The 72,089-nt window shown below is 44.5% G+C and overlaps 1 protein-coding gene across 1 annotated transcript; it reads right to left on the bottom strand.

Annotated features, from left to right (window-relative positions):
* Nucleotides 1-36,052: 36,052 nt before the first annotated feature.
* Nucleotides 36,053-49,971, bottom strand: TAL1 (TAL bHLH transcription factor 1, erythroid differentiation factor). Its single transcript, XM_088479352.1, has 4 exons — nt 49,888-49,971; nt 45,408-46,085; nt 42,042-42,136; nt 36,053-40,246 (listed from the first exon to the last, which is right to left on the bottom strand). Exons 2-4 carry the CDS (start codon nt 46,022-46,024, stop codon nt 39,825-39,827), a joined length of 1,134 nt encoding a protein of 377 aa, XP_088335478.1. The 5' UTR covers nt 46,025-46,085; nt 49,888-49,971; the 3' UTR covers nt 36,053-39,824.
* Nucleotides 49,972-72,089: the final 22,118 nt, after the last annotated feature.

The raw sequence follows: 72,089 nt of genomic DNA, 5'->3' as shown, positions 1-72,089 counted from the left end.
ACGCCGTTGAAACGCACTGGCACGCATGAGTTCACACGGCAGCAGCGCGGCACCTTGGCTCAGCTTCTTCTTGGCTCCTCTCTCTGAGCGTGTGATGTAACAAGCGGTACAGTGCAGGGGGGAGGGCTTAGAGACTGGAGAGTGAGTGAGTGAGACAGACAGAGCGGCACCCGGCGGCAGCTGTCCAATCGATGATGATGAGCTGCTGTTGACAGTCTGCCGGGGCCGCATGAAACTATATAACAAGCCTCCATACAGCCCTGTCAGCGGGTCTGCTGGGAGCCGCTGGGCCCTAAGCGGGCGCTTAAGTTGCCTAGCGGTAAAGCCGCTACTGGGTGTAGTGTCCTATGTCTGTATATAGTGTAATAGAAGTGTATTATGGTCATGTACAGTGGTCAGGTCATATTGGGGGTGTAGTGTCCTATGTCTGTATAGTGTGTAATAGATGTGTATTATGGTCATGTACAGCGGTCAGGTCATATTGGGGGTGTAGTGTCCTATGTCTGTATACAGTGTAATAGATGTGTATTAGGATCATGTACAGTGGTCAGGTCATGTTGGGGGTGTAGTGTCCTATGTCTCTATATAGTGTAATAGAAGTGTATTATGGTCATGTACAGTGGTCAGGTCATATTGGGGGTGTAGTGTCCTATGTCTGTATACAGTGTAATAGATGTGTATTAGGATCATGTACAGTGGTCAGGTCATATTGGGGGTGTAGTGTCCTATGTCTGTATAGTGTGTAATAGATGTGTATTATGATCATGTACAGTGGTCAGGTCATGTTGGGGATGTAGTGTCCTATGTCTGTATACAGTGTAATAGATGTGTATTATGATCATGTACAGTGGTCAGGTAATGTTAGGGGTGTAGTGTCCTATGTCTGTATACAGCATAATAGATGTGTATTATGATTAAATACAGTGGTCAGGTCATGTTGGGGTGTAGTGTCCTATGTCTGTATAGAGTGTAATAGATGTGTATTATGATCATGGCCAGTGGTCAGGTCATGTTAGGGGTGTAGTGTCCTATGTTTGTATAGAGTGTAATAAAATTGTATTATGATCATGTACAATGGTCAGGTCATGTTGGGGTGTAGTGTCCTATGTCTGTATACAGTGTAATAGATGTGTATTATGATCATGTACAGTGGTCAGGTAATGTTAGGGGTGTACTGGGCCATCTCTTCCATTGGGCTTTTTGGGCAGTTGCCCAAGGGCCCGAAGCTTGCAGGGGCCCACCAACCTGGCACCCTGCAGCACTGTATTCTGATCTAACCTTCCCCACCTCATCCCCCCATGACGAGTACTCATCTCAGTCCAGTTTAATTTCATCTGCTGCCTTCAGAACAGTCAGACAGCGTCTCTCTGCATGTGTGAGAGGTCTGATGGGCATGCAGGAGGGTTCAATTTTATTGACCATTTAGATTTTTTTTCCTGTGAATGGGTGGGTAGGGGCCCCAGTGCATTGATTTGCCCAGGGCCCACACTGCTGTTAAGACAACCCTGGGGGTGTAGTGTGCTATGTCTGTATACAGTGTAATAGATGTGTATTATGATCATGTACAGTGGTCAGGTCATGTTAGGGGTGTAGTGCCCTATGTTTGTGTAGAGTGTAATAGAATTGTACTATGATCATGTCCAGTGGTCAGGTCACGTTAGGGGTGTAGTGCCCTATGTTTGTGTAGAGTGTAATAGAATTGTATTAGGATCATGTACAGTGGTCAGGTCATATTGGGGGTGTAGTGACCTCTATCTGTATTAGTGATGAGCGGTTCGGATTCTAGCAATCCGAACCGCTCCGAACAGGTGGAATCCGAGTCCACCCGAACGCAAGTTTGGGTGTTCCCGCCTGACTCGGATTCCATCTTGAGGCCGAACGTCACCCGGCCGGCGTCGGATTCTCGCGAGACCTCGCCAGAGCCGGGTGACGTTCGGCCTCTATAAAAGGCGCGGCGCCCGGCTGTCGGCGCCATTTCGCGTGACTGTATCAGACGGAACAGTCACGCTTAGTTAGTTAGTGATGGAGAGGGGAAAAGTGAGACTAGAGTTAGATTACAGTTAGAGAGAGTAGTTCTTGCCACTGTGTGCTCCGTGACTGGGCTTAGCCCACTGTGTGTGTATTATACAAGCTCCGTGACTGGACTTAGCCAACTGTGTGTATTATACAAGCTTCGTGACTGGACTTAGCCCACTGAGTGTATTATACAAGCTACTTGACTGGACTTAGCCCACTGTGTGTATTATACAAGCTCCGTGACTGGATTTAGCCCACTGTGTGTATTATACAAGCTCCGTGACTGGGCTTAGCCCACTGTGTGTATTATACAAGATCCGCGACTGGACTTAGCCCACTGTGTGTATTATACAAGCTCCGTGACTGGACCTAGCCCACTGTGTGTATTTATAATATTATACAAGCTCCGTGACTGGACTTAGCCCACTGTGTGTATTATACAAGCTCTGTGACTGGACTTAGCCCACTGTGTGTATTATACAAGCTCCATGACTGGGCTTAGCCCACTGTGTGTATTTATAATATTATACAAGCTCCGTGACTGGACTTAGCCCACTGTGTGTATTATACAAGCTCCGTGACTGGGCTTAGCCCACTGTGTGTATTATACAAGCTCCGTGACTGGGCTTAGCCCACTGTGTGTATTATACAAGCTCCGTGACTGGGCTTAGCCCACTGTGTGTATAATACAAGCTCCATGAAAGGGCATAAGCCCAGTGAGTGTATTATACAAGCTCCGTGACAGGGCATAAGCCCACTGAGTGTATTATACAAGCTCTATGAAAGGGCATAAGCCCAGTGAGTGTATTATACAAGCTCCTTGAAAGGGCATAAGCCCACTGAGTGTATTATACAAGCTCCGTGACTGGACTTAGCCCACTGTGTGTATTATACAAGCTCTGTGACTGGGCTTAGCCCACTGAGTGTATTATACAAGCTCCGTGACTGGACTTAGCCCACTGTATGTATTATACAAGCTCCATGACTGGACTTAGCCCACTGTGTCTATTATACAAGCTCGGTGACAGGGCATAAGCCCACTGAGTGTATTATACAAGCTCCATGACAGGGCATAGCCCACTGTGTGTATACAAGCTCCGTGACTCCAGTTCATAGTGATAAATTAATATGGATCATGAGAATGAACCGAGAGGAGAGCAGGAACAACAAGCAAATGCTAGCATTGCAGCGGCTGGAAGTCCATCACTTTCATATAAAGCTGATGCTCAAGGGCGTAGAGGCTTTAAAAACGTAGGGAACCTGAAATCAAAAGATTTTGATTTCACAGGGGTAAAGACAAAAAAAAAACCTCTAAAGACTACTACTATTGCAGAAAATATAAAATTGGCAACATACTATTCACCACACGTAGCGGCAAGGAATGACTCAGGCTTTGCCCTTTATTTCTGAGTGGTGGTTCTGCAACTGTCAGTGAGGCATCTTGTGCCTCTCATGACGATAAAAGACCTTTTCAATCAGACTATAGAAGTGTGAAAAAATGTAAAACCAATAAGGAAGTAGATCAAACTGTGTTTTTTGAAACACAAATGTCAGAAATCCCTGAGGAGAGTCTAAGTGGGTCCACGAGTGGCATTGCTATGTGTAAGCCTGACCTTTCAGAGAAGCCGCCCTCCACAGTTTCTTTTCCATCTGTAGTTGTGGGGATGAGCAGTATTACTGAGGACATAGAAATTGAGGATACAACCCTCGAATTGCAAGTGGATGAGGGGAATATATGTGCAGCTGACCTTGGCACTAATGAGGATGTTGAGGATGAGGATATTATTTGTATAAGTCAGGCACCAGTGGAAGGAGCTCTTGGCCAAGATAAGAAGGCCATTGCCATGCCTGGGCATAGAACCAACAAATCCACATCTTTTGTGTGGAATTACTGACAACGTTTGACAAGCCATTTGTAGCCTCTGTGAGACCACAGTTAGTAGAGGTAGGGACGTTAAGCATCTAGGAACCTCTACGCTATTACGTCATCTGCAGTGAGCTCATGACAGGCGTTTGATAACAGAAACTACTGCTAAAAAAATAACAACAAGCAGTCCAGCATTAGCTAGATGCCTTCTCTCTACTAAATCCCAGCACCTGCAATCTCCGCTGACAACACCTTCCTCCTCAATATCCTCAGGAATGATCAGTGGTAGTACAACATCAAATTTGTTAATGCTAAGTCACGGTGACTCCTCCAATTTCCAGGACACCTCAGAAGAAACTGAGGACCTCATTCAGAGTCGGTCATTGTGGCCGCACCGTCGTACGCCACCGATGTTCGCTAAACTGCGAATGCGTAAAGTTTGCAATGCGCGTGCGCAAACTAGCTGTTACGATCAGAAATTTGTCTCTCCTTCAACACAGCCAGGTCGTTAGTTTGAGTGACAGAATGAACCGTTTGTGGGTGGTAACAGGGGAAGGTGCTTGAAAACGGGGGTGTGGAGATCCGAATGCAGGCGTGCCTAATTATGCGAACGGCGTTTAATGGGAGTGCATAATTAACAAAGTAGTGTCATGGCACATGTGACATGGGAGGTTTTTACACTGACTTGATCGTAGTGCTTAAGAGAGGGTATGGTCAACCTTAAGCTCTGCGACCAGCTCCGATGGTTCCCGATGGTCGCGATTAATCCTTATATCCCAGGAGATGACGTGTGTTGTGATCGAGAAGGGGGCGTGATTTAGTCTTACGACCGCTTCTTACCCTCGGTCGTTCAGCTGACGATCTCATCTTAGGACCGCAACTTGTGATCGCTTCATTTGCATATCCGGCCCCTTTCCCCTACGACCGAGCGGCCGCAACGACCGACTCTGAATGAGGTCCTGAATCTTTGAGCGCTAGGCCTGCTGCTGCTGCTGCTGGTGGATCTTCATCCCAGAAGTGGACCAAGAAGACTACTAGTAGTATACCAAAAAAACAATTGACTGTTAAAGAATCTCTTGCAAGGGGAAGCAAGTATGACAGCTCTCACCCTGTCGCACAGCAGATCACTGACGCCATGACAGCTATGCTAATATTAGATCTGCGTCCAATATCCGCAATTAATGCAGTGGGATTTACACAGTTAATTGAGGTCATGTGTCCCCGGTACCAAATTCCATCTCGGTTTCATATTACCCGAAAAGCCATTCCTCGGCTGTACCAGAACGTTAAACAGAACCTAATTATTGGCCTGCAAAATGCCATTGTACCCACTATCCACTTAACCACAGATACAGTCAGGTGCATAAATATTGGGACATTGACAGAATTTTCATATTTTGGCCTCTATTCACCACCACAATGGCTTTGAAATGAAACTAACAAGATGTGCTTTAACTGCAGACTTTCAGATTTAATTTGAGGGTAATTACATCCAAATCAGGTGAACGGTGTAGGAATTACAACGGTTTCTATATGTGCCTCCCACTTTTTAAGGGGCCAAAAGTAATGGTGCATACACACGATCAGATTTTTTCTTCAGATATGGACGATAACGATTTAAAAATCGTTCAGTCGTTCAAATCTGATGAAAAATCGTTCATATCTGACATGCCTGAACGATGGACGATCAACGATGCGCGTTCCCGTTTGTCAGATAACGATATCTGACATCTGATGGGTTTGCAGTCAGACTTGGACGATTCCATTCATTTTAATGCAGTTAAAAATCGTTCAATCGTTCAAATCGTTCAAATCGTTCAAAACTTTGGTCAAATCGTCCAAATCGTTCAAATCGTTTAATCGTTCAGTCGTTCATCTGACAAATCTGACAAGTCTGACAAATCTGACCGTGTGTACGCTCCATAATGGGACAAACTAAACAATCCTAAATCTAACTTTCACTTTTTAATACTTTGTTGCAAATCCTTTGCAGGCAATTACAGCCTGAAGTCTGGAATGCATAGATATCACCAGACGCTGGGTTTCATCCCTGGTGATGCTCTGCCAGGCCTCTACTGCAAATGTCTTCAGTTCCTGCTTGTTCTTGGGGCATTTTCCCTTCAGTTTTGTCTTCATCAAGTGAAATGCATGCTCAATCGGATTCAGGTCAGGGGATTGACTTGGCCATTGTATAACATTCCACTTTTTAGCCTTAAAAACTCTTTGGTTGCTTTTGCAGCATGATTCGGGTCATTGTCCATCTGCACTGTGAAGCGCCGTCCAATGAGTTCTGTAGCATTTGACTGAATATGAGCATATAATATTGCCCGAAACACTTCAGAATTCATTCTGCTGTTTTTGTCAGCAGTCACATCATCAATAAATAAAAGGGAACCAGTTCCATTGGCAGCCATACATGCCCATGCCATGACACTACCACCACCATGCTTCACTGATGAGGTGGTATGTATTGGATCATGAGCAGTTCCTTTCCTTCTCCATACTCTTCTCTTCCCATCACTCTGGTACAAGTTGATCTTTGTCTCATCTGTCCATAGGATGTTGTTCCAGAACTGTAATGGCTCTTTTAGATGTTGTTTGGCAAATTCTAATCTGGTCTTCCTGTTTTTGTGGCTCACCAATGGTTTACATCTTGTAAATTCACTCTTGTGAAGTCTTCTCTTGATTGTTGACTTTGACACATATACACCTACCTCCTGGAGAGTGTTCTTGATTTGGCCAACTGTTGTGAAGGGGTTTTTCTTCACCAGGGAAATAATTCTTCTGTCATCCACCACAGTTGTTTTCCGTGGTCTTCCGGGTCATTTGGTGTTCCTGAGCACTCCGGTGCATTCTTTCTTTTTAAGAATGTTCCAAACAGTTGATTTGGCCACACCTAATGTTTTTGCTATCTCTCTGATGGGTTTGTTGTGATTTTTCAGCCTAATGATGGCTTGCTTCACTGATAGTGACAGCTCTTTGGATCTCATATTGAGAGTTGACAGCAACTGATTCCAAATGCAAATGTCACACTTAGAATCAACTCCAGACCTTTTACCTGCTTAATTGATAATGAAATAACGAGGGAATAGCCCACACCTGTCCATGAAATAGCTTTTGAGTTGATAGTCCCATTACTTTTGGCCCCTTAAAAAGTGGGAGGCACATATAGAAACCTTTGTAATTCCTACACCGATCACCTGATTTGGATGTAATTACCCTCAAATTAAATCTGAAAGTCTGCAGTTAAAGCACATCTTGTTTGTTTCATTTCAAAGCCATTGTGGTGGTGAATAGAGGCCAAAATATGAAAATTCTGTCAATGTCCCAATATTTATGCACCTGACTGTATGTGGACAAGCGGTAGTGAACAAACTAAAGATTACATGACTGTGACGGAGCACTGCTTGGGTGAATCACCTTCAGCAGCAGCAGTATCTAACAAACAACACCAGCTCATTCAGAGGCAGGCAACTCTGTGCATCACCGGATTCAATAAGAGGCATACCGCTGACAACTCTTAGAAAAACTAAGAGATGTCATAGAAACATGGCTTACCCCACTTGGACTCTCCTCAGGATTTGTGATTACTGACAACGCTACAAATATAGTGAAAGCATTACAGCTGGGTGAATTCCAACACATCCCCTGTTTTGCTCACACAATAAACTTAGTGGTGCAGGGTTTTTTAAAAAACGACAGGGGCGTGCAGGAGATGCTGTTTGTGGCCGAAAAATTTCGGGACATTTTCGGCATTCAGCAACAGCATGCAGGAGATTGCAGCACCAGCAAGAGCAGTTTAAATTGCCCTGCCATCAACTGAAGCAAGAAGTGGTAACAAGGTGGAACTCAACACTGTATATGCTTCAGGGGATGGAGGAGCAGCAAAAAGCCATCCATAGCTATACGACAAGCCATGACATTGGGAGAGGAGGGGGAATGTACCTTAGCCCAGCACAGTGGAGAGTACTTTCTGTTTTGTGCAAGGTGCTCAAACCATTTGAAGTTGCCACTTGTGAAGTGAGTGCTGACACTGCTAGCTTGAGTACGGTGATTCCCCTGATTTCGCTTTTGGAAAAGTAGCTGGAGAAATTGAAGGATGAGATTAAAGAAAGTGATTCCGCAAAGTATGCTGGACTGATAGATCAAGTCCTTTGTTCGCTTCGCCAGGATCCACGGGTGGCCAAGATCTTGAAATATGATCATTATATTTTAGCAACCATGCTTGATCCTAGGTTCAAGTCATATGCTGTGTCTTTTTTTACAACTGACCCAGATCTTAAAAGAACCAAAGTGCTCCTGGTCAGCAAGTTGGCAGCTGAAGTGACACATGGCACTACGATGACGTCTCCTCCTACGGTTTCTCCAGCAGCAGCCAGAAAAAAAAGTCACCTTTTCCAAAAGACCCAGTGGTGATGCACATAAGTCAAATCAACATTTTGACATCTGGTCGGGTCTAAAAGATTTGCCCAACACCAGTGACACCTCTACCGTAACTCCATCTAATATGATTACCATCCAAAGAATGGTGGAGGATTATTTTCAGGACACCGTACACGTAGACATGTCACAGAGTCCATTCGAAAATTGGAAGAAAAAAAAGGCAATTTGGAGACCCTTGTATAAACTGGCTTTGCATTACTGAGCTGCCCACCCTCCAGTGTGTACTCGGAGAGAGTTTTCAGTACAGCCGGGAACCTTGTGAGCGAACGCCGAAGGAGGCTACTTCCACAAAATGTAGAAAAAATTATGTTCTTTAAAATGAACTGGAAATTTCATGAGGAAAAACTTTCCCGCCAATCACGTCACAGTACAGATACTTCTGTAATGGTGGATTCCAGCGGGGATGAACTGATATTGTGTGAGGAATCGGATGATGTACACACTGATGAGGGTGAGGATGGGAATGATGGTGACATCATGCCACTGTAGACCTGTTGCCTTTAGTTGATTGGAAGATTTTTTTGTGGGGGTCCAAACAAACCAAGCACTTCAGCCACAAAGTGGCAGTTCCTGTCGCTGAAATGCTTGGTTTGTTAAAGTGTGCATGTCCTTTTTAAGATCCAACATAAGGGTGGGTGGGAGGGCCCAAGGACAATTCCATCTAGCACTACCTTTAATTTCTGCCACTGCTGTGTGGCATAGTTTCATAGATGTGCTTTAAACTGTGGTGTCTGTGCCACTGCGCCGCTGCTCTGACGCTTGGTAGCCAGTCAGCTCACTGCATCCCTTGGCCAATAATGGTGAAAACAATAATTTAAGCTGTGAGGTGGTCTAAATTGACTGTAAATTACTGGAAATTAATGTTATTGAGGTAAATTACACTCTAGGAAGAAAAAAAAGCCCAATTTATGTCATTTTATATTTTTTTGCGAATTTTGGCAAAAAATGCAAATCCAAAGCCAGTCACCGCAGTTTGGCAAATCCAAATCCAAAGCCGGACGACGAATTAGAACCAAATCCAAGTCCGGCAAAAATGGTCCGGCGCACATCCCTAATCTGTATACAGTAGGGGTGAGCGGGTTCGGATTTCTGAAATCCGAACCCCCCCGAGCCCCCCCGATCCGAGGCAGATCCGAGTCAGGCTCGACTTTTCCCGCCTGACTCGGATCTGAAATCGAGGCAAAACGTCATCATCCCGCCTTCCGAGTCTCGCGGGTTTTGGAACCTATATAAGGTACCCGCGTCGGCGCCATTTTCTCACTCGTCTGTGGACAGTGAAGAGGGAGGGTGGGAGTTAGGGCTGGCTGGGCTGTGTAGTGTAGTGTAGTGTAGTGCAGAGTAGTGTTGTGCTGCGCTGTGCTGCGCTGTGCTGCTGTTGTCCACTACTTCAAAGTCCATAGGGGCTGGCTGTGTTGTGCTGTGCTGCTGTTGTCCATAGGGGCTGTGTCCACTCCTCCAAAGTCCATAGGGCCTGGCTGTGTTGTGCTGTGCTGCTGTTGTCCATACTAGCTGTGTCCACTCCTCCAAAGTCCATAGGGGCTGGCTGGACTGTGTTGTGCAGTCAGTTGTCCATAGGGGCTGTGTCCACTCCAAAGTCCTGTGCAGAGTCCCAGTCCTAAAGGGGTGCTGTAGTGTTGTCCAGGGGATGCTCTGTCCATCAGGGGTGCTCCCCCCAAGTGCTAAAAAAATTATATTTTTTGTGTGTTTGTGAATTGTGTGCGCAGTAGCCGCACGTGCATCAACAAAGTAGTGCCAAGCGTGCGCCTGTGTCATAAGTAAAGGGCCGGCTGGCTTGACCGTTAAAGGGTGCTGTAACCCCCAAAGAACACTCCAGTCCAAACCAAAAAAATATATATTTTCTGTGTTTGTGAATTGTGTGCGCAGTAGCCGCACGTGCATCAACAAAGTAGTGCCAAGCGTGCGCCTGTGTCATAAGTAAAGGGCCGGCTGGCTTGACCATTAAAGGGTGCTGTAACCCCCAAAGTACACTCCAGTCCAAACCAAAAAAAAAATTTTTTTCTGTGTTTGTGAATTGTGTGCGCAGTAGCTGCACGTGCATCAACAAAGTAGTGCCAAGCGTGCGCCTGTGTCATAAGTAAAGGGCCGGCTGGCTTGACCGTTAAAGGGTGCTGTAACCCCCAAAGTACACTCCAGTCCAAACCAAAAAAATTTTTTTTTTCTGTGTTTGTGAATTGTGTGCGCAGTAGCCGCACGTGCATCAACAAAGTAGTGCCAAGCGTGCTCCAGTGTCATAAGTAAACGGCCGGCTGGCTTGACCGTTAAAGGGTGCTGTAACCCCCAAAGTACACTCCAGTCCAAACCAAAAAAATATATATTTTCTGTGTTTGTGAATTGTGTGCGCAGTAGCCGCATGTGCATCAACAAAGTAGTGCCAAGCGTGCGCCTGTGTCATAAGTAAAAGGCCGGCTGGCTTGACCGTTAAAGGGTGCTGTAACCCCCCAAAGTACACTCCAGTCCAAACCAAAAAAATATATATTTTCTGTGTTTGTGAATTGTGTGCGCAGTAGCCGCACGTGCATCAACAAAGTAGTGCCAAGCGTGTGCCTGTGTCATAAGTAAAGGGCCGGCTGGCTTGACCGTTAAAGGGTGCTGTAACCCCCAAAGTACACTCCAGTCCAAACCAAAAAAATATATATTTTCTGGGTTTGTGAATTGTGTGCGCAGTAGCCGCACGTGCATCCACAAAGTAGTGCCAAGCGTGCGCCTGTGTCATAAGTAAAGGGCCGGCTGGCTTGACCGTTAAAGGGTGCTGTAACCCCCAAAGTACACTCCAGTCCAAACCAAAAAAAAAAATATTTTCTGTGTTTGTGAATTGTGTGCGCAGTAGCCGCACGTGCATCAACAAAGTAGTGCCAAGTGTGCGCCTGTGTCATAAGTAAAGGGCCGGCTGGCTTGACCGTTAAAGGGTGCTGTAACCCCCAAAGTACACTCCAAACCAAAAAAATATATATTTTCTGTGTTTGTGACTTGTGTGCACTGTGACTGCACGTGCATCAACAAAGGAGCAGCGCCAAGCGTGCGCCTGTGTCCCATAAGTAAAGAGCCGGCTGGCTCATTTCTTAAAGCGTGGTGTAACCCATAAAGTGCACTACTCTCCAGCAAAAATAAAAAAATATTTTCTGTGTTTCTGTGCGCTTTAGCCGCACGTATATATCAATATAACATAAATGGAGGACCAAACTTTCTCCGATAAAAATAAAATAGGGAAAGATCAAGAACCACTTCCTCCTAGTGCTATTGCTGCTGCTGGGAGTTGTTCATCATCCCAGAGAGGAAGTAGGAACATCACTACTTTTACTAAACAATTGACCCTCCAACAGTCCCTAGCGATGAGGATGAAGTACGACAGCAGTCATCCTGAAGCAAAACGTATAACTGAGGCCTTGACTGCTATGTTGGTGTTAGATGTGCATCCAGTATCCGCCATTAGTGCAGTGGGATTTAGACAATTGATGGAGGTAGTGTGTCCCCGGTTCCAAATCCCGTCTAGATTCCACCTGCATCCTCAAAGCAGCAGCGACAAGCGTGCGTCTGTCTGTTAAAGGGTGGTGACACCCTCAAAGTGTGCTACACAAACAATAAAAATATTGTTCTTTTTTTTTCGGTCTTTGTGAAATGTGTGGACTGTAGCCGCACCAGCAATCTTAAAGCAGCAGCGACAAGCGTGCGTCTGTCTGTTAAAGGGTGGTGACACCCTCAAAGTGTGCTACACAAACAATTAAAATATTGTTCTTTTTTTTTCTGTCTTTGTGAAATGTGTGGGCTGTAGCCGCACCTGCATCCTTAAAGCAGCAGCGACAAGCGTGCGTCTGTCTGTTAAAGGGTGGTGACACCCTCAAAGTGTGCTACACAAACAATTAAAATATTGTTCTTTTTTTTCTGTCTTTGTGAAATGTGTGGGCTGTAGCCACACCTGCATCCTTAAAGCAGCAGCGACAAGCGTGCGTCTGTCTGTTAAAGGGTGGTGTAACTCTCAAAGTGCTCCAAAAAATAAAAAACTATTTTTTTAATGTGTTTGTGACTTGTGTGCGATGTAGCCGCACTTGCATCCTCAAAGCAGCAGCGACAAGCGTGCGTCTGTCTGTTAAAGGGTGGTGACACCCTCAAAGTGTGCTTCACAAACAATAAAAATATTCTTCTTTTTTCTGTCTTAGTGAATTGTGTGGGCTGTAGCCGCACTTGCATCCTCAAAGCAGCAGCGACAAGCGTGCGTCTGTCTGTTAAAGGGTGGTGACACCCTCAAAGTGTGCTACACAAACAATAAAAATATTCTTCTTTTTTTTTCTGTCTTTGTGAATTGTGTGGGCTGTAGCCGCACTTGCATCCTCAAAGCAGCAGCGACAAGCGTGCGTCTGTCTGTTAAAGGGTGGTGTAACCCTCAAAGTGCGCTCCACAAACAATAAAAATATTCTTCTTTTTTTTTCTGTCTTTGTGAATTGTGTGGGCTGTAGCCGCACTTGCATCCTCAAAGCAGCAGCGACAAGCGTGCGTCTGTCTGTTAAAGGATTACATCGGTGACAGCATCCAAGTAGGCATGTCAGACAGTCCGTACCTGTACTGGCAGGAAAAAGAAGCAATTTGGAGGTCCCTGTACAAACTGGCTCTATTTTACCTGAGTTGCCCCCCCTCCAGTGTGTACTCCGAAAGAGTGTTTAGTGCAGCCGGGAACCTTGTCAGCGAAAGGCGTAGGAGGTTGCTTCCACAAAATGTGGAGAAGATGATGTTCATAAAATGAATTATCAACTCTTCCAGGGAGACCAGCCTCCAGAACGTACAGAGGGACCTGTGGTTGTGGATTCCAGCGGGGACGAATTAATACTCTGTGAGGATGAGGATGTACACAACACTGAAGAGGGTTAGGAATCGGTGGATGAGGAGGATGAGGACGACATCTTGCCTCCGTAGAGCCAGTTTGTGCAGGGACAGATTAATTGCCAGCTTGTTTTGTGGGGGCCCAAACGAACCAATCATTTCAGCCACAGTCGTGTGGCAGACCCTGGCGCTGAAATGTTTGGTTTGTTAAAGTGTGCATGTCCTGTTTATACAACATAAGGGTGGGTGGGAGGGCCCAAGGACAATTCCATCTTGCACCTCTTTTTTTTCTTTGCATTATGTATAGTTTGGGGCCTAGTTTTTCAAACTGCCATCCTGTCTGCCACTGCAGTGTCACTCCTAGATGGGCCACGTGTTTGTGCCGCCCACTCGTATCTCTTAGCATAGTCATCCAGCTACCTCGGTGCAACCTTTTGGACATAAAAACACTATTGTGAGGTGTGAGGTGTTCAGAATAGACTGGAAATGAGTGGAAATTAAGGTTATTGAGGTTAATAATAGCATAGGAGCAGAAAAACCCACAAATCCTGTGATTTAGCTGTTTTTATGCTTTTTTTAAAAAAAATACAGATCCAAAACACAAAACCCAGAACCCAAAACACGGAAGGGTGGTTTTGGCAAAACCAATCCAGATCCAAAACACGAAGAAAGATCCAGATCCAAAACCAAAACACGAAAAGTGGCCGGTGCACACCCCTAGTATACAGTGTAATAGATGTGTATTATGGTCATGTACAGTGGTCAGGTCATGTTGGGGGTGTAGTGCCCTATGCTTGTATAGAGTGTAATAGAATTGTATTAGGATCATGTACAGCGGTCAGGTCATGTTGGCGGTGTAGTGTTCTATGTTTGTATAGAGTGTAATAGAATTGTATTATGATCATGTACAGCGGTCAGGTCATGTTGGGGGTGTAGTTTCCTATGTCTGTATACAGTGTAATAGATGTGTATTATGATCATGTACTGTGGTCAGGTCATGTTCCGGGTGTAGTGTCCTATGTCTGTATACAGTGTAATAGATGTGTATTAGGATCATGTTCAGTGGTCAGGTCATGTTGGGGTGTAGTGTCCTATGCAGTGGCAAACGCAGGATTTTGAAAGGGGGGTTTCTAAATAATTGGTCACAGACCCAATGACAATAACGGCTAAACAGAATAAACCTGCAACATACACTTTACTGTGTACTTCAAGTGTTTTAATATAAATAATATAAATAACAAGGCATCAGGTGGCTATAGGCTGCTCTGATAGACAAGATATACTGTATGTGAAGCAACCTATGGATATGTTTTTCTGTTTTCAAATGGGTAATAGAGAGTAATGTTGATGTTCTAACAATACCCAAGTTCCAAAAAGGCCTGAATGTACTTTTGACCTCTGCATTTCGTCATCTCTACTTACGCCTTACAGCAGCCATTTTGTCCTTTCCTATGCCAGTACTTCTTTCACTACAATTACTGACATGCCGACATGTTCTCGCTCCCACCCCTCCCCTCCCCCTTAGCCTGCACACTACACAACACTGACACAGACAGATACACACAAACACACATTGACAGAGACAGACACACACACTGACAGACACACTGACACATGCACTCACCTAAAAAAACCATAAATGCAGAGCCAAAATACATAAAGCAGTTATCAATCATTTATTAATTATTATCCCCCCTCCCCAAATACATACAGAAGTCATTTGGCATAATTTCATAAATATTGTCCCCCCCACCCCCAAATACATACAGCAGTCATTTGGCATAATTTCATAAATACTGTCCTTCCCCCCTACCCTTCCCAAATACATACAGCAGTCATTTGGCTTCATTTAATAAATATTATTCTCTCCACCCCCCGGCATATACATACAGCAGTGAGAAATTTTGTAAAGATAATTCCCCCCCCCCCCCCATCCCCCTGGCACCTAAATATTATCCTCTCCCCCCTAGGCCATCTGCCCCCCCCCCCCCCTTGCAAATACATACAGCAGTGACTCATGTTATAATAAAGATTATCCTCCTCCGCCGCCGTTCCCCCCCCCCACCAATACATACATACAGAAGTCACCTGGCTCATTTTATAAATATTATTCCTCCCGCACCTCCACCTACCTCGTGCAGTTTCGGGACTCGCTGCGCATGCAGTAAAGGACACAGAGTCCCGGCAGCAGGCACTCTCTCACATTGCGGGCCGGTCACAGTGCCCCTATGGGAAGTGACTGGGAGGGACGGCTCCCCCTACAGCCAGCCCAGGCTTTGCAAAAAAAACAAAAACAAAGTAATTTTGTTAAGCAGCTCGCCGGGCTGGCGGCGATGGAGCAACGGACAGGGGGGGTTTCTAGGTACTCGGAAACCCCCCCTGCGTGCGCGGGTGCTATGTCTGTATACATTGTAATAGATGTGTATTATGATCATGTCCAGTGGTCAGGTCATGTTAGGGGTGTAGTGACCTCTATCTGTATAGTGTGTAATAGATGTGTATTATGGTCATGTACAGTGGTCAGGTCATGTTAGGGGTGTAGTGCCCTATGTTTGTATAGAGTGTAATATAATTGTACTATGATCATGTCCAGTGGTCAGGTCATGTTAGGGGTGTAGTGTCCTATGTTTGTATAGATTGTAATAGAATTGTATTAGGATCATGTCCGGTGGTCAAAGGGTGTAGTGTCCTATGTCTGTCATGTTGGGGCTTGTTGTACCTGTCAATCTTCATCCATGTCGACCTTTTGTGTGTCAACATTTTGCACATGTCAACCTTTTGTACCTGTTGACCTATTGCTTGTTTACAAGTTGGTGTCTACCTAGACACTGTCAACCTTGTTATTGTAGATCTATTGATTGGAACCTATCCTATATATGTATACAGTGTAATATAATTGTATTATGATCTTGTCCAGTGGTCAGGTCATGTTGAGATGTGTTGGGTATGAAATACTGACGCCGGAAGCTCGAACATGAAGAATCCCAATGGCTAAGGAAAGTAAGCTAACCCTACCCTTCTCTCTCCCAAACCCTAACTCTCCCTTGGTGGTGCCTAACCCTAAATCTCCCGAGGTGGTGACTAACCCTAACCCGCCCTTCCTGCACCCTAAACCCAACCCTCCTGGGGGGGTGCCTAACCCTAACCTCCACCAGTGGTGCCTAACCCTAACCCCCCACCACAGCCTAACCCTAACCCTCCTACCCTCCCCGTGGGTGCCTAACCCTAAATTCACCTGGGAAGCCATCTGTCGAGATTCCGTCATTGGGCTAAAGATAGGCATCGTGATCGTGATTTCAACGCCTATCTTTAGGCCCAAGTCGGGATTTCGACGCCCAGCTGTCAGTATATTGACTACATCCCGTTGAGATGTGTAGTACCATATGCAGGGGTGTAACAGTGAATGGTCAAGCCCCATAGCAAAACTCTTTTTTGGAGTTTAAGTTGTGAAATACCCCCAATAGTTTATCACTCTTATTTATTAGAGATGAGTAGGTCCAGTTATCTGAGAACCGGACGCACCCGAACATCCTGTTTCCGAGCCGGATCCGAGTCAGGCTTTGGTTTTCCCGCCTGACTCGGATCCAACTACGAGGCAAAACGTCATCAATCCCGCGTCAGATTTTCGTGGGTTTTGGATTGCATATAAGTCCCTCCCCATGGTGATCGGTGCCACTTGCTTGCTGAGTCCGTCCATGGAGGGCTGTGCTGTCCATCCAGGGGACTGTGTTGTCCATCCAGGGGTGTGCTGCGCTGTCCATCCAGGGGTGTGCTGCGCTGTCCATCTGGGGGTGTTCTGCGCTGTCTATCCAGGAGTGTGTTGTGCTGTCCATCCAGGGGTGTTCTGCATTTTCCATCCAGGGGTGTGTTGTGCTGTCCATCCAGGGGTGTTCTGTGCTGTTCATCCAGGGGTGTGCTGTCTTGTCCATCCAAGGGTGTGCTGCGCTGTCCATCCAGGGGTGTGCTACGCTGTCGATCCAGGGGTGTGCTGCGCTGTCCATCTGGGGGTGTTCTGCGCTGTCCATCCAGGGGTGTGTTGTGCTGTCCATCCAGGGGTGTTCTGCTTTGTCCATCTAGGGGTGTGCTGCGCTGTTCATCCAGGGGTGTGCTGTGCTGTCCATCCAGGGGCTTGCTGTGCTGTCCATCCAGGGGTGTGCTGCGCTGTTCATCCAGGGGTGTGCTGTGCTGTCCATCCAGGGGTGTGCTGCACTGTCCATCCGGGGGTGTTCTGCGCTGTATATCCAGGGGTGTGTTGTGCTATCCATCCAGGGGGTGTTGTGCTGTCCATCCAGGGGTGTGTTGTGCTTTCCATCCAGGGGTGTGCTGCGCTGTTCATCCAGGGATGTGCTGTGCTGTCCATCCAGGTTTGTGCTGTGCTGTTCATTCAGGGGTGTGCTGTGATGTCCATCCAGGGGTGTGCTGTGCTGTCCATTCCAGGGGTGTGCTGTCCGTCCAGGGGCTGTGTGCTGAGCCCATCCAGGAGCTGTGGTGTCTATCCAGGGGCTGTGTGCTGTCCATCCAGGGGCTGTGTGCTGTCCATCCAGGGGCTGTGTGCTGTCCATCCAAGGGCTGTGCTGTCCGTCCAGGGGCTGTGAAAAAAAGTCAAGAAAAGTTGAATTTTTTTTTTTTAAATAGTAAGTTAAAAAAAAGTTAAAAAGTAGGTGTTTTTTTGTGCTGTACCCCAGCACTGTGACGCAGCAGGCCGTACTCCAGTGTATCCATATAAGCACTGTGACGCTGCAGGCCATACCGCAGTGTATCCATATGAGTACTGTGACGCTGCAGGACATACCCCAGTGTATCCATATAAGCACTGTGACGCTGCAGGCCGTACCTCCCAGTGTATCCATATAAGTACTGTGATGCTGCAGGCCGCACCCCATTGTATTCATATAAGCACTGTGACGCTGCAGGCCATACCCCAGTGTATCCATCCATATACAGTAAGTATTGTGCACTATTTGGGGCATTGCTGACTCTTTTTGCATAGACAACAAACATTTTAAAGTTTATTAAACTGTCACTGCCACTACAGTGCCACTCTTGTTTCCTAGATGTGCCATGTTGGAAGTTGCACTGCCACAGCCGCTGAAATCTTCTACATGCGGTTGATGAATCCCAAAAATGTCCAGAAAATGTTATGGCAATAAACTGCAAATACGTTTAATAATACAAAAATTAGTTGTGTATATTGGTCACATACATACATATTTACATGGTACATACCGTGCGTAAAGCAGGCTGAGGTAACCTGAGGCACTCTAACTGTTGTTGAAAAACAATCTCCAGCAGGCCTAGCACAGATGCTGGGAGTTGTAGTACAGCCGGAGAGCTACAGCCTGCTTTCCTCTGATGTAAACAGTAAGTCTTGGTCCCATTATCTCCAACAACCTCCCTGAGCACAAATTAAACAACTGTTTACAGTGTGTACTATTTAGCACCTCCACAAGCAAGGCCACCACATTTCTATTAGATGTATAAAAAACATACAGCGTATATGGGCTGAATCAATATTCACCCAGGATGTGGCAAAAAATGGTTGCCCTCACTGTGTGTTAGCGACAGGTGCTCTGCAGATGTCACTGAGGTGATCATGTTTTAGGTGGTTGGTTCACATAGGATTGGACACAAGAGGGCTTCAGTTAGCCTGCTCTCATATTGCATAATATCTTCTGACAAACTCTCAAATAGTGAACCTTCTCCAGATCAAAGATCTGAAGAACTTGATCCTATATTGATCCTCCCTCATAAATTTTCTTCAGAATCAATAAATTAAAATAAATTTACAAACTAATCAATCCTCCTTCCTTTCCCTGCCTTCAACTACTCCATAAACATACTCTGTCTCCTTCAGGCCTCTGATCTCGTTCTTGATTAATGAAAACATTGGTTTTTCTATGGGGTCGTATAGTTTATTAAACTGCCATACTGTCTGCCACTGCAGTGCCACTCTGTTTCCTAGATGTGCCATGTTGGAAGCTGAACTTCCACATGTTTGTGACGCCCACTGCTGTCATTTAGCTTAGCCAGCCAGCTAGCTTGGTGCAACCTTTTGACCTAAACTGGATTAAATCAATATTGTGAGCTGTGAGGTAGTCAAAACTGAGTGGAAATAAATGTTATTGAAGTTAATATTGAGGTTAATAATACTGTAGGAACAAAAACATTCCCACATTTTATTATTTCAGCTGTTTTTATGATTTAAAAAAAAAAATACAAAACCAAAACACGCAAAGGCGGTTTTGCAAAACTAAATCCAGATCCAAAACCAAAACCCAGCAAAAATGGCCCGGAGCACATCTCTATTAAATTATCACCCGGACAGCTGACCTTTTCGCCGGCCAGTTGTGGTCCTTCTCAGCACTCATGACCTGGGTCATGCCAGGGCACACATGGGCACTGCACTGGAAGTCCAGTCCTTGGCTTCTAGTACAGAGGGCCTGATTCAGCAAGGATCGCAAGTCCTAAGACGCATGCAATCGGCCGATTTTTGCGTACTGCGCATGCGTATGCAACTAGCCACTGCATCGGGAATGAGATCGCAGTGTATACGCAGCCCCATGGCAGAGTGATTGACAGGAAGTACTGTTTGTGGGTGGTGACAGGGGGGTGGCCGGGCGAACGAGGTGTGTCAGTGCTTTTCAATGTTGTTGCATGGGCAGAGCCGGCCCTAGGCATAGGCATTATAAGCAAATGCCTAGGGGCGACTGAGATGCCTAGGGGCATTTCAGGGCTCTCTGACGCTGCCCCCCTGCCTAACCACCCCCCCCTGCTGCCGCAATCAGGGAACGCAGCGATTGGCCGGTCACATGACTGTGTGAGTGTGATCGCCCGCCCAGCCAGGTCAGAATGAGCTTCTCAATGGGCCGGGTGGAGCTGCAGCTCCAGGCCCCATATCAAAATAGGCCCACCGCAACCACTGTGCTGCACTGGAGACAGGAAAACTTTTTCTCCTGTTCAGTTTGGCAGCAGCCGCCGGAGGCCCCACCCACTCAAACCACAAACCTTAACCCATCCCTCCACCACCGCCCGCTCTAGGTTGAATGTACCACTACCCGGCATAACAAATTTGTTGATGGTGGCGCAGTGGAAGGCTGCACAAACCCTCCCTGCGCCGCACACTCGCAGTTTCTCTTCGCCTTCCATGCACCGTGACCTTATGCCGTGTGACAAGCTGTGGCCCACTATAGTGCTGAACAGCTGCAGCGGCCAAGCTCAGCTCCGGGAAGGCGGCCTTTAGATCGTGATTGAGGCTGAGCTAACAGCTCCATCCTGATCCACCTACCCCCGCCATTGCAGCTCTGTCTCACCCTCCCCAATGTTTCTATCCAGCCCCCCCATTATGGCTCCTACACAACACCCCCCACCCATCACAGCTCTGTGAAGTCCTGGCTCCGCTCCCGCTCCCATACTTGTTTATATATATATATATATATTTATAAGTCCCATGAGGTGTCACAAGCCGTGGCAGTGGCTTGTTTCCCACCGGCTCGGGACCTACACTGACTCAGAATCCAGTTCCGCTGATTACCAAGCACCGGGGATGCTGCAGAGAGTGACTCATACTCCATATGCTGCTGATTGGCTGCTCCTCCTATTTGTAGCTTCCAGATTCATTCCCCCTAGCCGGTTATAGAGTTTCCTCCTACAGCTCGGTGTGGTTGTTCCAGCTATACTCCGTGATTGTCTACACTTCAGCCGCTGCTTCTATTTACCACTCTCCGTCTCCCTCCACACTGCCTTCCAGGCTTCAGCAGGTAGCTCAATTATTCAAGACTGTTGTTCCACTCTGCTCTGAATGCTGTTAGCTTGCTGTCTGTTTTCACCATCCACATGCTGTGCTCAATGTATGCAGGCCAAAGCCTTTGGGTCCGTGCTTCCTCTGTATAATCAGCAGCTACAGCTTTCTCAGCCCTACTGTGTGTAATCAAACTGTACATTTACACCTGAACTATTCACCATCCACATGCTGTGCTCAGTGTATGCAGGCCCAAGCCTTTGGATCCGTGCTTCCTCTGTATAATCAGCAGCTACAGTTTTCTCAGCACTAATGTGTGTAATCAAACTGTACATTTACACCTGAACTATTTTCAGCCTGTGTTATCCTGCCCTCCTGGCAGGCAACTCATCTAGCCAAGAAATCCTGCCCTCCTGGCAGGCAACTCATCTAGCCAAGAAATCCTGCCCTCCTGGCAGGCAACTCATCTAGCCAAGTTATCCTGCACTCCTGGCAGGCAACTCATCTAGCCAAGAAATCCTGCCCTCCTGGCAGGCAACTCATCTAGCCAAGAAATCCTGCCCTCCTGGCAGGCAACTCATCTAGCCAAGAAATCCTGCCCTCCCGGCAGGCAACTCATCTAGCCAAGAAATCCTGCCCTCCCGGCAGGCAACTCATCTAGCCAAGTAATCCTGCCCTCCTGGCAGGCAACTCATCTAGCCAAGAAATCCTGCCCTCCTTGCAGGCAACTCATCTAACCAAGTTATCCTGCCCTCCTCGCAGGCTACTCTACAAACCAAGTTTTCCTGCCTTATCTGTTGAGACACTTTTCCATAATATGAGGTCGGCACTTCCTTAATAGAATTTGTAAGACCGTGGTGCCAGCAGAGAAACTTCCAATCAACACACATCCATTAGCAGCGGCAGTCGTCTGATTTCTTTTAAAGAACTCAAATTCATATACATATATATTATGTGTGTGTGTGTGTGTGTGTATATATAATATATATGGTTCTGTCGGACTAGCATACTCCCGTTTCTGTTAAAATGCTCTGGAGTTCGCCATTGGTGATTGCTGAAGACCAGGGGAGTCCGTCATTGACTTCTGCCTTGTCTCTTACATATGATGTAATGGCTCATTCAACGCTCATACAGTGCAGCATTTTGCTTGACAAAAGTGCAATAAAGCACTTGAACATTCCATTACAGCATCAGTATGGTGTGATGTAAATTCATTTATTGAGACCGGTGCCACTGTCCGTTTTCATGTGTATATCTATATAGATAAGGGGGCACCAGTCAAAATCTTGCCTAGGGACCTAATTGGCTAGGGCCGGCTCTGTGCATGGGCGTGCATAAATTAGCCACTGCAATACCATACGCAGCATGAGGCCTCATAGTGTGCGCTGAAGTAAGCAATTCCTGAGTGAAGTCTGAACTTCCTTAACTCTGCGTCTGGGTCCAATGTTACCAATTGTTTTGCTCTTTTGACAAAGTATACGGATGTGAGTAAGGGGAAGTGGGTCGTCCTTCTGTTAGGCTGCGATCGCATTGCGAATACAAACATTTTCATATCGCTGCTGATATTAGCAACTGCGGTGCATGCGTATAAGCAGAATTGTGATCCGTTGTGAATCAGGCCGAGTCTGCACAAATTTAAAAATAGGGAACAAAGGGGGAACAAAGGTAAAACATAGAACAAAAAATTATATTTTCATATTACATTAAAATGGAAAAAATACTTTATTTAAATATATAAAGCATTATTTCCTCTATCTCCCCGTGCTATCGACATTCTGGGATGGCAATAACAATGAGAGGATTGTGGCGGTACATGTACTGCCGTATTCCGTGGCTTGACCATGCTTTGTATCGGGATGCTATCGCCGGGTGAGGCTGGCAAGGTGATAGATTTAGATCCCTGAGTGAGGTGAGCAACGGCACACATACAGAATATTACCAGCCGTCACCAAGCCATAGCTTTTGAACAACATACCTCTTAAACACAGGGACATTTATTTTAAGTTTGAGTTCAACATAACATAATAAGTAATAAGTGAGTGTAATGTTCGTGTAAGTATATAAACAGTTTCCTCCAATGAAAAAGTTTACCTTTCTGGCGATAAAGGGGTTAAGAGAGACACTTCTAGTCAATGGAATCAATTAGCTAACGTGTTTGTTGCTACAAGAACACGCACGAGTGGCATACAAAGGATTTCTCCACAGTGTCAGCTAAACATTTATGGGTCTGTCCACATCTGCTGCATGGGAGGACGCTGCTCATTTCCATGACACTGAGTTACTTTTTGGCAAAGCTCTTTAAGTGTTACTTACAGACCTTTTTAATCACTGTTTACAAAGAGATCAGCTCAACAGATGTGGGTATAAAAACCGGGTCTTTGCTTACTGTTCATAAACATTCCATAAAGACCAGCGTGGTGTGAGGCCTCAGTGGCATGTGGTGGCAAAAACATTTGCCTGGTCTCATGTGAGGTTTTGGGATTGAAACTCTTTACGCTGCCACAGGGGTGTATCTAGGGATCCAAGCGACCCTGGCAAGGTAATGGACTGGCGCCCCCCATAATTTCAGGAAGTGCCCTCCAGTAGTAGTCCCCCCTAGGCAGTGCCCCCAGTAGTAGTCCCCTCTATGCAGTGCCCCCAGTAGTAGTCCACCCTATGCAGTGCACCCAGTAGTAGTCCCCCCTATACATTGCCCCCAGTAGCGGCCAACCCCCCCCCATAATGTGCCCCCAGTAATGGCCACCGCCCTATAACATACCCCCAGAAGCGGCCCCATTTATACAGTGCCCTCTAGTAGCCCCACCCCCCCTGTGCTGTGCCAGAAAAAAAACACACACACAGGAAAAATAAGCAACTTGCCGATCCCCGCTCCTGCCGCCGCCCGCCGCTATCCACTGCTTTGGGCCTGCTCTCACTCTGCACTATGGAATGGGAGACCACCACCCACTGCGTGGGGGAGCTGGAAGGCGGAGCTCATGAGTGAGCTCCAGCTGGCTCCCTCCATGGACGCAGCAGCCAATGAGAGTCTGTCTGACTCTCATTGGCTGGCTGCTATAACAAACACACAGCCACAACTGGCCACTTGTGGGGCCCGGGGGACTAGCGGGGCTAGTTCAGGCCTCTGCGGTAGTCCACTCATTAGCTGCTGGTGGCACTGCCGGACGGTGCACCCCCTTTGGCCAGTGCCCCTGGCGAGTGCCATCCTGGCCAATGGGTAGATACGCCCCTGCGCTGCCAAAATGCCTGTCGTCCCCATTTGTAGACGTGCTGGGGCCAGGGTCTGCATCTTCTCGCGCAGATTTACTGGCCCCAGCTAAGCAGCTTCGGCGGACATTCTGAGTAAGCTGAGGCTTATTCACATGACCGATGGCTGTGACCATTCGATGCTGAGTCTTTGGACGCTCCTCACTACAGCCCGTTGCCAAGCCAAAACAGGGATTGTCTGCAGAACTGTAGAGCAGTGGCGTAACTAGGGCAGGGAGAGCAGGGCACGTGCCCTGGGTACCGTGGGACCGGCGCTGCTGCTGGCCACGGTACCGGCCCGTCCTAGTTAGCCAGTGTAGTGCCGACCGCAGTGAGCCCCTTCCCTCCCCCTGAGCGCTTGCCCAATAGCGCCAGGAGGAGGGTGTCAAACGAGCTCATGCTGTGCATTCTAACACACACATCGCCGCCAGTGCAGCGACAATGTGTGTGTTAATCAGCAGCCAATGAGAGTCAGACAGACTCTCATTGTCTGCTGCTGCTGCCTCACACACATCGCCGCCAGCGCTCATGATGTCTCTCCCATAATGCAGAGCGCGCCAGCTCGGGAGGACTGACGTGCGGACGGTGGCTGGAGCCGGAGCGTGGATTCAGGTAAGTATTTTTCTTTTATTTATTGTTTTATTTTTAGTGTGTATTACTGGGGGCACTTTTACTGGGGGCACATGCTGGGGACACTAATGGAGGCACTAATGGAGGGGACTTATACTGGGGGCACTAATGGGGGCACTAATGGAGGGGACCTATACTGGGGGCACTTATACTGGGGGCACTAATGAAGGGGACCTATACTGCTGGCACTAATGGAGGGGACCTATACTGGGGGCACTAATGGAGGGGACCTCTACTGGGGACACTAATGGAGGGGATCTATACTGCTGGCACTAATGGAGGGGACCTATACTTGGGGCACTTATACTGGGGGCACTAATGGAGGGGACCTATACTGGGAGCACTTATACTACGGGCACTTATACTGGGGCACTTATACCGGGGGCACATACTGGGGACACTAATGGAGGGGACTTATACTGGGGGCACTAATGGAGGGGACCTATACTGGGGGCACTAATGTAGGGGACCTATACTGGGGGCACTTATACTGGGGGCACTAATGGAGGTGACCTATACTGCTGGCACTAATGGAGGGTAACTATACTGGAGGCACTAATGGAGGGGACCTCTACTGGGGACACTAATGAAGGGAACCTCTACTGGGGGGCACTACTAATGGGTGCACCATTGGGGGGACCACTACTGGGGACGACTACTGGGGGCACTGCATAGGGGGGGCTACTACTGGGGGGCACTGCATAGGGTGGGACTGCTACTGGGAGCACTATATAAGGGGCACTGCATAAGGGGACCATTACTGGGGCACTGCATAGGGGGGTCTACTACTGGGGGCACTATATAAGGGGCTTACTACTGGAGGCACAAGGGACACTGCACTGGGGACACTTAATAGGGAGGACCACTACAGGGGGCACTGGATAGGGGGGACCACTACTGGGGGCACTGCATAGGGGGGGGCTACTACTGGGGGGCACTGCATAGGGGGGACTGCTACTGGGAGCACTATATAAGGGGCACTGCATAAGGGGACCATTACTGGGGCACTGCATAGGGGGGTCTACTACTGGGGGCACTATATAAGGGGCTTACTACTGGAGGCACAAGGGACACTGCACTGGGGACACTGAATAGGGAGGACCACTACAGGGGGCACTGGATAGGGGGGACCACTACTGGGGGCCTGCATAAGGGGGACCACTACTGGGGGCACTGTATAAGGGGCCCTACTGGGGGTACTGCATAGGGCGGACTACTACATGGGGCACTGCATAAGGGGGATTACTACTGGGGGCACTGTATAAGGGGCACTACTGGGGGTACTGTACAAGGGGCACTACTGGGGACATTGCATACAGGGGGTATTGTACAAGGGACACTACTTGGGGCCTGCATAAGAGGTACCACTACTGGGGACATTGCATACTGGGGGTACTGTATAAGGGGCACTACTGGGGGCCTGCATAAGAGGGACCACTACTGGGGGCACTGCATAGGGGGGACTGTATAAGGGGCACTACTGGGGTTAAGGTGCATTTGGAATGGAAAGGAATGTTCAGAGTGACGAGAAAGGGGTATGTGTGTCATGTTGACACGCCCCATTTTTAAGTGACCATGCCCCTTTTGACCACGCCAAGTTTTTGGGCGCACCTTGGCTCCAAATACCCTAGTTACGCCACTGCTGTAGAGGGATGCAGTAGGGTACTTACCAGCCCCAGTCAGGATCCTAAAGGGTTCGGGTTTCCAGCGTCGATATTTAGTCCGCCGGCAATACATCCAGCAGCATTACATAACAATTCCGGCTGAAGAGACCTGTGCCGGGCCCACAGTAATTTTGGGTGGCGTGACCTAACGAAAGTAGGCATGGCCAAGCCTCCTTACTAAAAAAAACCCAACTATTTTCTGCACCATGAAGGACTCTCCACAGGGGGGCAACCTGTGCCCATCAGCCAGGAGCAAATCAAGGGGTGGCAGAAGCAGCTCAATTGCACCCAACCCACGCACAGCCAGAAGAGAATATTAAGATAAAGACAGGACACACACCAAATGGATTCGTATTTTATTAATCAGACACAGCAGCCTCCCTAGTCCCACCTGGGGAGACACAGGGGAGGCTCCCGCCGGGCCTCTCCATCTTGCCTGGTCCCGGGTTAATTAGTACCCGCTCCCCCAACACTCTGCGCCCCTGATTCTTTGCCTTGTGGTCTAGTGTCTGCTCCCCAGCAGGTCTGACCTGATCAGCTCTGTCATCCTCCTGGCTCCACTTCCTCTCTGCTCCTGCAGGTCCCCTGTTTGGCGCCAAAACACCTCCTTTTACCCCTTCTGGTCCGCAGTTTCATGCCAAACACTCACTGCTCCCTATCATGTCTATGGCTGCTAAATCACTCCCAGACGGAGCGGTGGCTCCTCTAGTAACTAGGAGGCAGCCATCTTGAGGACACCCATACTGGAAACCGGAATTTTGGATTAATCTTTTTGCATATACTGTAGACAAGGCTGTTTCCGTCTCTATGAAAATTTGGCCGTCAGGTGGGGTTTCTAGGTACTCAGAAACCCCCCCTGCGTGCGCTCAGGCAGGATTTTACTAAGCTCAAAACCTCTGCAAAACCACACTTTTGAACAGAAAAGGCTGTACTACTTTTCCCCAATTAAAGGTATATAAATCGCACAAAATAATGAGAATACTCTTAGAGGTATGTTTGATCACTAGGATCTGTGCAGCCTTTCCTCAAAATTTGAACCAGCACTAGTCCTTTAAGCTTATTTTGGTAATGAGAAAATCAGGAGAAAGAGTACAGGCTCCACCCGAAACTTCCACTACCAGTGCTAGACTTTACCAGCTGGGGCTAATGGCATTATAGCAGAGGGGACACACAGCGTGGGGTCACCCACCATAGTGCCAACCAACAGGGCCAGATTAACAATGGGGCAGATGGAGCTACAGCTCCAGGCCTCAACATAAAAATAGGCCAAGCATCATGTCAGCATGATGATGACCAGCTACCTAGCTGGTCATTAATCATAAATATTAAAATTGCAATTGTAGTGTTCTCACAAAGTTATGCAATTTTTCTATTTTTATGTGTTTAGGGAGACAGTGGGGCTGACAGTGTAGAGGGTGTACATGCCCACGTAGCTCTGGCCACACCCACATCAGACTAATCACAGCTCCTCCCCTTCTCAGTATAGGCCCTAAAACATTTTCAGCCCCAGGCCCATGTAGCTCTTAGTCTGGCCCTGCTAACCAATCCTAGGCCAGTCAGCATGGGGCTATATTTCCTAGGGAAATGGGTCCGCATAAAACTTGTGGTATCCGGGGCCTGCTGGTACCTAATATTAAGATAAAGACAGGACACACACCAAATGGATTCATAATTTTATTGAAGACACCACAACACTATCGTCATTTAGTAATTTATTACTCACTCAGAACCAATAAGAATACCCTCTTAGGTCCATGTAGCAGCCATGTCCTGGGCTTGGCAAAAAAAAAAAAAAAGACCTGAACTTGTCCCTAAGGAGTATCCGGATGGAAGATCGAAAGTCAATAGAGCGACAGGCAACAGATCGACAACAGGTCGACATGGTCAAAATGTCGACAGGGACAAACCCTGACTGACAAATTGTCGACAGTGCATAATGTCAACAGGGTTAAAAGGTCGTTGCAAAAATGGTCAACATGTTTTTATAGTTTTTCAACATTTTTAAGCTTAGGCACTAGAGCAGTGATTCCCAACCTCGGTCCTCAAGGCACACTAACAGTCCTGGCTTTACTGATATTCATGATTGTGTACAGATGGTTAAATCAAAATAACTGAGGTACTAATTAAGTCACCTGTGCTCAATCATGGATATACTTAAAACCTGGACCGTCAGTGTGCCTTGAGGACTGTGGTTGGAAACCCCTGCACTAGAGGGAGGGTTAGACTAGGGTTAGGGTTAGACTAGGGTTAGGTTTAGGCACTAGGGGGAGGGTTAGGGTTAGACTAGGGTTAGGTTTAGGCACTAGGGGGAGGGTTAGGGTTAGACTAGGGTTAGGTTTAGGCACTAGGAGGAGGGTTAGGGTTAGACTAGGGTTAGGTTTAGGCACTAGGGGGAGGGTTAGGGTTAGACTAGGGTTAGGGTTAGGCACTAGGGGGAGGGTTAGGGTTAGACTAGGGTTAGGTTTAGGCACTAGGGGGAGGGTTAGGGTTAGACTAGGGTTAGGGTTGGAGTTGAATTGCAAAAAAAAAATGTTGACCATTTTTGTGTCGACCATTTGAACCTGTTGACATTTTAACACCGTCGACCTTCTGCACTGTCAACCATTTGTCAGTCGATTGTTTTTGTCCATGTTGTCCTTTTGTCCATGTCGACCTATTGCCTGTCAACCTTCTGGTGTTGACCAATGGACTGTCAATCTAATTACTGTCGATCCATTATACCACACCCTCTCTAAGGTAACCTGTTGCGAATGACCAGCTTAGAGCCAGTCATTCCAATAGAAATGCTTAAAATGAAAGCACTTCATATATAAATTAAATTAAATTAAAACGATGAAGCGAGACTATACTGTGCTCTGCAGTGGCATAAATTCATCCCAGACACCCGGAGACAAGTTATAATGTGATGCCACACCCTAAAAAAAAAGGAAAACAAATCATCTATCCATACGCACAAAAACACTAATATAGAATATGTGAATTTGCTTCTATTAGGCTTATTTACTAAAGTCAATTTGCAGGATATCCTCCAAAACACCCTTTTTCTGGTATATACATCTATGCATTAGTCACAGATAAGATAGTGACCTGTATGGTGCAATTAGCATGAGGCTCAGAGTCTTCCTGATGGAGGCGAAAGCCACGTGATGTGGGGTGGGGAGCCCGCCTGATACCCCTGATGGAGAGGAAAGCCACCTGATGTAGGGGCTTTAAGAACTGAGTTTGAGTCAAGATACTGTAAGACTGCCACTGTGGTGGAAGTACAAATCACAAAATGCTCGGTCTACTGCCGACTGCTTCCCATGCCGGGAAGTTGCTCCACCAAAGATCTACCCCAGACTCAGTCACTGGTGCCCCAGGCCCCCACCTCCCATGCCCTCTTACCCACAGCTCCATCTGGTGCATCCTTGTTGACATCTGGCTCCTGGAAGATCTTCAGCCCCGCTTATGCTCGGGCCCGCCGCACAGGTCTATGGCTGAAGCTGCCACCAGGGAGGAGTGGGACGGAGAGTTGTGGATGAGGGGTGGTGCCAGATGTGTCACACTGGCATGAGAAGCTGCTGAGGAGCAGCAACATCAATGAGTGGGTACAGCTATAGATAGACAGAAGTGGCATCTGATGGTCTGACACACAGCCCTCTACTAGTATATGGTTATTGTAGTTTCTCAGGTGCCGGGAAGAGGTGCCATCTATTGGGGGCGGCCGTGACGGTACACTCTGGGTACATATTTACAGCCCTTAGTGGGGTGAATACATTGTGGGCAATGGAGGAGGTGCCCCTACAGTGCTGGCACCAGGCACCTCCATTGTCTTCCATAGTTCTGCACCTGGTGCTCTGTATACAAAAGTAAACTGGTCATAGATAAACACTCCTACAAGGCGTAGGCGCCATAGTATCCCTTTCCTTAATGACATCTACCAGGATCTGTAGTGTGTGGTATGCTTCTTTAAATTACCCTTGCTGACTACGACGGGGATTGAAGCAGTTGAGATGACGCTGATCACCCATGTTGTTGGCAGCTATCGGATGCAGCCACAGCATGACCTTCACCTGTGATGTCAGCAGTGCAGCCACAGCATGTCTCATAGGTTCACCGTGCCTAAGCGTGTCGGCACAGAGCATAGGCAGCATGATGTCAGTGTTGTGGAAGTGTCAGTCTATGGGGCATATTCAATTGTGTGCAAGAATAGCAAAAAACCCGCACCTGTGAGGTTTTTCCTGCAGGTGCGGGTTTTTTGCTATTCTATTAGGTGCGTGTTTTTTTTAAAAACACGCACCGGGAGTTTTCTTTCACGCACCTCCTGACCAAGCGTGAATTTTCCTAAATTCGATGATTTAAGGAAAAATCACCGGGACTTGCTCTGACACCCCCATGGCACCCCCCCCCTGAGGACTAATTAAGCAATTGGAAATATCCAATTAGCTTAATTAGTCCTTAATTACTCACCTTCCAAAGCGCTGTCTTTGGCATCTTCTTCTGCGTCCAGCGTCAGGAGCCGGCTCTTCTGCAGCAGGGTATGTCAGTGTGTGTGGTGTATGTAAGTGTGTATGAGTGAGTGAGTGTGTGGCCCCCCCCCAAACTGGGTGCTGGGAGAACTACATCTCCCAGCAGCCCTTGCTGCTCCCATCAGCCCCCGGGACTCCCCGCAGCCCCCTCTCCAGTAAGAAGAGAGAGGGGAAGCCACTGGGAGCCGCGGAGACCCGGGCAGGTAAGTGACTTTTTTTTTTAATTTACACGCCGCTGGGTTTTCATTGATAAAAAAAACATTGGACGCTGGGTTTTCAAGTGAATCCCGTGGGTATCGGGAGCGCGCATACCTGCGGGATTGCGAAATTGGCCGCGAGGGGTGCGAGGTTTTAGCCTCGCTAAACCTCGCGCCCAATTGAATATGCCCCTAAGTGCAGGTTTTTCTCCAACGCGTTTCATCATTAAAGGAAGGTAACCAGATTGGTGTTCTTGCAAGTCTTTTCACTCATTGGGTGGGATGCACTATTGCAATTTTTGTGGTCAAACCTCTGAAAATGATGTTTTCGGAGGGTTAGTTGCTCACCGAATATGCACCAAGCCCCGGAATGCGATACTTAGCCCAATTAGCATTGCCTAATAGAAGCCTAGGCTTCTATTTATGCCTCTCCCCTGGGAGGGATCCAATCAGAACCCTTCCAGCACCCCCCGTGCGTCATTCGACTCATGCGTAGAAGGACTTCTGGGTCTAGACCCAGGAGTCCTTCTATCGCAAATGACAGCTCCTACCGTGAAAGCTGTCCTTTATGATTTTTTTCATGAATACCGCGTTATGTACTCCAGCATGCATGCAATTAGTGGCGGGATGCGTTGCATGCAAATTGTGATGCGTTATGCATCCCATCCCATGTTATGATTGGTTGCACAAGAATGCACCACTATTTAATTAAATTAAGGCTGCATTGTTTCTACTAAAATAAAATTCAGACCTTTATTAATTGCTTCTTTAAAATAAAGAATATATTTTACAGTATGCACTTATTTGGTTTATGATTATGTGCTATTAGAGGGTAATAAAGTTGCTAGCCAGTTTTCCAAAGTCTTAAATGGGCCCATATGAGAATTCAGGTAACACTAATGATCAGTCCAATTCAGACTGGATTCATTTATGATGACATGTTTATTGCACAGGAAAAAGGACCACACTGGTGCCACTCTGCAAGATGAATGTCTTTAAAAGTCAACATGGAGACGAATAGGAGCTCAATCTCCCATCTCCTGACCATAGATCTCAATGACAACCTTTGAATGCAGCTATAGGGTCAATAACCATTTTGTTTGATTCCTGTCCCAAAAATATTTACAAACAACATTCAAAATGGAATGCTGCTTGTACAATGCAATAAACGTTTATTGTTTCTGCATTGTAAATGGAAATCCCAGAAATGTGATGTAAAATAGGGATTTTCTCCAGGTCAGAAGAAATTTGCTTGGGATAGCTGAATCACCTATCCCAATAAAGGCATTACTATTAGATCCATGATGGCATAATATTAACTGCTATTGGAATTACTATTATTATTATTAATAATAATAATAATAATAATAATAATAATAATAATAATAATAATAATAGTTACTTATATAGTGCTTTTCTCCAAGATAATAGGTACAGTTTGTATTGGTATTGCATTAAGGCAAAAAAGACAAAACCTGGTTTTCTGGGGCACTCTTTGATTCTAATGGTTAAATTTACTAAAGTGAGAGTTTTTAGAAGTGAGTTTTAGAAGAGATGTTGCTCATAGCAACCAATCAGATTCTACTTAACATTTAACTAGCACCTTCTAGAAGATAATAGCTAGAATCTGATTGGTTGCTATGGGCAACATCACTTCCAAAACTCACTTCTAAAAACTCTCACTTTAGTAAATTTACCCCTAAATGTTATGATTATATGATGTAGTGAATGGATGTAAATACAATTTTACTTTTAATGAAAAACACCTTAAAAATTAGTAGAAAGAGGTATACTCCACTTACAAACAAACAAATAAGTACATACTGTAGATATGTCAAATCACACCATATTAAACAATTAAATTCTTAGATGTGTCAAATCACATCATAGATGCAAATCTCTCGGCAAAAATATATCATATATATCCCTGATTGACACCTCCAGTAGTCAATGACTTGCAGGGAAAATGACACATACCATTATCCTATTCTAGAAGCCAAATTAGTGCATAAGTATAAACCACAAAGTATATACAGGAACCGGAGAGCATAATATCAAAAAATTAATTAAATAAAATTGTATATAACTATGCCCTTAAGTACATCCTAGCAAGAAATAGAGATATATATAGTTAGAATACAAAGCACACACAAATGAGGATATCGATACTAATTAGTGTTACACATTACTTAATTTCCAATTGCTGAAACTCAACAGTTAAAATTCGTTTAGTTTATGTAAATATGGTCTAAGATCAGCTAATTGGCTAATTAAATCTCCTGTTATTCATAATATCCACATTTCAGGAGATAGTAACACAGTGTAGATTGCAGGCATGTGACAAAGGAGTGATCTGTAATATTCTCTCTTCTAAAGCCTCCCATACACAGTGCGATATGCACCGTGCGACACAACGGGGGATCCGACATCCGACATATCAGGCGATCCCCACACACAGAGCGATCTGGTGGTCGACCGCCCTATATGCCGGCTCCCACCCTCCCCCTCCCGCATAGCGCTGTATTGGATCGCACATTGCATCCCCAGATCGACTGAACCTGCAGTAAGATCTGGGAGTGCGCTGTACGACCCCACAGGTGCGCGCACTAGCCGATATAATGCCCACACACGGTACGATATAGCAGCCAAATCGTACCAATCCGTCAGATCGGCTGAAAAACTGTTGAGTTTCAGCAATTGTAAATTAAGTAATGTGTAACACTAATTTATACTGATATCCTCATTTGTGTGTGCTTTGTATTCTAACTATATATATATATATATATATATATATTTCTTGCTAGTATGTACTTAAGGGCGTAGTTATAAACAAATTTATTTCATGAATTTTTTTATATTATGCTCTCCGGTTCCTTCATATACTTTGTGGTTTATACTTATGCACTAATTTGGCTTCTAGAATAGGATAATGGTATGTGTCATTTTCCCTGCAAGTCATTGACTATTGGAGGTGTCAATCAGGGATATATATGATATATTTTCGCTGGGAGATTTGCATGTATGATGTGATTTGACACATATAAGAATTTAATTTTTTAATATGGTGTGATTTGACACATCTATGTACTTCTGTTTTTTTGGGGCACTCTTTGGGGTCTGTTTACTAAGCTGTATTAGGAGATAAAGTGAACAGTGATAAAGTGCCAACCAACCAGCTCTTAACTGCCATTTTTCAAACACAGCCTGTGACATGGCAGTTAGGAGCTGATTGGCTGGTACCTTATCCCCGTTCATTTTATCTCCTAACACAGCTTAGTAAATAGACCCCAAAGAGTGTCCCCAAAAAAACAGACTTTGTCTTTTTTGCCTTTATGCAATAAAAATATATATGTGTCTCACACTATTCTTTTGGGTGCACCACCAACATAGGGTCATCTAATATATTTTTGGACAGATAGACCACCATGTTGGTTTTTGTGAAATTTCCTCTTTTTCAAATTTTTACTGGTGCGGACTCATCATCTATATCATAAACAGTTTGTATTGGATATGGTAGTAAATATAATAGGGATGATCTATTGGAGTTTTCGATATCTCCTAGTGGTGTCTGGCCAGGTAGTTGACATTCAGAAGTATGACATTCAGAATATACAACTAGATTGACATTGTTAAAATGTGGACATGCTCAGAATGTCAACATTTAACATGATGACACCAGAATGTCGACATATGTTTTTGGTTGATCTTTAGGGTTAATTTTAGGGGTAGGGAAAAATAAGCAAGACAAAGTCGCCATTTTGAGCGTGTCGACATTTTCACAGTGTCAACCTAATTGTATGTTGACATATTGGTTGTCAGCCTACCATCCACGTTGTTATTGTCACTGTTGACATTCAGAACCTGTCGGCATTTTAAATGTTGACCTTCTGAATGCCAATTAGTCATAACACACCCCTCCTAGCTATCTCTCCTTCTTTCTGTCCCTATAACTCCCTATGGGGTCTATGTACTAAGATGTGGAGAGAGATAAAGCGGACAGAGATAAAGTACCAACCAGTCAGCTCCTGTCATTTTTCAAACACAGCCTGTAAAGTGACAGTTAGGAGCTGATTGGTTGGTGCCAGCAGTGGTTCCTACCCTCTTGCCTGAGGGAGGCTGCCGCTGTTGCTGGTCTGACCATGGCTGGCAGGGTCCTGACGCCTGTGCAATGAATCTGGTAGGCACCAGGACTGGCGGTGGCGCTGCTCATGCGAATAAACACCAGTTTCTAGGGACTGCATTGGCTATGTGTAGGGCTGCCCAAAAGGCAGAGCAGCGGCTTCCACTGGAGGCCACTATTTGCTACTGGCAGCCCGGACTGGAAGTCTCAGGGGGAGGAGACATCCCCATGGGGCTACCTGTTCTTTGCGTGACTAGCAGGTGGCGCTTCCAATGGGAAGCCACTTCCAGTCACAGTGTAGCTAGAGCAGTCATGGAAGTAGCAGATTTTACTGGGGAGGCTGCAGCCCCGCAGCCCATAGGAAAAATCCACGACTGGTTGGTACTTTATCTCCATCCACTTTATCTCTCTCCAAGGCTTTGTACATAGACCTCTAAGAGTAAAACTCTGAATATAAATATGTACATGTCCTTTAGGTGGCATTGGTGTACTAGGGTGTGCATTATACATCAATCATTAGGTTCTGGACAACAAAGCATTGAAACCAATAAATACTAACAAATACTGCATTTTATCCTGCAAACTATTCTGAGATCCTGTTTTTACTGAGTGACATGTTATTCTATAACTAAGTTACTGGAACATGAACTGTAAGACAAAAACACTGCAGAAATTGCATTTTCATTCTTATCTTGATTGTATCTCCCAGACAAAATAATCATCAAAGAGAAATAACACATTGTTTATATAACTTTTATTTAGGAACATCTTCAATATTACATTATATAACAAGAAAAAAAAATGTGTTTTCTAAATAGCACATAGACAGAATCGCCAAAATGGCTTTACAAACTTAACTTTTCCCCTGCTAGACAAGTAGAGGAATGGTTAAACGGGTACCAGGCCTGGTCACTTAATTTCTGTAAAAAAAAATATGCAGAAAACAAACTAGACAGAACTCAAACAGTACGACATAAATGGAAAGTGCTGCAATTTACATTGAGATCCAAAACAAGCAAAATAATTATATATATATATGTACCTTTCCAATAACAAGCGAGCACTCTTGCCAACCTCAGAATGTTCAGTTGTGGGAAGGAGACAGTGTTTTGTTTTCTTTACAACTGAATAAAGGTCCATGTACCTTTATTACCCAGAACACATCTGATAAATCTTGTGGATTTATACTTCTATCTTGCCAGTGGATTCATATCAGGTGAAACATTGGAAAAAGCCCTGTTTAATAAAACTATTGTTTTGAGAGACAATATGCCCCCATTGCAATATATTGGTTGTACCTTTTGTGGCCATGCAGTTTTACCCAGTATATGCCCTATAAAACTGAACCTTTATTTATTTTGTCTTCCTCCAAGACAGGGTGCTTTGCATGTTTTATCACAGGTAAACCTGAATTTACTATTCAAAAAAAGTTTTGCATTTGCATGTGTTTTGTGGCAATTCCCACAACATAGAACAATTTCGTTTTGTTTTGTATAAAAACCAGACATTAACTAAAAATCTTTCAATTAATAGATTATTGTACTTATGTGGAAGGGATCGAACAGGGAAAACTTGCAACTAAATTAAGGAGGTGAAACGCGTGAAATGTTTAACATTTTGCTCATCTCTGTGCGGAAACAGTGACTCGTAGAGAAATGATAAGCTGCTTTCTCAGGAAAGTTGATTCAGCCCACAAAGTGGCTGCATTCACTGTTTGTAAGTGACAAATGCATTTTTTTTTGCTGCCTTGCCGTTAAAATAATCTCTGATAAACGTCAAATACAGTGGTGCTCAGTTGTAAAATAAGCATAAAGTCCACATACATTTATTATGCAATCCCAAATATATATGAAGTATTAATTTCACATTGCTGACATTATGTATATCAGTTTCATATCTACAATTCATAGTAGCACTGCAGACCCAAATCTGAATTCATAGCAATAAATGTGCATATTTTATATGGAGGGGTTTTACATTGCCGCATCCCTCGATCAGACCGGTATGACAGTTTCATGCATATAAAAATAAAGGCAGCCTACATTTACTGCACACAATATGATAAATTATTTTTTTTTGTTCGTTTACAATAAAATTAACCTTGTCAAACAGTTGGTGTCTCAAGACTTTTTGCAATATTGTTCTACACAGAGGACTTAATATGTTTTAAATAGCATACCAAATCAAAGATTATATGGAAGTTGCTATTATTTTTTAAAGAACAGGCGGTAACTGATTCTAAGTAGTATGGAGTTATTCAATAACATAGTGCAAAGGAAAATTATAGAGTCTATTTTTCAAATAGCAGCTATAGAAAAAAAATTCTATTGCCACTTATCACAAACTTGGGTTTCCAGTAGTAGATTCTTCAAAAATAAGTAAAAAATAGTGGAAAAAAAAAATTGTTAAAAAAAAAAAAAGAGAGATTTTTTTTTTTGTTATTTGAATAAATTTAGCAAAGGATAACATGTATTATTTTCATAATAAAACATTTTATTATATCACCAATCAGATGTAGACTTTTACCAATCTATCTGATTGATTGCTGTGGCTTACAGCAAATATTTAACTTGCCCTTTTGTATTAAATAGGTGCTATCTGTCACCCTTAATAGCCAACCAGTCAGATGTTTTCTTTCATTTTCTCAATTGCACAAGTAAAATGGCAAAATCTGATTGGTTGCTATGGTTACCTCACCTTCCGCTCATAGTTACCTGTGAAAATGTTTCTATAAATAATTCTAGCTACCATGGGCACTATTAATTGTCTACTCATTTTGTCCAAGCTTGAAGCAACATTATACTTGGCAATATTTTACGTTTCCAGTGACTTGAAAGCACCACGTACACAGGAAGTATTGTATTGGTGAAAATTGTAGCGATACAATAGCCATCATATCATGTTTGCAAATTATCACAATCTACGTAGGTGCCAGCATTTTTAAAGATTCTGATTGTAGATCAAACATGCTACCTTCAATGGAGTTTCAGGGGCCCTAAAGCAATATAACTGCAACTATGGCATGTTTACTGAATTTAATCATAATTTATATTTTGGCTTTGAACTATACCTACTCATAAAATATTAACTCATAATGTATAAGAATATATCGTGAGAATTGCATCTAACAGACATAAAAAGAGGAATCGGTAATGGTGGCAATTGCAGGGACATTTCTAGGGATGAATTTTTAAACCGGGGAATTTAATTATAAATTAGTGAAATTTGGCAACAATATTATAACATATTATCTACATATAGTTACTCCTAATTTATCAATATTAAATTATGATACTCAAAAAACATGCAGTAAAGCAGGAATTGCAATGCTCAATTGATCAATACTGAAAAATAGGGCACCAGGTTAGTTAGACCTAACACAGGCCCCGGAAAAGATAGATACTTGAAAACTTGCAGGGGTGATAGTATTATCTTTCATGGATTCAGCAGGGCTCCCTTCCTTCGATTACATTTTCATAAATACATTCCATTGTGAATTTGTGAACATGTGGCGGGGCATCTGTGAACTGAACACAGAGCTGAGATCATACTGGGAAAAAAAAGCAGGACATTCCACCCCGTACAAATGCAGTGGGTAACATATATTTGTCTATATAAAAACAAATATTGTCAAAGTTACCGTAAGCATGAATGCATAAAATGTTATAATTTAATGTGGCAGTCTATTCCCTATTACAAATAGTAAAAATACTGCTGAGTTCTGAACAAGTCTCAAATAAATGTATATACACATACTGTACCTTCTTTCTAACAGGTACCACGTAAAAATAATTTCAACTGTAAGCTCTTGCAGGGTCCAAATCCCCCAACTAGAGGCTTTGTTACCGGTGATGTGTTTATGACAGATCCTTCCCCTGAATATTACTTTTGTTTTACTAGTTTAGTGTCTGAAAAACACATGTCCTTCTCATATACACTTAAAATAGGATTTTCTGTTAAATTAAAATATATATTTGTGTATATCATTTAAAGATTGAGCATTCGTATATTCACCCAAATAGGGTGAACACTTTAACACATAATGCTGGTCACCAGGGATGTACCGGTGCTATTGGTGCTGCCACCCAGGGCATAGGGAAAATGGGGTGGCATGGCTGCTGCCCTGGCAGCACCAGTCTGCAGCTTGTAGGATGCCTGAAGAGAAGCCCCACTGCCCAGCTTCCTGTTCCCGACCTTCTCCCTGTGACATCATGATGTCACATTGGATGGGGGAGTAGGGGGGGGGGGGCTAGGTGGTTAGCCAGGGTGCAGAAGTACAGCTCCTCCCAATTTGTATGTGCCATTTTGCCAGATTGCTACATGATACAGGATATTGGTTAAAAATACACCTCTTCCGCGATTTTTGTTCTGTTCCTCCACTGTAGTCATCGTTCTTATGTTCAGAGTTTCTGGGGGGGAGTTTTCAGAGTACCTTAAAGATAAATATTGTCTTGTCATCCCAAGTATGCACATACACTGAGATCACGAATGAAATAACCCAAACCAATGGGTCATCGTCAACAGACAGTCAGTAGTCAGAAAAGAGTCCTTTCTCCATGAACTGGTCATCGTTGTCCATTGCTCTCTACAGGGAGCAAAGTTTGGTGGATGTTTCTGTTGTGTTTGGAGTCCATTGTGTCGTGATCTTCTGAGAAGCTGTCAGGACTGGGTGCTCCATCTAAAGAACTTCCACAGCTAGAGTTTGGAGACAACATATCTTGCAGAAGATCCTGTTGGACCATAACGCTATCTTTGTTAATTTTGCTCCTCTGGTTGCCTTCTTCCTCTTGGTCATCGAGAAGTTTGGCTAGGAAGTTGATATATTTCATGGCCAGGCGTAGGATTTCATTCTTGCTTAGTTTTTTATCTGGAGGATGAGTGGGGATCAGCTTACGCAGCTCGGCAAAAGCTCCATTCACATTCTGCTGCCTCCATCTCTCTCGACTGTTTGTGAAGATACGACGGACCACCTTTGTATGAGGACCTCCTGCAATAAAACAACAAAACAAAACATTATATAGGATTAGCAATTATAAATTTAGAATAACAGTTAAAATAGGAAAACGGAAGTTATTATGCATCACAAAACGGTATAAATGCAAGAAGATGATAGGGTGCAATAATATATTTTAGCATATACTATAGGATTCAAGTTTTATATGTTCTGCAGCATATTGTTTATATGTGTATTAGCTCCTGATCTGTGTAGCGAGCAATGCGGATATTTGCGCAAATTGACAATGTTTTTCTACTGCGCATGAGTCAGTAAAAAGTCACACAGCAGATGCGTCCCACAGAAAGTTTGCACAGAGATAATTCGCGATTTAAACTCAAGGTATCCGAAGTGACTTGGAAATGTGCTGGGCGGTGGCTATTCAGACGCACGGATATCGTCTGTCTTATGGGCGCGTTATAGGAGTGCAGTGTTGCTGAACTTATTGCGAGCTCAGATGCTTAATCGCTCACGTTGGATGCCATGCTCAGAAGGAGATTCTGCACCTAGCATGGGCCTGGTACAAGTTTCGATAGTGCAACTGATGGTTGAATCTGAAAATGCACCAAGCAGTACTACAATGTATAAAGATGCTCAAAGTAGGGTTCTCAATCCATGTACAGTCAGGTGCATGGCTGTACACCAAGGAAGTGCTTGTAGTGGTATTAGCATAAAGTTGCACTCGCTATACCGGCAAAAGACGTGGTTGCAATGAGTTGCAGCACATTTCTGCATATTTCATTACATAAGTGTTTATGAGTCTTAGTCCCTGCTGTGCATCCATTAAAATATGGAACTATTTCTGAAATTGGCCTATACCATGGTTGGTGACATAATACAAATGCTCTATGGGAGACTCCAGAGGGCAGAAGCAGGTGGGAGTTGCAGGGGGTGTGGCGCAGTGAATCAGAATACCGCGGATCTGCTTCCCACTGCTCAAAGCCGCAAAGAGGGCGGTCAAGTCCCTGGACCGCCCACTTCACTGGGGCAATGTGTGGATCCAAGAGGGTAACCTACTTTCTCGGGGGCCCAAGAGAACGCCTCAAAATTCAGGAGTCTACCAGACTTTCCAGCAAGTAAAACCTAAAGCACATTACAGAAAAGTATATACAAAAGTTTATGAATTTGAAGTTAACTGCATAGGGGAATATTATTATTATTGCTTCATAATTAAATTGTTCACTTTAAAGAATACATTTCTTTAAATATTGCAGAGTTTTATTATTATTTTTCATATAAACTCTGGTACAGTAACCTGTGTAAGCAGGGAACTAGCCGCTTTTCATGATCAATAGAACAATGGGAAGTCAGCCGCAACTGCCCCCACATTGTATGCACGGAACTACGGGGGAGATTGATCAAAGCTTGGAGAGAGATGAAGTACTAACCAAACAGCGTCTAACTGTCATGTTACAAGCTGTGCTAGAAAAATGGCAGTTAGAAGCTCTTTTAACCCATATGCAGAACTGTACGCAACTCTGTGACCAGATCACCCCCATCTGTACACAGCTATTTACAAGTGCGCTCAACTATGCATGGACCGCAATTTTATCGACGCGCCCTCTCTAAACTGAGGCTATGCGAGAACATCCAGTCACAGCCCAGTTCCACCTACTTATGTCTCAGCATTGCCCATAGGCTTGGTTCTGAAGCATGCGCAGTGCGAAAACACGCTCAGCAAATGGACTCGCGTTTCCCACTGCATCAGCCCCAAGATACACTAAAATAGTAAAACATTACACTAAGCAGTTGTTCTTCAATGGAATATAATGAAAGGATGGGCACCTACCTTCAGTCACCTCCACTTCATAGGGCCCTGACCGTCTCTTGACCCTCACATTGTTATTGTACATTGGGAAGGATTCAGTATCATCAAAGTAGCCACTGCAAAAATAATAATACACTCATTAATATGTCAGTAGGTCAGAAGTTGTATAATTACCAATAAAAAAAAACTATAAACTGGTATAGAATTAAACAATTTCATTATAATTTACATTTTAAAATGAGATAATAATAAAAATGTATGACGTTTAAGTGTTAAGGTATTCTTTTTAGTATTTAAATGTTTGATTAAATATAAAATGTTTTTTAATAAAAAAATATTTATTAGATATAACTATTTCAGTTTATAGCAAACTAGCATTTTTTTTTACTTTTAATGAACATTAAAAAAAAATGTACGCAATATATTACCTTGTCTGATGTGTGTATGCACAAGGAAATACTGTAGTATATATGTCAATATTTTTAATTTTCTTTCATTTGTGACTTTCAATTTAATAAGAGTATTACTTAGAATGTAGCATTTTGACCAGGATGCAGCGGCCATTTTGTGATACCTCATCCACCAGGGGTGTGCAATGCTCTAAGTGTATGAAAAATCAACACATAGCTGCAACATTTGTAAATTCAATATGTACTTGAGGCATATGTTATGTTGTAAATGTATTCTGTCATTTGTGATTCAGCTACTTAAAATGTATAGCTTCCAAAGTGAAGTGTAATTTCAGGCAGTAACAAAATATGGAGAGAGAAAGTGAAAATGAATGCGAGAGAAAAAGATGTTTTCAGTGGCTAACAAAATGGAGGACAAGACGACAAGATAGAAAGAACATGTTAGGCAACGTTATGCAATTAAATATTTTATTACTGCCTTGAAATAAGCATTGCAACAGCAGTGATCGCAGTGTATTAAAATTCCAATCCAAGTTTTAAAGGACATTTTGTGTTTTATCTTTTAAAATCCTTAAGATTTCAGCAGTAGCCGCAGAAGAGAATAAAGCTGTATACAAATAAATATAACATAATACAAGATTGCAGGCAGTAGAAACTCAAAAAGAGAGAATATATCATATTGTCAATTTAATTAACTAACAAATACAAAAATATATGTTGCTGTGGTCACATGTTGAATATCCTTCATATTTTTTCATATTCAAAATATTTCCACTCATATAATCATAGTCGGGGGGCTGAACTTACGGTTTTATTTACTGGGAATAATAAAATATTCCAATATTTGGGGTAAACTGAGCATGTGACACATGGTGCAGGAACAGTGTAGCAGACAAAGGGTTTATGGAAGGTGGGAAAAAGGAAAATCAGGAGAAGTAATATACAGGGAAATCATTAAGGATAGGACAAGGAAACGGAAAGTGAACAGGAAAAAAAGGATACAATTACAAAGATAGAGGAAGTAGCAGACACAATCTGTATGGGGAGAGGATATATGGTGTAGTAAATAAAGATTTAATAAAGAACTGTATTATAACTTCTCTGTAATTAATATTTAGCGCTGATATTTGAAAGGACATGCCTTTCAAATATCAGCGACTGAGAATTAACAGCAATGTGGCACTACTAAAACAGTATTAAAAGTTATCGATCATTCATTGGACAATGATTATTATTATTTTACTATATGCTTTAATTATAATTTAAAGTGACAGAGTATATCACAGAGGTATTTAACAAGATGGGAAAATGTGAGTACAGACTATAAAGAAGGATCTTGTTCATTTACCATGTGTACCCACCAAAAACATGTCTATAGCACTCACCTAAAGCTATTGTACTATACTGTATTTATCAATGCCTTAATGACAGAGCGTAATAAATCCCTCTGTTAGTATAAATGCTAGGTGACATTCCTACAGTGAATCTGTAACTTGTTCCATGTCATGGATGGGCATTTTATGGTTCTACAGCTTTTGAGGAACTAAAAGTACCAGCATGCCCTGTCAGCCAAAGAGCTGCTGCTTGGGTTCACCCTCCCTAAGCAGCAGATTACTGTGTCAACTTTTATGTTCTAGATACTGGATTCAAATTGATGACTATCAAATTACTGATTGACCTACTACACATCTATCTGAACGTAATACACAGAAATTAAATGTACATCCACCAGTACTGTCAGTGAAAAAACACCTCCTGGGGGGCGACCTTTTGCCTATAACTTATACCTATTTAGAACTATGATATACACATTTGTTGGTTATTTTTTTTATATAATAAACTACAAGTTTTATTAAAAAAAACTGCAGTAAATTCCATAAACCAACCTTAACACTTGCAATGACGTGTGCACTATAAAAAGGTAAAATATGATCACACTAAACATATTTGGCAGTGAGCTACAAGCCATTCATTTAGACTTTTACAGTAACATATTTGAAAATGAATTCCCTGTATAGTGGAAGAGAGGTAAGAGTGGTTTTGGTAGGATGTGCTAAGATGTGGGGTGAGTTAGGTGGTTTTTGTGGGGTGTGGTAATAGCCTTGGTGGGAATGGCTAGGGTGACCCATGAGTAGGATACATTGGTTATGAGAGAACGTGCTAGAATGGTCTGCATGTATATGCTTTTAGACAGGTGTGCTGATAGTGACCTGCAATTCTTTTGCGGAATTTCAAAAAATGAATGAATTATTAATATAATTTAAAGTATTGAATAATTAGAATGAATGCTGGTGGGTAGAGAGTAATGTACTAAGATACTCTGCAGGAACAGTGACATAACATGGCATAGGGAATAGATGTTCTCGGTTGGTATTGATGACACCCACCGATATTCTATGTATCATGAAATGTTTTGTTTTAGGTGAATGATGACATCATGTGGAATATTGATGACACTGTTATGCTCGCTGTCATGATAGAGAATTTAGTGCTACTAAGGTGTTCTGCAATAGAGCTACTGTTGTGAGATGTGCTGAAATGCCCCATAGGTCACATCATTTGCAGAAGGTGAAGTGAGAATGAGAAGCTCTGCAAAGAAAAACCAGGTGGGTGGGTTGAAATAAGAAGCTCTGCAAGGTGACCATCTCTGCAGGTCAGATATATTGGATGAGGTTTAGGAAGAAGCTCTTCAGGATTGACCTGGTTGGACAGACAGACAGACGGATAGATAGATACATAGAAATCAGTGAGAATATGAGATAATAGGTATCCTGGACATATAGTGACTGACAGCGAGAGGGAAAGGAGATATGGATGCGCTGGAAGAGTGGGTGGGATGGCAGTGACAGTGGGAGGTGGAGGCTGCCATGTGGAGATACTGCAGGTGATAATGGTTCTGCATACAATGATAATAATCTCCACATAATACTGATAGATCCGTGATGAATGAAATAAGTTGCAAATATTAATTACCAACCTGTTTCCCGGATCTAGTGGCTGACTCAGTCCATACAGCATGGCTCTGCCGGCCGTCTGCAAGGGAAGAACAGCTGGGGGACTCAGCTGCACCATTCGGGCTTCAGTCACTTGCTCAGCTGGAGGTCCAGACACAGGCAGCGGAATAGGGGGTCTGCACAGCTCTGTCGTAGCAGTCAGAGGATGTCCGGCTACTAGGAGAGGGGTCCTGCAGAGCTCTGGCGCTGAGGTCAGTGGGGGTCTGCAGAGCTCTGTGGTTGGAGTTAGGGGGGCTCTGCAGAGCTCTGTGGCCGGAGTCAGGGGGGCTCTGCACAGCTCTGAAGTTGGAGTCAGGGAGACTCTGCAGAGCTCTGTGGCTGGAGTCAGGGGGGCTCTGCACAGGTTAGTGGTCCTCAGTTTTTGCAGTCTCAGCTCTTGCTCTCTGGTCTTTATATTGCCCGATCCCTCCCCCCTCCTGAGCAGCTCAATCACCGGCACAGCTCGAGGGGGGGAGCTGGGGGCCGCCCCCTCCTTCACCCCACTCAGCTCCACTCCACGCGTGCTCTCCGCCTCTGTCTCATGGGGAGGGGATGTGACCTCCTGAGAGTCTCCCATCTCGGACCCCAGCCTCTCCATCATCCGCAGGGGCAGTGGGGGGCAGTAGTCATATCCCAGCTGTCAGCTCCCACTCACACCCTACCTGGGGGCAGGAAACACAGACATGTAATGTACCAGGCAGGGGATTTGCTATCCTGCCCTAACCCCAAATATACTATTAGCTGAGTGACCCATCCTATGCATGTCATTGGAACCTACCACCAGCAATATTCACTATACTATACTGCTCCTGTACAGGTAACCCACCCCCATCCAAGCATCGTTATATCTGATCAGTCATCATTTTCACAACATGAAAACATAAACGTTATAGCTCTATAATGCCCGGCCCCAACTGAAGCTTATATTGGACGAATTCTGACGTCATTAGAAATACTACAGTACTAAATGACATGTCTTGTGCATTATAAATTATAAGTGCAGAGGTTAGAAGACATCTGGAAACTGTTACTTATAATATCCGTATCATATACAGTAGAGGACACAGCTATATATCCTAGGCAACATGCAGGTTTGCAATCATTGTGAAGATACAAGTTCCAGCCTTGCCATGCTGGGACATGTAGTGCCATGACAGCTATAGAGCCGTCACAAGCTGTCTGCATCTGTTCTATAGTCATATGTGTTTTTTGTTAGTTATCCTTAAAACTTATTACGAATATTATGTAGATATTTCTTCACTAAGCCGGACACTTTATTCTTCATTGTGGAACAATATTGTGACCTATTTCCACGTTGCAGGACAATAATGTCACAAGTCAGATATCTGCAGGGGGCGGTAATGTAGAGGAGATGGCAGGGGGGCTTGCTCAGTGTCAGTGTAAATGCACTGTTATCCTCAGCTACAAAATAACGACTTCAATACAAGGGTTAAACAGTTAAATAGTCATTGGGAGACTATAATTCTGATGATTAAATGATTAGTAATTTTTGTGTATGTATATATATATATATTATATGCACAAAACAATATGCACACAAACGCATGTTTGTAGCTAGTTACTAATATACTCTGGCATCAGTTATGAATGGCAGGAAACCCCAATTGCCTTCACGAATTAATAATTGGTATTATGTAAGTAATATTATTATTACACTCTTTATAGAGCTAAAATATTCCCCAAAGCTGTACACAATAAAATTAGCATAGAGAACAGAAATGTCTGAGAAGGGTATAGGCTCTGGGTTTCTCCCAGTGTCGCCCACAACAAGCATTGCATACACTATTCTATTGTTAGGGTACACTGCACAATATACAGTATATAAAGAGGCCATATAAATGTATAGTGTATTATGTATATAAATATATTTGTATATATTATACATATAGTACAAAATTTATGCACATACTACAATATATATATATATATATATATATATATATATATATATATATATATGTATATGTAAACTACTGCTAATACTATGACTACAGGATGTGTGTGTACAAAGTATATACAGTGCAAATTAGCCCACGGCATAATGTGTGTTTGTACAGTATACTGTTTTATGAACGTACATTATTGAGTGATACGTTATCCAATTTATACATAGCATATACTATATAGTACGCACACACACTATACACCGCGATGTACCGTGCAATGCAGTTATTTGTTAAACCGTTTTATTTATCCATTTCAACAATGGCAGCAAGAATTACAAGTAATTACATGATCATTCACATCATAATATTCCAACCATAGGAAAATAGAATTAGAAACTCCAATATAACTATGTAAAACATACATAAATGGCAATACTGGATAAGGTTTTATTTTTCCGTTAACCAGAACAAATGAACTATACTGTGTAATTCTTCATATGGTTTTCCTGTTTATTTACTGGCCCATATTTCGGTTTTATTCAGATTGTATATGGTCTGCTTGCAGCATACCACGCTGTGCAATTAAACAGTGAAATCACCTCAATATAAGGATATTATGAAAGACTCGGATATAACCATCTAATTTCACGTGAAAATCTCCAACCCCCACCCATCCCCCGCCCCTGCCCCCTAATGAGCTACTGTACTTTGGTGACAGTGAAATGGTTAATAGAAATAACAGACATATAATATCTTTATTTTCTAGAAATTATATATTTTTCTGTATATATCTAATTTTTGGATACAAAATAAATGTGCATATAAATTTATCACATGTAACCAGGAATGCAACAGATCTGATGCCACTAAATATAACTATTTGTATCATTAAATATACTTTATTTGAGATAACTAACTAGTGCCGTCTATGGAATTAAAATAGGTTACATTCACGATTTAATAACAATGGGAACAGATGTTTACAAGGTAAGTATAAAGGGGCAATCCGGGTCCTTCTATCCAGCATCAGTCACACTAAATATATTTCCACTAAAGGAAAAAAATAAAAATAAAATAAAAATTATATATATATATATATATATATATATATATATATATATGTGTGTGTGTGTGTGTGTGTGTGTGTGTGTGTGTGTGTGTGTGTTATAGAGGTGATGATACAGTGTCCCTGTGTCTTTGTTAGTACAGTACATCTAGGACACAATCAGGAGCTGTGACCCGTTATCTTTATAACCTCCATCATCAGCCCTATAAAACCTCCCCAGTCACACAGCTCCTCGTCCTGTAAGTAGCCAGCACCAGCCTTTATCGCCGCAGCTAACCCACCGCCATCATAACACCTATATAATAATATTCATAATACATTCAGATCACTAATAATACTCAATATACTATATTAACAGGATTACCTAGAAATCACCAGGAATGAATTATTATTTTCTTGAAACTGATGTCGTTATTGGCACTTCTTGGAAAACGGTTTTTTAGTAAACAACGTGATATATACAATATACTACGAGATAATAATTCAGCCGACTCTGTTAAATACAAGGACAATAAATTTATATACACTCAACGTTTCTGGATCAGTAGAATCCTTTATTAAGATATCTATCTATCTATCTATCTATCTATATATCAGTTGTATGTTTTTGTTGTCAGTATAATGTACATATTTATGTATAAATCTTACTTTGATAATATATATATATATATATATATATATATATATCGTTACATAACATTATGCCTATATATATGATAATTATATACACCTGTAGATATATATATATATATATATATATATATACACTGTGTATATATATATATATATATATATATATATATATATACTGTGTATATATATATATATATATATATATTAATAACTATATATTTATAGAGGAGATAGGTAAATAGATACTAAATGTGTATATCGAATTTTGTTTGCTCCACTTGATCTAAATAATAGTAAATAATAGTAACAGCCAGGTGGGCACAGTACAGTCACATATATAATATCTGTGTATAGTGATAATTGTTTCCCTAAAGTAAAACCATGTAAAACAATGACCATTTTTCTCGCGATAAATAATGATAGTATTTTCTCTCCGGCTTCCTTTTTAAATATTAGTAACATCTGCATAAGGCAAATAAAACTAAATTTCCGACCCCCACCAAAATGGAGCTATATGCAGTAATGAGATCCCACACGGGTGTAAGGGGGAGCTCGCTCCGATATACACTGTGCAGAACCTATGTCTGTGTGTCATGTATGTGTGACACACACAACATGGACATGCCAGCACTAAGGACTACCCGGTGATACAGGGAGTCCCTGCAAGTCAGGACCAACACACATCATAAAAGGAAAATAAAATGTCATTCCAGCAGTATCTATCTGCAATTCTGTGGTTAATAACCCGCATCCCCCCCTCTCCCTTCCTTCTAATGACCCCCGCTACACCCACCAGATCACAGCACCCTTCACCAACCACCTCCAAAAAAAAAACAAAAGACATTAGGATTTACTCACCGTTTGCCTTTCATTTGTAAAAGTGACTGAAGCCATTTTGTGGCCTATTCATCGCTGCAGTGGGTGTATTTCAGGGGAGTAGTTGGGTGGTTGCAGAATTGGATCTAATCCCCAGCTAGTCTGGCTTCCTATTTAGTATGGAGAGAGGAACACTTCAACAATGTGTCCAGGGGAGATAAGGAGGCTGCTGTGGCCAGCCTGCCCTGATAAGCCCCTAAGCCCATTATTTATGAAATGATTCATTATTATTTGGCAATTTTATCGAAGGAAGGAGGAAAAATATGGCAGGGATATATGCATTGGAATAGATGCCTTGCAGCAGGATTTTACTTCTTTTTTTTTTTTTCTCCAGCTTGTTAAGGAAAAGACACTGTAGATAGAACACCACTATTAAAATGTACCATGACAAACTGCTAATTCTAAACTTCATTTCACTGCTGGGTTATTATCCTGTGTGTTTTATTAAATATAGGAACACCTACCCAGTGCTTAATTAAATGTAATGAGTTACAGTCAGGATGTAGTCAATCGGCAGAGCATTGCTGGTTGTTAGTACATAGCTGCACTTGGATGATATTTGCACTTGGATGATAATTAATGCAGATATTTTTAGATATTTTACTTACTCCATGTGAATGCAGATATTGGGGTGAAGTGGGGAGGGGAGAGGGGGGGCATGGGGGGGGGGTTGTAAGAGGGACAACACTCTTCATTTTTTTTATAAGATCCACAGTAAATATAAGAAGAAATACGTAGAATTAACTTGTGTGACCCCAGTGTATGTAAATAATAGTATTATAGCATAGTTATAAGACTGAAGTGAAGAGGGCAACCCATAGCTGTCATTTATACTGCTATTATTAGGCAATAGTGATGTCAAGATCCCATATTGTGCACACACAAATACGGGTGACACAAGGTTATACACATTTTGATTGAATCTTCACTTATGACTGAAGAAGCGTAATTGGAATGTAATGGGGAGTTTTCACATAGGCAAAGTTCAGTGAGGGTGTGTCAATGCATTTGCGGGCTATGCAGCGTTGGACACAGTGGTGTATCTATCATGGGTTCCAGGGCTGGACTGGCCATCTGGCAATGCCAGAAGGGCCGATAGCCATGGTCCAATTGAAACCCTGGCCAAGCAGCTCCGCCCGCCGGCGAACTGCTAGGCCGGGATACGGAGAGGGGGTGTGCGGCGAGGCCACAACACAGTGCAGCCAAACCACACCCCCGTGTGGCAAGGCCACACCCCTGTCTGCTGAGGCTACGCTCTTTTTTGCATCAGGAACTCATGCCAGGGCTGTTTTGCAGCCTCAAGCTGTCAGATATCTGTCCAATCTGGCTGGTTGGAATGAAAACCTGGTAATGTATGGGAGCAAATGACAATCGTCCATTTGCTCTCTATCACAGGAAAATAACCAAAAATGGTTGTTCAGAAAAATTGGTTAAAACACACATATTTAGCCAATTTGAACAATTTTTTTTGTCCTTGTTTCAGTGTTTAAAACCATATGATCGACTGTCATTTGCTCCCATACATTACCAGGTTTTCATTCCAACCAGCCAGATTGGACAGATATCTGACAGAAAATTGTATAGTGGATGTCCAGCTTCAGTCCGTCCCTGATGGGTGCACAGAGCCGGCCCTAAGCAATTTGATGCCCTAGGCAAGATTTTTGTTGGTGCTCCCTAGCAGATAATCCCACCACCAAGCTTAGTGTTTATACACAGACATCAAAAATAACACATTGGTTTATGACAGTGGTTCTCAAACTCGGTCTTCAGGACCCCACAGACTTCACATTTTCCAGATCACCTAGCAGGAGCACAGGTGTAGTCATTACGCACTGGCACATTTTAAAAGATCCTCAGGTGGAGCTAATTATTTCCCTTGTGATTCTGTGAGGAGACCTGGAAAACATGCACTGTTTGGGGTCCTGAGGACCGAGTTTGAGAACCTGTGGTTTATGGCTTATTTTTTATTGTTAAAGAAACACATGCTAAATGTACAAAATATACAACTATTCAGGCATCCTCCTTTGTTATGGCCAGTGTACAGTGTAAAATGAGTCAGTCACACTCATTATCCTGCTGGTTGCTGTAAGTCCCTTCATTGCTGCTGCCCAGGTCGGTGCAATGTACTGGCTGCACCACCACTAGTTCCGCCTCTGACCCAGCATTCCTTTCCCTGTCTCACAGCACAGCACCCAACCAGGGGCGCCAAGAGGGGGGGGGGGAGTGGATACAGATTACCGGGGCCCGGCGTGGGCGTGGGCCCGGGTCCGGTGCCGCTCCTCCCTCCCTTCTCTCTTTCTCTCTCAGCAGCCCAGCACACAGTGTGTGCTGAGCTGCAGTGGGAGACTGCTCGTGGCTGCTGACCAGCAGCCACAGCAGTCTCCTTTGCCTGTGGGGGGGGGAGCGATCACACTGATCGCGCCCCCCATGGCTTTGCGCCGGGCTGTGGGGCTTACAGCGACCCCCTCCCCGGCGCACAGCGCCGCTACAAAACTTGTTTTTTAAATTTGTTGCTCGAGGGGGCGTGACCATGCTTCCCGCGATTAGGCCACGCCCCCTCTGTACCTGGGCCCGCTGTGGCTCTCTACGGCCCTGCACCCAACACCCAGCAGCATAGATCACAGAGGCAGCCAACAACACCCATCACCCCTCTTCTACACAGCAATTCTCATCCAGCACCCCTCACCCAGCACAGCACCCCTCATACAGAACCCATGTGTCCTCTCCCAGCACAGCCAGGGCCGTTTCTAGGGGCGGGCGACCCGTGCAATCGCACGGGGCGCTCCACCCTGTCACTGATCTCAACATCCGCGGCCAACGTCCAATCACCGCCTCCCTACTCTCGTCATGGGTGGCACTGTCACATGACAGGAAGCCGCTCTTCCCGCTCGGCGTTCACAGCAGCCGCACTGACACTCTGGGCGCCGGCTAAGAGGGAGAGACCTCCGTCCTCCGCTCCACCACTCCCCCCGGGTCGCAGCCGGACTCTGAGTCCTGAAGGAGGGTCCGCTTCCCTGCCCTGTCTGGCTTCTGCCTCCACTCCGTCTGCTGCCACCTGCCGCTTCAGATTGACTCCCGCGGCGGGCGCGGCCGCCGCCTCATTCAGGTCTCAGCGCCCTACACAGTGACTGAGTCACATGGTGGTAGCAGGGGCCCCGGCTGTCCGACCGCTCCCATCTGCCGCAGTGCCGCACTCCTGAGTCCGGACTGGCTGGCCTGGGACAAGCAGCTACACCAGGTAAGGTAACCTCCGCGAAGGGGGAGGGGGTGTAGGCTGCTTGTGTGTGCGCACTGCGCAATATCAGTGGGGGGGGGGGTGCAGGCTGTCTGCAAAATCACACAACAGATTTTTTAGTGAAAATATTATAATGGGGGGGGGGGGCGCATTTTGAATGCTCGCACTGGGAGCCAAATGGGCCAGAAACTGCCCTGAGCACAGCACCCCTCATCCAGCAGCACAGATCACAGCTACACCTAACACCCACCACCGATCACCCTTCACGCGGCCAGCACACAGCACCAGCACTCCTCACTACATGCTGAGCTGACTTTAATCAAAACATTATTATAACACAGTCACTTACTTTTTAAAACTGGCTGGCTGGCTGGTTGGCTGCCTGTGCGTCCGCCCCTGCTGTTTTGCAGCTCCTGCTGAATCCTCCTCATGCACAGCAGCCCTCCTCCATAGTCCAGCGGCCATTTTTATTTATGCCCAGTGCCTACTGCCCCCACTGTGCAATGTCTGCTACTCTGTTCTGGCTCCCTGGACCTGCTTGCTCCCACAGCGGCACACCGCTGTTGCTGGTTTTGAGCTGCCTGCTGCAGATGCTGCCTGATTGGAGCTGAGAGCTCTGATCACGTCCGTCTAACCACTAGCAGAGCCCCGCTGTCCAGGTGCCCCACCCCCACAACCACTGTTGGCTGTTCTGCCGCTGACTACCCGCTCAATGTTTGCTGCTGCTGGGCCCAACCAGAGCTCAGCTGACAGCTTCGATCTGGCCTGGCAGTAGCAAACAGTGGATGCTGCGTAGTGGCAGTAGCAGCCGCCCCTGCCGACAGCAGGTGTCCCGTGCCTCAGTACCTGCCCCAAACCTCCGCCGACTGCCGGCCCTAGGCGGAATTGGATGCCCCTATGCATTTCAAATGCCCTAGGCAGTTGCTTAGTTTGCCTATGCCTAGTGCCGGCTGTGTGGGTGCAGGGTATGAAGTGCACACGGGCCCATGGGGCCCCTGCATTGCACAGCCTGCACCCAGGACCAACCACTGTGTATCCCCCGTGCAGTGTTCCAGCTCTGTATGCTCCTCGTATGGCGCCATCTTGTTAATGATGCATTCAGAAAGATGGCGCTGCACAGGAGATAGCAAAGACTATGACACTGTGCCAGAGTCTCTCATTTTATCACAGGTAAGATGACGCCGCAGGAGAACACATAGGGAGCCAGCGCAGCGCACCGCATCGGGGACAAGAGGCACATTTCATCAGGTACAGGGGGCCCGCTTCATGGTGCACACGGGCGCCCTAGTTCTTAATACATCAGAACCAAGCAAATGCCAAACAGAAACTTAGGAGAGAACACACATTGCTTATTTTCCCAGCCCTAAAGCTAGAGCTGAACTCTGTAGAATCATCTCCTCTTTTGTCTTCTGCTTGTTTTTCAATGTAAACAATGTGTAGGGCGTTCACCATACACAAACGGTGCAGCTCTACCACTAGTTGGCCTTCACTCACCTAACGTGTCCAGGAAACCAGGCCAATGCAAACAGCGACTATACAGTTAATTTTTTCCATGTTCAAGTTCCTGTCAAACAATGACCATTATCCAGCATGGCGCTTTTCTGCCTTGTAGCTATTATGACAAAGAATGCAGAACATTATAATTTTTAAAATCAACTGTAGAGCGATGATGTCACTGTTTATTGATAGCGATGACATCACTATTGGCTAATAATAGCAGTATAAATGACAGCTATGGGTCACCCTCTTAACTTCAGTTTTATGACTATACATTAATATTATTATTTATATACATCCCTCCTTACCGTTACTGTGGATCTTAAAAATATAAAGGGCGTTGTCCCTCTTACAACCCCAAATCAGCAATCAGCTATAAATAATCACTGTACTGATGGTATTTTTGAGTCTTATAGGGCGCTATTTATAAAAGGGCGAAAATTCTAGTCTCCGTAGAAAACAGGTGCTTTCCCCCAGAAATAGGGGCACATTTATTAATGATAGAATTTTGCATAACGGTGGGTTTCGTTCTGATCGAAATGAAATAGTACCCATGTGACCAATATGAGTGAGTACAAATAAAAAAACTTTATTTACAAGTAACAAACAATAAACAACATACAAAGTATACTGTATACTTAACTTTTGTCTATGTATTCAGATGACACCGGTAAATCATCATCTTCAGCATAAGATGTACTTCATCTTATCTTCTCCTCTGGGGAGCCCATCGTTTTCCAACGCCCAGATAATTCAATATTCATTGGCAGCACCTTACACTGCAGGATGCCTTCATACCGGCCGGATTTAACAAATAGCACATGCAAAGACAGGGGCTCTGAAAGAGTCCGACCCTGCAATTTGCTGGGAGTTAAGTGGCCGTGTCATATTTATAGATAAATGGGCTCCATAGTGCTTTGCATCAAGGGGACAGCCCTGGCTATAGCCAGAGGCACCGAGAGATTGGGGAGCGGATACAATTTACCCGGACCTGGGCTTTCAGAGGGGCCCGGCGCCGCCCCCCTCCCTTCGTGGCTGCTAAGCAGCAGCCACAGCAATTTCCTATGCCTGAGGGGGGGGGGGGGGAGTGATCACCCTGATTGCACCCCCCCGGCTTTGCGCCGGGCTGAGGGGCTCACAGCACCCCCTCCCTGGTGCTGCAAAAGTATGTTTTATGAGGGTTTTTTTCTCAAGGGGGCGTGGCCTCACCACCCGCGATTAGGCCACGCCCCTTCTTTATATGGGCCCAGCGGTGCTCTCTACTCCCCTGGCTATAGCACTGCAATTGCCAGCTCTAAACTCGCTGGTGAAAGTATATCGTACAAGGATAATACATTCTTCTGCTATCACCATCAGTGGAATTTTTACATTTACAGTAGGTAAGGCATGTTTTTTAATAGGCAATTAGTTTAAAATATTTGTATTTGTAAACATTTTATTTACCTATATATTTTTATCATTCAGTGCAGTGGTTCCCAAACTGTCTTGTATCACGATGCCCTAGAGTATCAGCATTTTTTCATGGCACCCCTAGGCCAAAAGTTTCATATTAAAGAGCAAACATTATTAAATGAAGTAAATTGTGCTTACCTGTCATCCTTAGATTCAACTATGTGGTTGTGGACGAGGTACCTCTTTTGTGGGATGTAGGTAATAGACCGGCGGTCTAAATGCAGCCGGCCTATATACCAACACCAGAAGACCAGCAAGGGACAGAAGATAGGCGTTGAAATACCGAGGTCTATCTTCATCCCGACGCCGGAGTGCCGAAGGACGACGGGCCGATCGAGGCGAGTCTGGCCATCCCTAGCACTTAGCTGCAGGGGTAAGGGGGGGGGCAGGGGGGGGATGGTTAGGTGACTTACCTGCCGCTGTCGGGATTTGAACCGGCGGCTAAAAAGCCTCCGGCATTTCAATCCCCTTCCCTCTTTTGTTGGTCCACATATTTGATCATTAACAGCCACCAGCACTGATGTTCTCTATCACATTGACAATAAATATTGGGATTTGGTAGTGGACCAGCAACCCCTGGCACCCTTGCAGTGCCCTGCGTCACCCCAAGGTGCCATGGTGCCCACTTCGTGAACTACTGACTCAGTGGAAATGAAAGTCCAAGCCTGGGTTTACAATTCCGCTACGGGTTCCGGATGAAAGGTCGACAGTAAAAAGGTCGAAAAGCAATAGGTCGCTACCCGATGGTCTGCAGGGACAAACTGTAAACAAGTACTAAAGATCAGAGCACAAAAGGTCGACATGGGTTTAGGTTGACAGGCACAATAGGTCAACATGTGAATGGTCAACACTTTTTTTTCTTTAGGGTTAGGTACTTACCGTGGGGTTAGGCACTAGGAAGGACGATTAAGGTTAGGCACTAGGAGGGACCATTAGGATAAGGCACTTACCCCAACAGTTATGGTTATAGCACTAGGAGGGGCAGTTAGGGTTAGGAAAAAAAATAAACATGTGTCAACCATATTTGTGTCGACCTACATCCATGTCGACATTTTGTACCTGTTGACCTATTGACTGTCGACCATTTGGTGTTAACCCATACATTGTAGTTCTTTTTATTGTGGATCTAATGAACCACACCCTTCCGTTACACATGCGTGAACTGGCTTTCCGGGTCATGCATGCGCAGATCTCCTTAGAAAGAATGGCCTTTGACAATCGATGGTTAATAACCATTGATGGAGGTGGAGATTCAATGGTTCTACCTAGGGCTAGTTCCCTGGAAAAATAGGTACGGGAACTGTGGGTGGACCTACTGGGGGTGGAGCTATAGAAAAACTATTTTATACATGTGTGTGTATATATATATATATATATATATATATACATACACACACACCCAGTATATATATATATATATATATATATATATATATATATATACAGTCAGGTGCATAAATATTGGGACATTGACAGAATTTTCATATTTTGGTCTCTATTCACCACCACAATGTCTTTGAAATGAAACAAACAAGATGTGCTTTAACTGCAGACTTTCAGATTTAATTTGAGGGTAATTACATCCAAATCAGGTGAACGGTGTAGGAATTACAACGGTTTCTATATGTGCCTCCCACTTTTTAAGGGGCCAAAAGTAATGGGACAAACTAAACAATCCTAAATCTAACTTTCACTTTTTAATACTTTGTTGCAAATCCTTTGCAGGCAATTACAGCCTGAAGTCTGGAACGCATAGACATCACCAGACGCTGGGTTTCATCCCTGGTGATGCTCTGCCAGGCCTCTACTTCAAATGTCTTCAGTTCCTGCTTGTTCTTGGGGCATTTTACCTTCAGTTTTGTCTTCATCAAGTGAAATGCATGCTCAATCGGATTCAGGTCAGGGGATTGACTTGGCCATTGCATAACATTCCACTTTTTAGCCTTAAAATACTCTTTGGTTGCTTTTACAGTATGCTTCGGGTCATTGCCCATCTGCACTGTGAAGCGCCGTCCAATGAGTTCTGAAGCATTTGACTGAATATGAGCATATAATATTGCTTGAAACACTTCAGAATTCATTCTGCTGCTTTTGTCAGCAGTCACATCATCAATAAATACAAGGGAACCAGTTCCATTGGCAGCCATACATGCCCATGCCATGACACTACCACCACCATGCTACACTGATGAGGTGGTATGTTTTGGATCGTGAGCAGTTCCTTTCCTTCTCCATACTCTTCTCTTCCCATCACTCTGGTACAAGTTGATCTTTGTCTCATCTGTCCATAGGATGTTGTTCCAGAACTGTAATGGCTTTTTTAGATGTTGTTTGGAAAACTCTAATCTGGTCTTCCTGTTTTTGTGGCTCCCCAATGGTTTACATCTTGTGGTGAACCCTCTATATTCACTCTTGTGAAGTCTTCTCTTGATTGTTGACTTTGACACATATGCACCTACCTCCTGGAGAGTGTTCTTGATTTCGCCAACTGTTGTGAAGGGGTTTTTCTTCACCGGGGAAATAATTCTTCTGTCATCCACCACAGTTGTTTTCCATGGTCTTCCGGGTCTTTTGATTTTGCTGAACTCTCCGGTGCGTTCTTTCTTTTTAAGAATGTTCCAAACAGTTGATTTGGCCACACCTAATGTTTTTGCTATCTCTCTGATGGGTTTGTTTTGATTTTTCAGCCTAATGATGGCTTGCTTCACTGATAGTGACAGCTCTTTGGATCTCATATTGCGAGTCGACAGCAACTGATCCAAATGCAAATGTTACACCTAGAATCAACTCCAGACCTTTTACCTGCTTATTTGATAATGAAATAACAAGGGAATAGCCCACAACTGTCCATGAAATAGCTTTTGAGTTGATAGTCCCATTACTTTTGGCCCCTTAAAAAGTGGGAGGCACATATAGAAACCGTTGTAATTCCTACACCGTTCACCTGATTTGGATGTAATTACCCTCAAATTAAATCTGAAAGTCTGCAGTTAAAGCCAGGGGTGTATCTAGAGGTCTGAGCGCCCCTGGCAAAATAGGGGCCTGGCGCCCCCCACCCCATTGGCAGTTAGTAAACAGACACCGTAATAGTTGTACGAGTGTCAATCCCTCCCCCTCCCTCGCTGTCCAGCAATGATGCTTATGACTGACATCAGACTTTTGGCAGAACTGGCCAGTGGCGAACAAAGGATTTTTAGTGGGGGGTTTCTAAAATATATATACGTGTGTGTGCTTTTCCTCCTAATTAATTCTTGCCTCTGCCACTATAAGGTGCTTACCCTTGTCCCCTATATATATATGACAAGCGCCTTATAGTGGCAGAGGCAAGTATTAATAAGGAGGAAAAGCACACACACACAACATTCAGTACAACACACACAGCATTCAGAAAGCATACTTACACACACACACGTTTGGGCTATGCTGCTTGGACCTCCCCCTAGGTGCCGGGCTGCTGGACGGCCATGATCCGCCTTCTCCAATGCTGACATGCTCCCTCTGAAAGACTGCAGCACAGGCGCGCTGCCCGGACCCTGCCGGTTCAGCTGTCAGTGCTTGCGCGTCAGGTGGTATGACGCGGAAGCGCTGACAGCTAAAGAGGCATTGTCCGGGCAGGCAGCTCTGACTATGGTGGGTGGCCTGTGGCTGGTGGAGAGATGGAGACAGTTGTCTCCGTCTCTAAAGAAAACAATTTGATCCGTCAGGGGGGGTTCCGCTACCGCTGGCCGTGGGTGGCACTGCCGGGTGGTGTCAGCGCCCCAACTGGCTGGCGCCCCTGGCGAGTGCCATCCTGGCCAATAGGGAAATACGCCCCTGGTTAAAGCACATCTTGTTTGTTTCATTTCAAAGCCATTGTGGTGGTGAATAGAGGCCAAAATATGAAAATTCTGTCAATGTCCCAATATTTATGGACCTGACTGTATATATATATATATATATATAATTTAGAAATTAAGACACTCAAAAGGGACTTTGGGATATAACTTATCATATGGAAAATACATTTTAGTGATATGTAGCTGCAGCTGTCTCACCTGCAATACCAGAGATCAGGGAGGGGGTGGTCAGCACACAGTTATCCCCGACTTCTTCCAGTGGCCCTGCTCTGCACCAATATCCTCCATGGCCCCTGTTTCACATGTCTGTCTGTGCATGCATAAGAATAAGGGGCGAAGGAGTAAGGAGTTAATGATTTAATGGGGTTACTTAGGATTTCTATTAGAACAAGTGATGTAATTAGGAATTTAATGCTGTCTGTATTATATGGCAGTCACTAATGCTGTCTGTAGTCTATGGAGGCCACTAATACTGTCTGTAGTATAAGGTGGTTACTAAAGCAGTCCTTATTATACTGCGATCACTAATGATCTCTGTAGTATATGGGGGTTACTAATGCTGTCTGTATTATATGGCATTCACTAATGTTGTCTATAGTATATGGAGGTCTATAATGTTTAGAAATGCCTGCACCAGTATTGTAATTGTATGATGTCCTCTTTTTATATGGTCCTATGCTCGAGTATTGCTTAATGTATAAATTGGTGTTATTCCAACAGAATACAGTGAGGCTATTGTGAGGTGCTACCCACTATTAGTGAAAATACTATTAACATATGAAGAAGAAAAGTATGTAGTAACCAGGGTGCTGTCGCTAATGCTGTGTGTAGTACATGGGGGTCAATAATGCTGTCTGTAGTATATGGTGACTAATTCTGGCTGTAGTATATGGGGGCCACTAATGCTGTCTGTAATATGTGGCTGTCACTAATGCTATGAGTAGTATATGGCGCTCACTATTGCTGTCTATAGTATATGGTGGTCACTAATGCTGACTGTATATATAGAATGTAAGCTCTCACGAGCAGGGCCCTCTTCCCTTAAGTGCTTTTCCTTACCTCACTCACTCATACGATCATCTACTCAAAACACTTGCAGGGGTATTCAATATGGGAGCGATAACATTGTTTTTGCGTTAATATCGCACTTTTGATGTCATTATCGCAGGTTTGACTTTTACACCGTATTCAATTTCAAAGACTTGTCGCAGTTTTGATAAAAAACGGGGATAACTTTTCACCATTGAATAGGTGTCGAAAAAAGTGCAGAACTGGGGTTTAGGGGTGCAGGCCTAAAAAAAATAGCCTGCACCCCTGGGAATGACATTTAAAAATGAACTGTGTCAAAAAAAAGTAAAAAAAAAAATAGGGACACCCCAAAAAATTAATTGAAAATTTGGGGTGAAAAAAAAAAAAAGGGAAAAAATTGTTTAACAATAGGGAAATAGGTTCAGGGCTATTCTGCGGCATATGTTTTCTAGAGTAGAATTATAGCGGCAGGTGCACAAATGCAGAATTTTTAAAAACTTATTTTAGGGACTTAAAAATATGCTAGTACCCATTTTCATGTACCCCAAATTTGATGGGACCACTTAAAAATACGAAAAAAATAACCTAAGTGCTCTTCTGCATCACTTCTTCAATGTCGGAAAAAAACACCTGCTGCGGCTATTTAAATCCCCGACTTTCAATTAAAGGCTAAAACGGGGGTACCCATAGTGTTCCCCCATGTTTTTACAACTTTAGGGGGGTCTTATAATGTTTTTAAGGAAAAAATCGTAACTTTCCGAAAATCCAACTTCGGAGTTTCCCGTTTTCGTTAATTTTTTATTGAATACGGGTATAAGCGGGAGCGCGCCCGATACGATAATGCAGGTAAAAACTCCGATATGAAACGTTAACTTCGACAGTGAAGTTAACGTTTCATATTGAATACCCCTCTTGGTAGCTGATGCCCTGCTGCTGTTTTGGGTGTTATGATCGCTGCAGCAATGTTTATAAACTATGTTCTTATTCTGTATTGTCTTGTACTGTAAGTCGCTGTTTTACAAGTTTGCTCATTTGTTAATGTACTTTGTGAGGCACTGCAGAACCCTTGTGGCGCCATATAAATAAAGGATAATAATAATAATAATAATAATAATAATAATATAGTGGTCACTGATGCTGTCTGTAGTATATTGTGGGCACTAATGTTGTCTGTAGTATTTGGAGGTCATTAATGCTGTCTGTAGTATAAGGCCATCACTAATGTTGTGTGTAGTTCAGAGGTTCCCAAACTCGGTCCTCAAGGCATCCTAATAGTCCAGGTTTTAAGCATAACCAAGACACCCCAACAGATCAGGTTGGATATCTCTGAAATGTGAACTGTTGGGTACCTTGAGGACAGCATTTGGGTACCTCTGTTCTACAGACTGGGCTAGTTCTGTATGCTCTGATTGGCTACAAGTTGATCTAGCCCTATAAACACTCTAATGTAATGCTTCGACTATAGATTGGTCTAACTTAGTAAATATTCATGTGCTCGGTTTTATTATATGTTGGTCTAGCCCTGCAAATGTTTTAATGTTATGATTGGCAACTTGGCAAACATGTTATGACCTGGTTTTGACCTGTACAAATTCTAATGTAATGATTGGCTACAAGCTGGTCTAGCCCTGTATGCATTTTAACGATCTGATTGGCTATAGATTGTTCTAATTTGGTTAACATTATTATAATACATTCATATGCACTGATTTCCTACATGTTGATTTTGCCCTGTAAACACTTGTAATGTTATGATTGGCTACAGGCTGGTCCAGCCCTGTATGCATGCTAATGAACAGATTAGCTACAGGTTTGTCTAGCAACATAAACATTCTAAGGGGCCCATTTATCAAAGTGCATGTGAGGTAAATTCCCCGAAAACACCTGTTTTCGGGGGTTTACCTCAAATACTTAGTATCCCCCGGATGTATGAAAGAGGGACCGCAGCAGGTATCTCCGATACCTGCTGCGATCCCTCCATTGCCGCCGGCAGCCGCCTCCCCCATAGGTTTCTATGGGGGATGCGATGCTGCAAAATGTATCAATATCGGGAATGCGAAACATTCCCGATATTGACCCCAGCAGCTAACGCTATCTGAAGATAGCGTTAGCCGCTGTGTCCTATGGGCACTTACCCGCATTTCAGCCGGCGGAGGGATCTTCCAGATCCCTCCGCCGGCAATGGGCGCCGCTCATGTGCAGTCCGCGGGACTGCGCATGCGCAGCAGCCCGGAATGCTCTCCGGCCACATCGCAGGGACGGGCTCTTTTCGGAGCCCATCTCCCTGCATGTGCCGGGTCATACATTCGGCCGGTATGATCGCATTTTGCAATGCGATCATGGGCGGTACTGCATGCCCTGATCGCATTGCAAAATGCGATCCTTAATAAATGGGTCCCTAAGGCTTTAATTGGATACAGGTTAGTAATACCACTGTTATACTAAAGTTCAAGATCTGACCCGGAGGTTGGAACAGGGTTCCAATACGGATCAGACCCGGGATTTTTAGCTCTGTGTAAAAGGGGTATAAAACTCTATAAATCGTCTTGTCCTCTGATCATCTAGATGGTAAGTTGGCCATAAACTGTGCAGTTATCGGCCAGATCAACCAATTATTGGCTGAGAGGGCAGATAATTGCATGGTTCATGGCTGCGACCTAGCGACAATTATTGCTCTGATAGGCATGAAAAAAATCTTCCAGCCGGGGGTGTATCTATAATGGATGCACACGGGCCCCTGGGCAGCCTGCACCCATATTATCTAATATGTCGAGGTCCTGCACAGGATGTCTTAGCTCTGCACAAAACGCCGGAAAATGTCCGCCGTGGCCATTTTTCCGGCATTTTGTACAGTGAAGAAATTGCCGGGAAAATGGCGGCCACACCATTTCCCCGGCAACCTGCGCAGTAGACTCTAGGCACACTCATATACTGACGATGTGGTCGGCGGTCAGATGCGTCTGTCTGCTGCCGGGGATAGATGAGTGGGCCCCGGACGGGGAATGAACATGGGCCCCCTCCTCTCTTAAAATGCCCCTGCTTTCAGCATGCCCAACAGATGCAATAATTTGTGTTCATATGTACTCACCATCAGACAGGCAGACCAATTATCTGACAGTGTATGGCAATCTGACAATTGGTCTCTGTCTTATGGTGAGTTTTATCTTACAGTGTATGGTAAGCATTATACCACTTTTACATCTGTGTGCCGGGTCACACCCAGGATTTTGTTCACGCGCCCATTCCGGGTGCGACCCGGCACTAATGCCTGGTCGATGATGTCACCAGCATCCCGTGATGAGCTGGCATCAGCTCTTCCTATGCATAGAATGGTACCCAGGTCGCATCGACCCGGGTCACCCGTTTACAGCGCACCGCGAGCTGGTTAGAACAAGCATTCAACCCTTCTTGTGGCCATGGTTGAAATGCCGGCTTATTTCAATTAGGCCCTTTCACAATGCACAGTAACCTGGGTTGCTGCACGTTCACAAACAATTACCAGGGTCATTGGAGCAAGTGTGAAACCTAATGGTATGATTGACTACAGGTTGGTCTAGCCCTGTATACATTTTAATACTCTGATTGGTAACATGTTGCTTTTGCCCTTTAAGCATGCCAATGTTTTGATTGGCTACAGCCACAGTGGCTGGCATCATGGGTTCACTGCCAACTTTTGGCTCTGTGTATAGTTTGCATGTTCTCTTTGTGTTTGTATGGATTTTTCCCGATGCACTGGTTTCCTCCCACACTCTAAATACACATCGGTAAATTAATTAAATGTGTGGTAGGGAATATAGATTGCAAGATCCACTGGGGCAGTGACTGATGGGAAAATAAATATTTCCTATAAATCTATATAAATAACCTGCAATAAATACTAAACAAATAACCATCTGTATAGGGCTGGCTCCAGGGGTTGGAGCACCCTGTGCCGCCCCTTAATAACGCGCCCTAACATAGCAAAATTTGTGGGTGTGGCCTAATTATCAGGCCCCACCCCCTACATGACATTATTTGGAGGCGTGCCCACATGGCACGCCTCCAAATAACATCAGCCTGGGGGTAAAGCCCATCAGTGAATGGATGCGCGCGCTTCATCCATTCACAGTCCGGGGGTCCGGCGCCGCCGCACAGATGCGGCGGTGGGGGTCCCCAACCTCCCGATTTGACCAGTCGCAGGTGGAACAGTGGGACATTACTGTCCCGCTGAAATCGGAATGCTGGGGAGAGGTGCGCCCTCTACGGGTGGTGCCGCTGTGCGACCGCACTGGTCGAACACCCCTAGAGCCGACCCTGCATCTCTTATTCTAACGCCTGATTGGCTAAAGGTTGACCTATCCCTGTGAACATTCTAATGCTCTCATTGGTTACAGGTTTGTGGCAGTTTTTCTGATCTATCTACAGCTTACTTGCCTACTTTTAAAAAAGCATTTCAGGGAGATTGTGAAAGCAACACTTATGAGCGTGGTGGTAAAGTGGGCGTGTACTGCTACATCTGAGAGGCGTGTCATAAAATTGACTTATATCCACATATAAATGAGCCCCAAAGCAGTTGGTAAGATCTACTTGTTGATGAAAACACACTGATACTTCTCAGAAAATGCATGTAGCCATAGGGATCATTGGGCCTGATTCAGAGCCGTTCGCTATTTGTGGTCGTTCGTTCAAAAACAAGGGGTGGCTATTCAAATGATCCGTTCGCAAATTGCAGTCTGTTCCCACCTCTAAGTCTGAACAAGCGAGCAAAACATACGCTCGTTTATTTGATAAAAACGCCCCCTGGCCGCACGCACCATACGTCATGTCCGCTATTTATTAGATTAATCGAGTACATCGTACAGCGTATGAACTGCTCGCTATTCTGTGGTTGGTGTTTTCAACCGCTATTTTGCGAGCAGTTCTGTGTTAAAAAAAACCAAGTGACGTGGTCAATGACGCTGCTGTATTAATTATGCACTCCCTTAAAACGCCCGTTTTGACCTTTAAGCACGCCTGCGTTCGGATCTCCACTCCCCGTTTTCAAGCACCTTCCCCTGTTACCACCCACATACGCCTCATTCTGTCACTCAAAATAGCAGGCCCTCGCTATATTGCGTACCAACGATTTTCGGCCGCACTGACTGGTTCGCGCATGCGTACTAAAAACCGTACGCATGCGCAGATGTGCGAACATCGCTCGGAACGAGCGTACTGCCGCTAGCGAGTGGCTCTGAATGAGGGCCATTGTGCCTTATAACCAATGCATGGAAATTATACTAATGATCCTATCTGAATGTATATATCTCTGTTTTTTCTTTTATATAACAGTGTCATAATGGGGGTAAGGTGAAATGAGGGAAATTGGTAGACTCTTCAGGGAGACAGGGAGATTGCTGCTATTTCAGGGAGTCTCCCTGACAATGAGGGAGAGTTGGCAGGTATGATCTACAGTTTAAACTACAGTATGCTTGAACAGACAATCCTCACAATAGTTTTAGGTAATACATTTTTTAAGTTTAATAGGGCCCCATTTCTGAACGAGACAAAACCCCTTTAGCACTCACTTATGTCCTGCTTTTAAGATTTAACAAACAGCGATAATCTAAGATTACCACGGTTTGTCACTTTATCGCTCTCGCCATCTTTAGATGATGAGGGCAATGGGGACTCGGCCGCAGCCTTTACGGCTTCAGTACAGCCTTCCAGGCACTGCCGGGTCCCCACTGCGAGAATGTGTAATGCGTATATACATGATACAGAAACCAGTTACTGCCAGCAACAGAGCAGGAGCCGCGGCTGGTGAGGGAAGTAATGATGAATACCAGTGGCATATTCCTTTGTATGACTACGATACCAAACAAAATATGCTGCTGGTAATAGGTTATGTTCATAAATGAGGCTCATAGTTAGCTAAGCTGCATTCATGCTCTATCTGGTGTTTATCATTATTGGATGAGTGCAGCATACCTCCCAAAATTGGGATCAGGGTTTCTAATAATGAGGATAATTCTATTACTATGATCACTATTTTTGAGCAAGGGCAATATTAGACGGCCAGTGAGTATGATCCCATAACACGCTAACAAGGCAACGTCTCCTTCTGCTGTAATCATCGCAGGCATCACTAGATTATTTGGGGGACTTCGGTCACTGAAACAAGACACCGGAATAGTATCACCCCCGAATGCCTCACTTCCTGTGTGTGTTACACATTGTACCTGCTAAAACAGGAAGCCATCATAAAAGTAATGGCTTCACTTACTGTTTTCATTTGGAACGTTCAAAACCACTTAGGTCTCTCGTTCAGGAATGTTTTCCTGTTTCCAGATCCATAAAGAACGCAGGACAGGCTGTCTGGGGGCTTTGGGCTGACACAGTTTGTCTTATAATCTTATTTTGTTTGGCTTTCATCGGATTCTCCTCAGTGCAGGACCCAGACTATACTTTTTCCTGTATTACCAGTCTGCAACTGTTGTCTGTAATATTATTTATTATTGCTCATTTATATAGCACCACTATAGAGATTTAATTATTCACCTCAGTCCCTGCCCCCATTGGAGCTGTGTAAATTCTCTCACACGTCCCATGTACAGTATATGTCTCTCTTTTTCTATAGCTGACTTTAGCAACCACATGCACTGTATTGTCATCTTTATATAGGATGCTAATCTGTGTGAGAGACTGTAAAATGCAGAAAAAGAAGTACAATAAGACCAAGTTCATTCAACACATTGTGTAGGGCAGTTTCCCAAACTCCGCCACTACAATCCAGGTTTTAAAGATGTTATGCTGGAGCACAGGTGACTCAATTAGCACCTCAGTCAATTTGAAAGAACTATCTCACAAGTTCTCAAACTCAGGGCCTGATTCAGACCTGTGCACTCGCAACCGGGTCGATGGTGGGCCAGTGCGCATGCGCACGACGGAGCTGGCTCCATTGTGCGCATCAGCGAGACCCGGATAGGGACGGGCACTCCAGTTCTCGCACCAAAGGGGGTGAGCTGTCGATGTTGAGTGACAGCTCGCCCCCTTTGGTGGGCGGGCCGGGGGGGGTGGCTGCCCAATCGGAGGCGTTCCCATGAGAATGCCTGTCATTTGGGGGCGGCCCCACTGACATCACAAGTGATGTCAGTGGAGAGCTTCCAGCTCTGTTAGAGCCGAAAGCTCTCTGGGGCTTGCGGCCATGAGGCCCTACCACAAGGGTCTCGTCGCAAGCCCGATGGTCGTGATGGTCTTGACCATCGCGGCCATCATCATGGCTGCTCGCTATAGCTGTGGGTGGTCACCCACAGCTATGCGAGCGGCCAGGAGGCCGTTCTGAAAAACACCAAAAACCACCTTGATTCAGAGTGAGCGCTCTGTCAGAGCATCCGGCTCTGAATCAGGGCCTCAGTCCTCAGGACCCCAAACAGTGCATGTTTTCCAGGTCTCCTCACAGAATCGCAAGTGAAATAATTATCTCCACCTGTGGATCTTTTAAAATGTGTCCGTGAGTAATGAGTACACCTGTGCACCTGCTGGGTGATCTGGAAAACGTGACCTGTGTGGGGTCCTGAGGACAGAGTTTGAGAAACTCTGAACAATCTGGATTCACACCTGGATATTCTTAAAACCTGGACTGCAAAGGCAGAGTTTGGGAACTCTGATGTAGGGGGGTCTGTAGTAGATCATGGGTAATTTGAACAGCATCACATATGAAGTGATCGATTCAGGGCACTTGCTCAGCAGCAAAATGTTCCTGGAGGTAATTGTAAAGTAGAGCTGCCAGTTACACACGGGGCCGGATTCATTTCAGACTTGTACGCAAAACCCGATGGTTTACACCAATGGCGGGGAGGACTGCGCATGACCGGTTAGGTCTTGCGAGATCGCTTGCAGTGCCCTCTAAGCCACAGCATGAATGACATGCTGCTGCTGTTTGGGGGGCAAGGGTGGAAACATTGATTATTTTACAAAATGGGGACTTGTCCTATTTGTAGGTGAGCCAAGGTTAGGGTCTGCGTCTCCTAACGCAGATTTCCTGGCACCGCATGAGCAGTTCTGGTGGTCATGCTGAGTAAGCTAAGGCTTACTCAGATAGCCGATGGTGATGATCAGATGTTGCGCTTTCGGATGCTTATAGCGTACAATTATGCATTGGCCCCACAGACAAGACATGATTTCAAGCAGCACATAAGGAATATTAGACAGGCAAGTCCTCAGTGATTCCTAGCAAACTGATGGGCTGCATACCTACCGGCATTGGGCAATTAGGAATCAGGGCAGGGCCATAACTGCAGTACAGTGGAGACATGACATAACAACACCAAGGGCACTTAACAGAATTTTTCTTTATGCCACACAAAGCAAAGGCACCTGATTCTGTTGCCATATTGGTAGGTTAATTGGCTTCTAATTAAATGTGAAATGCATGTGAATATAGATTGTAAGCTCTACTTGGGCATGGACAATGAATGATTATTCTCTGTTAAGTGCTGTATTATGTCAGTACTACCTAAATAACTTAAGAAATTACAATTATCCTCAGTAGCGGAGTCTGAATAGATCCATAAAGGTGAGAAAATGCACAAAGCAAGAGAAGTGTGCCCCTTACAGCATGTGTGGAGGATGTTAGGAAAGCTGCAAGGTGTAAAATAGTCCTGTATCTTCAGCTGCAAAGCAGGAAACAGGAAAGAGTTGGGAGCCTGAAGTTTGGTCTGGACGGCTGTGAAGGTTCAATGACCTTCCATTAAGTTCTGAAGCTTCTGTCCTGTTTCATTAACTTCCTACTTACTGCTGACAGCAGATGCCTAGTGAAGCATAGACAGCGTGAAAGTGCCTTTTAATTTTGTAAGCCGCTGCTTCCAGCAGGTTGAAGGTGAAAATTTAAATCGGCTCCTGCAGTCAGTGTAAAGCATGCCAGACTTTACACTGACTGCAGGTTCCATTTTAAATGATCACCTGCAACTCACCAGGAAGAAGCAGCATTTCATAAATAAATCCCAGTGTGGGCTGCATAGCTATTTTTATATGTATGCTTACATCATACCTCCCAACCATCCCACTTTGCGGGCACTGTCCCGCCATCCCACACGCAGCACGGCATTTTGCCCCCAAAGGCCACACCCCCATTTTCTGGATGCCCGTGTGAAGGTCCTGTTCCACACTTGAAGAAAGTTGGGAGGTATACTACACACCTGTGGTGCCGACATGGGGGCATATTTACAAATTTCAAGAAATTGTAATTTGGACCAATCATCACATTTCACTGCAACAAGGAATTATGTATCGTCGGAATTTACCAAAATTCACATGCAAGGACAGGGTCTCCGATAAGAGCAATGTGTAAAAAGTAAAGTGATGGCTAATGCAAGTATTTTACTTCTGGGTTTAGATCCAGGCACAGCTACCATGCATGTGCATGCGGAGACTGGCAAGAAAACTTTGTATAACGTTGCCCATAGGCTACAATGGCTAAAGGCCCCCCCATACACCAGCTGACAAATTGCCAAATCCTGTGATTGGATCGGAAACGGTGATCCGCTGGCTGGAATTACCAGCTGGCAGTCTCGATGTTCCATAATCCATAGGAGATCGGTGAAATAATTAGAGTTATGGTAGACTTACCTAAGTAACTCCCTTTCTTCGAGATCCACAGGGATACCATGGGGATATTATGGTTGGAGACCAGGCACCAAACAATTAAAGCTTCACCTCCCAGGATGCCCCGGGTCCTCCTCCATAGATACCCCACCCCTATAAATAGGACTTCAGTTTAGTTAACAAGTCTCAAGGCAGGAGAAGGAAGAGCAATCGTAGACCATAAACACACTTACACAAAATGAGGGAATCTGTGACCGAAAGAAAAAATACCCAATGCAGCCAGGTGCATCAGGGTGAGTGTCCTGTGGACCCTATGAACCTTGAAGAAAAGGAGTTATCTAGGTAAGTCTACCATAACTCTTTTCTTCTTCAGGATCCAAAGGGATACCATGTGGGTGTCCTAAAGCAGTTCTCCTACGGTGGGGGACGCTGCTGAGCAGAAAGGAGAACTCGTAGCCCGAAAGAAGCATCCTGAGAGGCAAAAGTATCAAAGGCAAAAAACCTAAGAAAAGTGTGGACATAAGACCACGAGGCTGCCTTGCACAATTGTTCAGCAGAGGCACCATGACTAAATGCCCACGATGGCTCTACAAACCAAGTAGAATGTGCTCTCACCATGTTTGGGACAGGGAGATCAGTCATGCGTAGCCTTCTCGATATAGTCTGTTTATTAGCTGGCCATCCTCGTTTGTGAAGACCATATAATACAAAAAGAGCATCTGAAACAGAGTTTGTGCATTCCACATAAATACGGAGAGCACAAACTACATCCAGGGAGGCTTCACCTACAGAAAAATCTGGAGCCTGAAAAGTTGGAATTACAATTTCTTCATTTACATGAAAACAGAACACTACCTTAGGAAGGTAACCCTCCCTTGTACGAAGAACAGCTTTATCCTGGTGAAAAATCAAAAATGGAGAGCAACAAGAAAGCGCTGCCAAATCAGAGACACTGCGAGCAGAAGAGATAGCGAGAAGAAAAAAGGGACCACGCTGTCAACCACTTAAAATCAACAGAGTCTAGAGATTCAAATGGGGGATTTTGTAGCCCCTTAAGAACCAAAGACAAATCCCACAGTGCTACCGGTGGAACAAAGGAGTTTGAATTCGCTGAACTCCTTGGAAAAAAAATTGTAACATCTGGTAAGGAGGCAATCTTCTTCTGGAACCATACTGACAGTGCGCACTCAAAGAAGCCAGGCGGAGACCACAGTCTAAACCTGCCTGGAGATCCTAAACACCTTAGGATCATACTTTCTGTGGGAACACCACTGACCCAAAAGAATGCCAGATTCTGTAAATAGATGTGGGCAGAGACAGGCTTCTGTGTCCTAAGCATCGTGTGAAATACGGAATTATAAAAACCTTTTGCTCTTAGGATGGAAGATTCAAGAGCCCCGCCGTCAAAGCCAGATGAGGTAAGTCCAGATGAAAGCAGGGGCCCTGCGTTAGCAGATCCTGCCATAGAGGAAGAGGATACGGACTGCCTATTGCCAGATTCTGTATGTTGGTGAACCAATGATGTCTGGGCCAAGCCGGAGCCACCAGTATTACTGTTCCGCCTTCCTGCTTGA

Source organism: Taudactylus pleione, unplaced genomic scaffold, assembly GCF_031769625.1.
Source record: "Taudactylus pleione unplaced genomic scaffold, aTauple2 ptg000230l, whole genome shotgun sequence".
Taxonomy (NCBI): domain Eukaryota; kingdom Metazoa; phylum Chordata; class Amphibia; order Anura; family Myobatrachidae; genus Taudactylus; species Taudactylus pleione.
This window is presented reverse-complemented; position numbering and strand designations above follow the sequence as displayed.

Bases quoted from the DNA above. Each gene is read 5' to 3' on its own strand.
- TAL1 (XM_088479352.1), bottom strand. From the start codon at position 46,024: ATGATGGAGAGGCTGGGGTCCGAGATGGGAGACTCTCAGGAGGTCACA. The intron at 42,137-45,407 runs GTTGGTAATTAA...TTATTTTTGCAG, and splicing joins CCACTAGATCCGGGAAACAG to TGGCTACTTTGATGATACTG. The intron at 40,247-42,041 runs GTAGGTGCCCAT...GTTTTATTGCAG, and splicing joins TGAAGTGGAGGTGACTGAAG to GAGGTCCTCATACAAAGGTG.